The following is a 70,917-nucleotide window of genomic DNA, read 5'->3' on the forward strand; positions in this document are numbered from 1 at the left end:
GATAATCCACATACTTGCAACAAAAAAATTTTCTAATCAACATAAAAGTATACACTATTAGAGCCAACATAACTGATTCATATTTAAAATTATAGAATTTTTTTGGCAACTATACATTTCTTTTCACTCTTTTTAATCTCCGTATAAACTTAGATTTAAGTAAGGAAAATTCTTATTACAAATATATTGTTTCGCCAGTTTTAATGGTATAGTTAACAATAAGCTTATAGGGACGTTTGGTTTGTGGGACAAGAATAACAGTTTTGAGACAAAATATGAAATTATTTTACCTTGTGTTTGATTATTTTATCTTATGTTTTGAGACATAATTTTTCTTTTTATGTTTTTTATTATACGAAAAGCGATCACAAGTGGTCATTTTTTTATAAAAAAATAAAAATTGACTACAAGTGGTCGATTTTCATAATTTCTTTTATTATATTTTAATAAAAAAACAACCACAAGTAATCGATTTTTGTAAAGAAATAAAAATTGACTACAAGCGGTCGATTTTCATAATATCTTTTTATTATTTTTTAATAAAAATCGATCACAAGAGGTCGGTTGTTGTGTAAAAAATAATATATTTTGTATAAAAATTTAAAAAGAATTTTGAAATAACTATTTTATTTATTTTTTGTTATAACCGACTACAAGTGGTCGAATTTGAAGAATTATTTTTTGGAACTTTAAAATATAAAACTGACCACTTTGATTAAAAAAAAAAAAATTATGAAAACAATCGATTTTTTTGCGACCACAAGCTGTGAGTCTATAGTTAGGACAATTATGCAATATTTATTTATTAATAATGCTTATTTAACTTGCCCCACTACTTTACAAAAATGGTTTCTTGTTTTAGTTTTTTTCTCTTCATGTAAACACCTAAATTATATTGCTTTAAAATCTGATTTACAGTGTTAGAAGATGCGCGTGTACCATTTACAGCCCAATTCAGGAAGTTAAGACTCTCAAGAAATTAATTATATGTAAAATCAAAAAAGATAATTTAGGTAGATTATGAGCAAGCAAATTCAAATAAAGTCCTTGTTTTAGTTTAAAGCTTAGGAAACAGAGTGTCACTATGGTTATATATCAGTATTTGACCAATTATACATGGTAAAATTCACAAGGTAATTCATACTACTATATTATTTACTTAATGACTTTTCTATTCCTGTCTACTAATACTCTAATTGGAAATTTAATTAATTGCATAGCCAGCCAAATATTCAACATTGTCTAACATATGTTGAATATTTTAGATTAAAAAAATATCCTTTAAATCTTATGATTTCAAACTTGTCACTTAGAAATTTAAATTATCAACTTAGGATATTTGAATTGACTTTTCAAAAGTAGTTTATATAAGCTAAAATAAAAGTAACAAGTTAGAAATATTCAATTTTTGACTTTTATCTTAAAAGTACTTTTTATGTTTCCCAAACACCACATGAAATTAAAAAAAAAAAAAAGAAAATCTTAAACATCAAAAATACTTAAAATAGACCAATCGAAACACACTCTTAATTAAATATCAAAACAGATACTTTTAATAACAACCTAACATTAAAAAATAAGACACTTCAACTAACAGATACTTTTGATAGTTATCGCTTGCATTTTTTTTCAGGTTGTAAACTTTACATTAATGCTAAAGTTTGATTAGTGTATTAAATAACCTGATAGTCATAAAAAAAGACAAAATCAGGAAAAAAAAAAATTTTAAAAAGAGGACAGGTAGTACAAATTGCTTTGCACCATTTGAAGAGTCTGCAGACCACTGTCCTTCCTCTTTACCACTACTAATATCACAGTGCAAAATAAAAGGTATACTATACACACAGAGAAAAGATTAATAGGGAAAATGACAGCTTAGGTTGCTTGTGATGGTTAAGTATGTTTGAATTTTGAGAATTTTGTCCACGCTGTTCTTAGTTTTTTTCAAGAACAAGGTTTGTTTACTTGGTTTCTTCTCTTTTATTACTAAGGCTAACAAACCCCTATTAAGTATGGCAATGTCTATGGATGGTAGCTAAAAGATACATAAGAAACTTGTTGGGAAAACATATATAAGAAATTTTTTAGTTGCTTGCTTGTTAAAGATTGAAATTTTATCACCAGTGAAATGCATGCCTATTTTCAAGTGAAGGATATAATGAATACAGTGGGGTTTCTTCTTTCTTTCTTTTTTTTTGAAAAAAAAAAACAAAATCTTTACAACCTCTTTTGTTTTACAATGTTGTTTGCTTGGTTAAACTTTACCTTTTTCAATCTTCTCCAGTTGAGTGATTTGTGGGGTGGGGGGTTATGGGATGAACTGAGCTGGTTTCGTTCATTATGGGCAAGAGAAATTGCTTTACTTGTACAGAGCTAAGTATTAATCTTTAGTTAACTCTGTCCTTGTACAGAGCTAAGTATTAATCTTTAGTTAACTCTGTCCTTGTACAGAGCTAAGTATTATTGTACAGAGCTAAGTATTAATCTTTAGTTGTCATTTTCTCCTGAAGAACATGAAACTAAGAAAAAGAAGCAGTTTTGGGCTATGTTGCTTGGACTCTTCAAAAATGCCAATGGGTATGTGTCGGATTCTCCAAAAGGAGCGTATTTTTGGAGAATCCGACACAGTATCGGAAGTGAAGAGTCCGCTCAACTTAGGTTTTGTGTGGGAGCTTAACTAGCATGTGTTACTGGAAAGGGTCTAGCTAGTAAGGCTTTTGGTAGCAATGGTGTGGACAGAGTAGAGTAGATACATATTGCTCTTTATGTTTCTTGGTAAGAACGAAGCCCCATTCCCAACCCTTCCAAAAAGGATTTCCATATATGTAAATTGTTAACCGGTGCTCAAAGGATGAAGAACTATACTATCGTGATAATCAAGTTTTGTGCTAGCTAGTATTGATAAATGATGGTGATTGGTATTTGGTACTCTTATCCCAATTTACGTCTGTATGATATTTTATGATGAATACAAGTTGGTCAGATTCTACTTATCATCCTATAGCTTGTGCGTGGTTCTATTGGCAAGTGTTATTATTCGCTATCTGTGCCTCTGAAAATGTTGTGCATTTCTTGCATTGTTGATCATCTCTCTAATATTTATTGCACTTGTCAATCAACTTACTATATAATAGTAGATCTGTCTGTATCCCTCATTATTGTACTTCTCTAACAAAAATGTACACATGCTTTTACGTTTTCCTCTAGTTTGGATTTTTGGGCTGAGTAAGGTTATTTCTTCTCATTGTTATGTGGATCTTCATGTTTGAAATAGGGCTTGAGATCTGAATTGTAATTCACGTATTTAGAGGATAAAGAGTTTCGTTTCTTGTGTCAAAATTTCCCTGAACTATTTCCTAGTTTAACAGAGTCGATTACCTCAGGGTTGTGAAAATGAAGAAGGAACTTTGGTTTCCAAGCAGCGACATGCTACATGAAGTACTACCGAAATTGTCTACTAAGGACTTGTTGAAAGTGAAATGCGTGTCAAAGGGATGGCAAGGTCTTATATCGGACCGCAGTTTCATCAAAGTTCAGTTGAAAAAGATGGAACCTCTCACAGGTTTCTTCTACCAGGGTAGGTACCAGTGGTGTGATGAAGATTATGACTGTGTTGGCTTCATACCTATAGAACGAGTTACCACTGAAGTCCATATTAATGTTCTTGATTTTCTCCCGGAAAGTATTGTCATCCTAGATTCAAGTCATGGGCTTATCTGTTGTCGAAGTAGCTTTCCTTGTCATGTTCCTGCAATCTACATCTGCAATCCTGTGAATAAGGAGTGGAGAAAACTTCAGTGGCCAAATCCTTCCAGAGAAAGCTGCATAACCTTGGTGTTTGATCCATTCAAGAACCCGATTGATTCATTCACAAATTTTAAGGTTGTGATAGCTAGCCAAAATGAAACTAGCACAGAAGGAGATGGATATTTCTCTTTTGACATTTATTCATCAGCAACAGGAGAATGGAGAAGTTCTGGAGAAATTTGTCTTTGCAATCACAATGTGCTGAAAAAGGGATGTGTCTGTGTACAGGGGATTCTATATTGGCTTACTGATGGGGACCAAATCCTTATGTTCGATCCACAAAATGAGATATCTTGGTTGATAATGGTACCACTCCCCACCAGCCAGTTCAATTTAACACCTGAGATGTGCATGGGAGAAGCTGAAGGGAAGCTAACTTATGTGTTGATTTCTGAGCATGGACTTCAGTTGTGGGTGCTAAAGGATCACTTTACTTCTCAGTGGGATCTGACTTTTACAATCTCTTTGGAATTGCTGGAAAAAGAAAACTATCTGTTAAAGGTAGCTGAAAACTTGGCTAGTAACTGTAATTCCGGTATTCCTTGGATCGGGACTCTGGCTTTCAAGGATAACACCTTGCTTATGAGGGTTGCAGCTGATATCTACGTGTATCAGTTTGAGACAAGGAAGATGAGACATCTCTGCAGCCTTTCTGCTCTTGCGCCAAAGCCTTTTTTTTCTGCTACTGTGGTTCCTTATACTATGAGCTTAGTTCCACTTTCTTAGGCATAAAAAAAAGTCACTTTTTTCTCCTTTTAGTCGTTGGTTTAGCAATGTACGTAGTCCATGATCGATAGATTAACTGTTCTTTCTGAGTATGCTTAGGATATACATCAGTTTTCGTTCCATCCTTGGGGAAAGCATGTCTAGAAAGGCTTAACTACATAGTTTTTGTATGGAAGTTCATATGCTGCTGCGACAGATATCAAACCGGAAAAGTTACAATTACTTTATCTTAGGTTACTATTATGAGCACTGATATCAAGTTACAATGTATATTCTAGCAGCCCTTGCTGAAGGTAGAGCTGAAAGGTATGACAGATTCTGAGTTATCATGAACCAAATTAAATTAACCTTGTTTTGGCTTTTCCTTATTTAAGATTCTCTTTTGGTTTCTTAATTTGCCTTTCTTTTCTTTAATCTATAGCTTAGTATGCTGTGAAAAGATGTGCATTTCTATTTTTTTCAATACTATGGTCAAGCCTCTCTCTTTTAAAAGAGTTTTGGGAGTCAAATTTTTAGTTGGTTTTATATGAGGCATATATTAGCTACATATATTTCTTGTTTTTCTGTGGATTGATTCTTTCAAATAATTGCATTGACAAGCCCTTATTTAATACTCATAAAATGTGCCACCGGGCTGCGTACAATAGACCTTGTGATCCGGTCCTTCCCCGGACTCGCGCATAGCGTGAGCTTTGGCGCATGGGCCTACCCTTTGCCTAAAAATGTGCCACCAACAATTTTTTTTACACTAGTCTTGAAGAACCTATATGAATACAAAATATCCATATGCTTCCTTCTAAACTCAAAAAGCTCACAACTTTACATGAAATACTAACTGGTATTCACAATATATCATCTTTCTCTAAATTTACAACAAAGAAAAACTATAGAACATGTGTCGTATGGGACAAGAACCAAGAAGAGGAGGAGGAGAGCAAATATTCAAATATACTGCGCGAATGTGTGGCGACATCAAGATTAGATAATGCCAGCGCCATTCACGCGAAAATGCTGAAAAACCCAGGCAGCATGTCTTCGCTATACTTACACAATCATCTTCTAAATGCTTATGTGAAATGTGGTGATACCGCAAATGGACTCAAATTGTTTGATGAAATGACTGAGAAAAATGTGGTGTCTTGGACTGCCCTCATTGCTGGCTTTGTGCAAAAAGGCTTCCCTATTGAAGCTTTCTCTTTGTTTACCCGTATGCACCGGAGTGGGGCGAAGCCTAACGAGTTCACTTTTGTTAGTGCCCTCCACGCTTGCTCTTTTGTGGATAGATTAAGTTTGACTAATGCATACCAAGTATATGGACTAATCACAAGACTTGGGTTCGAGTCTAATGTTTATCTGGTGAATGCTTTTCTAACGACTTTGATAAGGCACGGTAGATTAGATGAAGCATTAATGGTTTTTCAGCGGTGTTCCAATAAAGATATTGTTACTTGGAATGCGATGCTAGGTGGTTGCATGCAATTTTGTTGCTCAGAGGTACCGAGACTCTGGTACAGGATGATCCGTGAAGGAGTTGTACCAGATAACTTCAGTTTTGCTAGTGTTCTTACGGGGTTAGCAGAGGTTTTCGTTCTTGATTTGGGATTGCAAGTACATGCCCAGCTTGTTAAGTCTGGTCACGGAAGTGAGATGTGTGTAGGGAACTCTTTGGTGGATATGTATTTGAAAAACCGAAGCTTGGTTGAGGGGTTTAAAGCATTCGAGGAGATCTGTTTTAAAGACGTTTGCTCCTGGACGCAAATGGCAGCAGGTTGTTTGAATTGTGACGAGCCAATTGAAGCGCTCAGGGTCATTGGAGAAATGAGGAGGGCAGGAGTAATGCCTAATAAGTTTACTCTAGCAACTGCTTTTAGTGTCTGTGCTAATACAGCCTCTTTCAAAGAAGGGGAGAAAGTCCATGGCTTGAGGATCAAACTTGGGGATGACATTGATGTCTGCGTGGATAATGCATTGCTCGACATGTACGCTAAATGTGGTTGCATGGATGGGGCATTCATGGTTTTTCAGTCGATGAGTGAACATACTACTGTTTCATGGACCACAATGATTATGGGCTATGCGCAGAACGGACATCCCAGGAGAGCTCTTGAAATCTTCCATCAGATGAGGGAGGAAGGGGGAGAGCCTAACTACATTACCTTCATATGTGTGCTTTATGCTTGCAGCCAAGGAGGACTTATCGACGAAGGATGGAAGTATTTCACTTCAATGAGTGATGACTATGGTATTCTCCCCGGAGAAGATCACTACGCTTGTATGGTGAATCTCCTTGGACGTGGTGGACGCATTAGAGAAGCCAAGGAATTAATCTTGAGCATGCCCTTTCAACCAGGTTTGCTGGTTTGGCAAACGTTGCTTGGGGCATCCCGGCTTCATGGGGATATGGAAACTGCAAAGCGAGCAGCAGAACGCGCATTACAAGTTGACAAAGTTGATCCTTCAATCTATGTGTTACTGTCCAATACATTTGCTGGTTTGCAAAACTGGGATGGTGTTGGAACTGTGAGGGAAATGATGCATAGCAGGGATGTCAAGAAAGTTCCTGGCTCCAGTTGGTTTTAAATGTCAACAAAGAATCCTATGGTGTAACTTGGATTCTTCTAGCTTGAATATTGATGAACCAGTAGCAAAAATACGAAGGGAGTCTTGGAGTAAGTGGTAAAGTTGCTGTCATGTGATCAAGAGGTTACGGGTTCAAGCCTTGGAAACAACCTCGGGCAGAAATGCAAGGCAAGACTGCGTACGATACACATTCTTGTAGTGGGGCCCTTCCCCGAACACCGCGCATAGAGATAGCTTTAGTGCACTGGACTGCCCTTTGTTTCAATAGCAAAAATATCCATTTTATGTCGAGCAATATATGAAATTACTCCTTAAAGAACGGTAAAAATAAAACATGTAGGTTAATTGACTCATCTCCTTTCCTTGAATATGAAATCACTCTTAAAAGAATGATAAAAACAAAACATGTAGGTGAATTGACTCATCAAGGTTCCATTGAAACAGGATCCTCAAAAACATTTTGTCATTCGTTTGATTATAATGTTTTGTCTTGCAAGAATTGTATGAGCTGTATTTGGCCTTTTGTTTCTAGATTTTTTTCTATTGGTGCTGTTCTCGGCTCGTGATTGCAAAATAAATCATCTCAAATTTAAGTGACACACTGTACCGCAAATAATTTTTACACCATTAAATTACTTTATTTGCACTAAAAATAGAGAAAAAATATTATTTCACTCGGTACAATTTCATTCACTAAATTTTTCGAAGTATAAAATTTATATATTTAAATGATGAATATAATAAAATTATTTCGTTATTTATTATTTTTAAATTATGTGTCAAATCAAAAGTGAATAAATATTTATAAATGAAGAAAGTATTTTTTTTTTTATCTACAAGTGAGTATTTTAAAAATACTTTTAAACTTTTTCAAACATCATTAAAATTAAAAAATATTTAAAAATAAAAAATATTGGCCCATAAATCAATTCAAACACCTTCCTAATTTTTTTTCATATGTGGGTGGGTGGAGGTGAGGTGGAATAATTGAAAGGGTCATAACCATATACTCCTATAACACACGAAAAAGAAAAAGAAAAAGAATATTATTTTTTTTTGTTTGGTCCATTTATTTATAGCGGGGGAAAAGGAGATCACGTGAATTCTTGCAACGTGGCTTAAAAAGCAATGCTTACTTAGCCAACTTGCCAAGTTCCTTTTCCTGCATTATTATTTACTATGATAATAATAATAAATTTCTTTATACCTTGAACTTTATATTATGTGGTACTAATTGACAAGGAATATAAAATAAACAATTATAAGGTAGTTCCGTCCTTATTTTTATCACCTTAAACAAAACACTTCTTTTTTTGACTATTTCTAATTTATTGATCGCCTAATTTTATTTATACCGAAAGGATTTTTAATATTATAATTATTTATATGTATTTAAGTATTTTTCGTTGTTATTTTTACTATTATTCAATATAAAATATGCAGCAAGGATTAATAATTAAAATTAATTTATTTAAAATCGAAACATAATTGCTACTCCCTCCGTCTCAAATTATGTGTCGTCATTTTCTTTTTTGTCCATTCCAAAATAAGTGTCGCCTTTCGTTATTTGGCAACTTTTTAAAGGCACAATTACTCTTTTACCCTTATTGGTCCCACTTAATTAAAAAAAAAAAGATATTGACATATTTTTTGATAAAGGATAATTTGATAAACTTTACCAAATCTTCCTTTATTTCTTAAACTCTGTGCCCGGTCAAATGGCGACACATAAAATGGGACGGAGGGAATATTATTTTTGCTTATTTTGAACTTCAAAGCATACTTATTAGTGTAAACAACATAATTCCAAACATTCCACAATTCACGATTCCTAAATCTATCTACCCGACTTATTATTTACCTACTAATTTTAATATATCATAATTTTATCACGTTCAACATAGTTAATGTATCAAAATTAATCAATATTCACTTTTTATCGATTTTCAAACCAAATTTCAAATGAGATGAATAACAAGAGTTTAACTCTAGACTTAACATAGAAAACAATTGATTACGTATCCTTCATGACAACCACTATATGGGCTGAGACTATTTGAAGGAAATAAATAGGTTGGAAAGGGAATGACATTATTTTTACAATTACTTTTGCAATTTGATTTGAAACAGTCTCTCTATCTCATCGAAATAGTAATAAGATCTGTATACATTTTATGATTTTAGCTTTTTCAAATCTCTTATTGTACTTGTGCAATTTATTTTTTCTTTATCTTGAGCGGGGGGTCTATCGGAAATAACCTCTCTACTTCTTCGGAGATAGCGGTATGAATTGCGTACATCTTACTTTCCCCAGACCCCACTTTGTAAGAACACACTGAATTTTTTGTTGTTATTGAATATATATTATTTTATTTTTTATGTTATCATGTCAAGATTGATATGTAAGAGCATGATAATACAGATAAGTTATATCATACTAAAATATTTTATATTATAAGATAAATAAATTAACATAATGGTTAAACATTTATTAATAGCATGGGTTTATACAAACAAAATAAGTAACATTCAGAACTAACAAATTAAAGTGAAATTATAGATTGCACAATCATTAATTTTAAGTGGTTAAAAATCTATATAGAAAACATGAGTATCGTATTCATTGACTTAACGTATATATTAATATTTATAAATATTTATATGTGTAAGATATTCTCGATATATTTGTATGGAATGATATATACGTGTATATAATGGACTAAAAACTAATAATAGTCATATTAAGTAAAAAGTTTCATGGAGTTCTATTTTAGTCGATTCATTTTCAATGTTTATTATATATTGTGTGAATGCACAATTTACGAAAATTTCAAGTAAAAGTTTTTGTGTTCTTTTGCTTCTTTTTTTAGCTAATTTTAATATACATATTTTAGTCTTGTATGATTGAGAACAACATATATGAAAAAGAATGTGTTGTTGGTTTGTCAAATTGATGCTTGGAACTTTATTTTTTATGATATACGAAACATATGTTTTCAATTGAGCATAAATTTATAGATTTGGATATTTAATTATTAAAATGTGAAGAACAAAAAATAATGGCAAAATAAATTCTAAAATACATGACTAAGATTTAAGTCAATTTTTGCATGCAATTCAATTATGTATGTCTAAAACTAAATTTGGATTGTCAAACTCAATTGTGTATGTTTGAACTGGTCCCGTAATAGATCAGGTTATTTAAAAAAAAAAAAAAAAAAAAAAAAAAAAAAAAAAAAAAAAAAAAAAAACGACATAAATTAAATGGCGATCCCAAAAATGACTATTTGTGCACCTTGCCCTAAGTGACATGATAGGGAAAATTTTATTTAACTAAGAAAACACAGTTACTAATTTATAATATATAGATATTCTTTTTTTGCTTTGTGTAATTAGAAAGAAAAAATAAGCTCTAACACAAAAGTTGTAGCAACAATTTATATTAGAGAATATGGAGCAAGAACAAGTGTATATCTTAAAGCAGCAGAAGAAGCATTGAATATGCTACAAAAAAGAAATTGCTTTTGTAATTTGTCTCTTTTGAAATTGCATTGAATTTGCATTAAAGTGTATATCAGCTTTAATTTGTCTCTTTTGAAAATGGAGTCCTATTTTCAAATTAGATGAGCACTTTTGTAAAAAAAAAAATTTCCTTCTCAAGGTATGAATCAGAAGATGTCCACTTTTTATATATATATTGCAGGATTGAATTTTGTTAATATGTCTCTGTAAAAAACCGATCTCTTCTTATTTATACAGAAGAAAAAGAAGAAGAGAGGAGCAAAAATTGTTATTTTTCGGATACAAAATATGTATTTAACCATATGAACTTCAATATTAAGTTCAAAAATAACTTCAAGAATTATAATGAAGTCTCAACAATTTCAAACACAAGTTCAGACGATATATGAACTATCAATATGAAGTTTCTATTATTTCGAAACGAAGAAAGGAACAAATATACTCTGAATTATGAAAAATGATACATATATACCCCTCGTTATATTTTGAGTATAAATATACTCTTACCATTAATAATTTGGACGGTATATATCCCTCACCTTAACAAAAGGACACGTGTCATGATATTATTCGTTGACCTTTTTTAAAATTTTATTTATCTCAAATAATTAAATTAACCCAAATTAAATTCCACAATCCGAACCGTCCCATGGAATGTTTAGGAATCCCAACAAAAAACCATGTATCTCTCTCTCTTTCTTCTCACTCTTCTTGAGATAAATTTGGGTTAATTTAATTATTTGAGATAAATAAAATAAAATAAAAAGTCAACGAATAATATCTTGACATGTGTCCTGCCGTTAAGGTGAGAGGTATATACAACCCAAATCATTAACGGTAAGGGTATATTTGTACCCAAAGTATAACGAGAGTCGAGGGGTATATATGTATCATTTTTTCATAGTTCAGGATATATTTATACCTTTTCCGTTTCTGAAAAAAATAACAAAATCAATTTAAAGAAAGTAAGATGAAGACAAAAAAGATAGAATGTGTCCTTAAGAAATTTATTCCCCTCAAGTATCTGACGTTAATGAAATATCTCCTCCTAGAATAAAATAGCATTTGCCACAAACCAATCTATTTCAATAAATCATTTTTCAAAGTCGAAGCTGAAGTCGAGCAAGCGACGCTCAACATAAGTGTAAGAAATTTCTTTTCTCCCATCAATATGGGAGAACTTTACTTCCTTAAAGTAAATAATCACTCACTTATTTTCGAAAATGAAAAAGGGTCAAAAATATCTCTGAAGTATTCAAAATGGATCAAAAATATCCTTCGTTTATTTTTTGGCTCAAAAATATCCTTTTATTTATTTTTTTGGCTCAAAAATACCCTTCGTTAATTTTTTGACTCAAAAATACTCCTCTATTAATTTTTTGGCTCAAAAATACCCTTCTTTCTAACGGAATACCACCAAGCACACCACGTAGATAAAAACAATCACCTAATCAGTCCACGTTAGCATACACGTGAAAAATCACTCCATTTAATTCACCTAACAATCAACTCATTTTATTCTATTTAAAAATTCAATCTGATCCATATTCAAAAAAGTCAAACCAAGAGGCACAATTCAATTCTTCAATTCTTTTCCTAACATCATCCCTTTCACCACCTTATATTTTATTATTTTATATTTTTAAAGTTATGAGACTCATTAGAGCAATTCTTAATCTCATCATCTTATGGTTGTCCTACATTGCCACTAGACTTTCACTCTCCAAATTTTAATTTCGTCTCTGAATTACCATTCCTCTCACTACAATCCGGTTCCTCATTAGACAAATTCAGATAGGACATCTAGTAGCAATTCAAACTCTGGAAAATCGGGTCAACTATTTGAGGATCCAATTGTTTAAGGTCGACCCGATTAAAGTTTGATTCTTTCGGATCAATAATTTAAGGACCTAATTGTTTTCTCATTTTTCGCCTTGATCAGAGGCGAATCTAGGATTTCGAGGTTGCGGGTGCCATGCCACTTTTAACGTTAAAGCTACTACTCAAAAAGGATAATTTTTATGGGTGTCCCACTGGAATTTGGCTTGTTAGTAAGAGATTTTTGAAGGAAAGTTTCATTGAAACATTGTCGAAGAACCTGATTTTTACGAATTCAGTTGGGAATCGATTGATTTTTTTCTATACGTTTTGCTATTTACATTGCCCCAAATAAGACAAATATTTTGTCGATTTTATAGACTTTGGATTTCGATTTGATTATTTGTCTTTTCAATTTGTATAGACAAATAGATCAAATAATAAAAATATGATTAGTACTATAAATACTATCGAAAATAACCTTTCTATTTCTCCGGAGGTAGTGTATGGACTGCATACATTTTAGCCTCCCCAGACCTCACTATGTGGGAATACACTAGGTTTGTTGTTGTTGTTGTTACTATAAATTGTGTAAACAAGAGTTAAATTCAACTTATCAGTCAGCTTGAAAGTACAAAATAATTGCCATCATCTAATGGATATTTCCAATTCTATTATTAAGAAATTATAACATCAAGCCAAACATCATTATTATGATTTACGAGGAGAGGTTAACTATAAATTTGTAGGAAGAAGGAATCTTCAATCATGTTCTACTCTTAAGTTAAAAATTCTTAAATAAAGATTACCCAAAAAAGGGAGTCAAACAAAGATTAAGTCAACAAGAATTTTTTTTTATAGAAAATAGAATAGCGAACAAAAAGTAACAAAATACTGCTGGCGTCTGGATTTGAACTCTGGTATACTATGTGAAATTTCAACGCGTTTGCCACTTGCACTACTTCGTCAACTGCTGCACCGGGTGACACTTAATTAATATACTGATTTTCTTCAAAATATATATATACTCACAGTTTTTCGATCGAAATTTGCAGGTGTCATGCCACCCCTGAACCCCCAGTAGATCCTGTTAGAATTTTTGTCCTGATTTTCTTACTATATTTAAGTTTTACTTTTTCTTAGAAGGAAAATAAAAGTTACCATAATTACTTTTACTTTTCCTGAAAGAAAAAATATAATTCTTTTTCATATTTGGCTAACCTTTTTTTAGGAGGAAAGGTTTTGGACATCTATAAATAGAAGACCCCCTTCTCATGCCATAATATAGTAGCATCCACAATGTAGTCTTTTTAGGAGTCAAGTTTAGGGGGAGATTTTCTCCCAATAGTTTTTAATTTTTTTTATATTAGTTTTCAATATTTAGATTACTTGACCAAATTACATCAATAATATGTTTTTTAGTATATTTTTCGTTGTCGTCTGAATGATCACTACGATAGTTTGCAACTAATAGTTTCCGCATGACGCCTTCTCGATTTGAACCCAACAGATTCGCCCCTAGCCTTGATCAATCCAGAATATCTAAACCCATCACATGAAAAATAAGCAATCAAATTCTTCAAAAATTTTCTTCTTGGGTCAGATTTTTTTTAATATGGGTGGGATTGATTCTTTTAAATTAAAAAAATGGGTTGATGGTTAAATGGAGTGATTTTTCATTTGTGTATGTTTATGTGGATTGGTCAAGTGACTTTTTTCATTCACGTGGCGTGTTTGGTGACATTTCGTTTGAAAGAAGGGTATTTTTGAGCTAAAAAATTAATGAAGGGGTATTTTTAAGCCAAAAAAATAAATAGAAGGATATTTTTTAGCCAAAAAATCAAGGGAAAAGGACACTCTATGACCTTTTTAAAAAATAATAGCCCAATTATAGCTCAAGTTTGACATTTGGACAAATAATGTTCAGTCGGCTAAACAAATGTCATTTTATGGCCATTTTCTAATCTTTCCCAATTTGGGTTATTTTGATCCACGTAGTTCATATACAGTCTATATACGATACTGATATAGTCTATATACAATACTGATACAATATTCAACTTGGGCAATTCGGCCCTTTTAAAAATATTTTAATTTTTTTTTACTATAAATTTTTAAATTGATCAAATATTCTGCTTTTTTTTATTGTTTAGAAATAATAATTAAATTATATAAAAAGATATAACTATTAAATAGAATATGAATCTATATAAGATATATGTCTAGAAATTGTGTATTTCTATCAAATATGTACATGTATACTATATAGAAAGTGTATACAAATTATATAATTGTTGTATAAAACGTGTAAAAAAAAAAGTACAGTTATTATATAAATTATGTATTAAAACTGTATAATTTCCATATAGAATATTTATGTATAAGATTTGTATAAAACCTGTATAAAAATTGTGTAAAAACGATATAGAACCGTCAGTAAATTAAAATGGCTACAAAGTGGAATTTAAATTCCATGGTCATTTTCAAAGAAATAGTTTAAGTTGAAGTGCAAATGTACAGTTATTATATAAATTATGTATCAAAACTGTATAATTTCCGTATAGAATATTTATGTATAAGATTTGTATAAAACCTATATAAAAGTTGTGTAAAAATGGTATAGAACCAGTCAGTAAATTAAAATGACTAGAAAGTGGAATTTAAATTTCATGACCATTTTCAAAAAAATAGTTTAATTTGAAATTCCGTTTCTGTCCTTTCCCTCAAAATAAATGAATGATATTTTTGATTCCTTTTGAATAGTTGAGGAATATTTTTCACTCAAATCCATTACAAAAATAATGAGAAGAGAGTATTGAATTATATGTTTGACTTAGGATTGAAGATACAGATGAACCTAATTAATCAAATATATAATTTCCACTCCTATTTTATCCGGTTCATTTTTTCAAAAGATTATACCACAATTATTTTTTTCTTTTCTTCACAATATCTGTATCATAAATATACTTGAAAACTTTGTTGTTTACATAAATATAACCCAATATGATTAGCCATGTGAGATTCTTTATTCACCCACTAACATGGGACTCGGAAGTTGTTAGCTGCCTTATCACCGACCCCACCTTCCATCATCAGCTATTTATACTCGCGGTTGAATGTTCACGCGCCCCTCTTTTTTTTTTTTCCTCCCATTTTCTCAATTTCCCCTAACTTGTCTCTCTCACATCAATTCTCCCTCCCTATCTCTCTCTCTCTCTCTAAAAGTTTCAGTTTTCCTTTCATTTTTCTTCGTATAGAAAAAGAAAAAATGTCGTCGGCCGGAGAAGTTGGTGGCGCCGCCGGGAATCGACCGCAGAATTACCACTGTTATCAATGTGAACAGACGGTTACGATTACGACGTTGCCGAATTCGGAGCTTTGTTGTCCGAATTGTAATGGTACGTTTCTAGAAGAATCGGAAACCGCTACGGTTTCTAACACTAATGTTGGTAATCATCCGTTTTTCTCCGCCGCTACTACTGATGACCTGCCTTTCGGCGTCGGCGGTGGAGGTGGCGGTGGTTTCCCGATTGTTTTTTCTTCGACTGGGAATACAGGTTCCGGTGGTTCTGTTGGTTTTGATGATCTTTCTGCGCTGTTTGGTGGCATGGCTGGTGGTGGTTCGGGTGCTTTTACCGGTAGAGGATCGAATCAATTTGACCCGTTTGCTTTTCTGAATAACTATTTTAATTCTATGAGGGCGGGTGGTGCTAATGTTCAGTTAATTTTTGAGAATCATCCGGGAGGAGGTGGAGGAGGAGGCGGTGGTGGTGAATTTAGGTTTCCGGGAAATTTAGGTGATTATTTTCTCGGGCCAGGGCTTGAGCAATTGATTCAACAGCTAGCGGAAAATGATCCGAATCGTTATGGTACACCTCCGGCTGCGAAATCGGCTGTTGCTGGGCTGCCTGATATTAAGATCACTGGGGATTTGTTGGATTCCGATTCATCTCAATGTGCAGTTTGTAAAGATACTTTTGAACTCGGGGAGGAAGGGAAACAGATGCCTTGCAAACATATATACCATAAGGATTGTATAATGCCATGGCTGGAGTTGCACAATTCGTGCCCAGTTTGTCGTTATGAGCTGCCTACCGATGATGCTGATTACGAGAATAGGAAAACATCACAGCAACAGACTGGCAATACGAGTAATAGTAATGCCAATAACACTAATGCTGGTGTGATGTTTGGGGGTTTAGAAGGTGTGGGAGATCAGGAGAATTCTCAGACACCTCGTGCAGGGGAGAGGAGGCTTAGGATACCGTTACAATGGCTTTTCAGGGGACTTGGATCACCTGCCGAGACGAGCAACAGTGGAGGAGCCAACAATGATAATAACAATGGAAACAACAACAATACGAGCAACAATGCTCCTCGTGAGGATTCTAATCCAGGTTCTGGAGGGCAAGCGAGGCAGGAGGATCTTGATTGAAGTATGTAGTAGAATTCTGAGGTTTTATCCAAATCTTGCATGTTCATAGTTGTTACATGAAGTTTCTTGTATGCTAGTATTTGAGAATTACAAGTGCCCCATCCTTGTAACATATGGGAATTTCGGGAAATAATGTTTTTGATTGTTGATTTGTTGATCATTTGCTTTAAATTAGCCTCAAAGTAATTTGCTCTTGATAGCGTGTAAAAAATGTCTGAAATCATCCACTTGAAATATGACACAAGGTCTTGAAAAGAAGAATATGAGACAAGGTCAATAGCAAGAACATCTATGTCTTGAGAAGGGTGTTAGATTTAACTGAAGATGTGATGTTAGATTTTTCACTAGACAAGCCCTTCCTTCAACATCAATTTTGTTTGGCTTTAGCACCTTGTCCTTTTGCATCTTTAAGTGGTGAACTATCTATTATCCAATCTCTTGAAAATGAAGGAAACAGGAACAAGAAGTTGTTAACAAGGAGGGTATGGATCCATATGGTTAGTTTGGTTAATTCTTACCAACTGAAATTCTTAATGTTCAGCTTGTATAGAGTAACTATTTAGTTGCTACGTCCTTCCTACAAGCACTCTTAACCTATTTATGGTGAAATCAGCGACTGTTCTTCACTGTCTATTACCGTAGTTTTGGAAACAAGTATAGTCAATAAACATCTAGATTCAAGAATGATCTATTCCTTTTCAGTCTCTTATGTCCTTGCTGTAGGAAGTAGACATATATTCTACTGAATAAAATGTGTATCTAAACTCTAGTGTGATATTCAACACTTCACTTGGCTGACATTTTTCTTTCCATGTATATGTCGCTCGTTCCCTTTAGTTTGCGACTTTTTTTTTTTGTGGGCTTGTTTTTTCAAGAGGTAGGTTGTGTGTGTCTCTTTGCTCCCATCTCTCTTATATTGCCACTAGAATAAAGTCTTAAAGGATCTTGCATAGTAATGTTATCTTTGTTCCATGCTCTGTAGCGTTCATTCACTATTTGTGTAGCTGCATTTTCATTTGCTCTAGTTCAGGGATTACCATGTAACGTGACTTAGGATCAATATGCAAGGTAAGGTTGTGTACAATAGACTTAGGATGATGTTTGTGGTGTTTGAGTGATGTCTATGATTTCGGATATATAGTTTATAGTATTATCTTGGAGTTTATAGTTTCCTTATTAGCTAGCAGTGTTGGCTTAATTTGCTTATTGTATTTGTTTTATTTGCTTTTCTGGTTTTGTGTTTGTTATACTGTTATTTATCCTGAGCCGAGGGTCTATCGGAAACAACCTCGCTATCGGAAACAACCTCGCTACTTCACCTGTAGTAGTGGTATGGTCTGCGTACACTTTACCCTCCCCAGACCCCACTATGTGGGCCGAATACACTGGGTATGTTGTTGTTGTTATTTTTGCCTTCACATCATAAATTTAAACGTAGAAGGGGAGCCTTGGAGTTATGGATAAAGTTGCTCCTATATCTGACCAGGAGGTCAAGGGTTCAAGCCTTGGAAACAATCCCTTGCAGAAATGTAAGGTGAGGTTGCGTACAATAGATCCTTGTGGTCGGACCCCTCCCGGACCCTGTGCATATCGGGAGCTTAGTGCACCGGGCTGCCCTTCACAATAAATTTAAACGTACTTTGGATTAGTTTTTCTGAAAATATTGTCGCACGTTTGCTTTTACCGGATTCTTACTTTTATAAACAGCCTTCTCATGTCATGGTGACTTTTTTAACCTCCCCAGGAGTCCTCACTTTGCTTCCTTGGATGTCGGGGTGACTTAATTCAGCAAAAAACAAGATTAAAGATATGAGAGCCCCCTTCTCAAGAGACAGGAGTGCGGATAGAGGGTAGATAGATTGGGGAAATGCTTGTGTAGATTTCCATTTCTGCATCCCTCTGTGGTTACTGATTTCATTTTTTTTTTTTACATCACTGTATACTTGCATGCTCAGCTTTGCGATTCAGCTATGTGGATATGTCGTATTTCCCGACTGAGGTGACAGTCGTTTATGTGTTGTCTCTGTCATGTTTCAAATTGGTGCCAAAGAGGCTATTTAGCAGTCATGTCAATATTTTAGTTGTTCTGCAGTATCATGCCTTCTTTGATGGGAGCATGGCTTGCTTATTGGGGTTTTCCATCTTCATCTTCTGGCGGGAGAGCTGAGGTTTCTCAAGTTGTCAAGTGTGTACCGAGTTGTAAAAGAACATAATACAGAAAGTAGTAGTAGAGATCAATGATTTGATAGTGTTTCAATTTTGATTTCAAAAAAATGATTCGGTAGTGTCCCCGTTATAATGATTACTGATAAAACTTAAATCTCAAAATTTCCACACACATTTATTGTACATTTTTCAAAATGCAAATTTGTACATCTCATCTCAGTCCATCCTTGAATATAGAGTTTTACTCTTCTTCTCTCCTTTACAATTTTATTATCAGTTGGTCTTTAAGGTATTTATGGTTGCGCTAAATCAACTAGATATTGGAGCTCGTTATCTGAATCTCTTCCTAAAATAAACTAATGTTACCAATGTTGCTTGGACACTTGAAAAAGGAGATCATTTAAAAATTTGTTTGCTGCATCTGCTCTGAAATTTCATGATCAAATGCACAATTTAAAGTTGCTTGAAATTTGTAGATGATTGGTTCGTATGCTTCTTTGATTTCAGTCTTAGGGGGCCTGATCAAAATAGAAAGATCACAATTTGTTAAACGATAGATTCTATCGAGATAACATTGACATCTGACTGCTCAAACGTGATATTTCTCCTCTGTGCAAAACTATCGGTGTTAAATTTTTGGGAACTCAAAAACATTATAGCCTTTATTAACGTATTAGTACCTGCTTTGTGGAGGTAAATTGGAAGTCGTAATTAGTAATTTAAAGTGTCAAATATTCAAATTTTTCATATCAAGATGTTCTCTATCATTACTTTATGTTTGTTGGTCCATCGTGTTGTCAAACAAACGGCTATGGTCGTATGGAGAATGATGACATACTATTTACACTCCCACCCAAAAGAAAGAAGAAATGACCTCCAAGTAATTTCGGTTGTCCCGTTATTTTCTTAAGTTGATGTCTTGTCTATTCTTCTTCGCTATGGTCACAAAGATTCTCAGATAGTGTTGTATGGATTACCCTACAAACAATATAACTTTTCCTCCTAATAACAAAAAAGAGACTTCGTTGCTGTAGAAATAGCTATTGCTCATCAATAGAAGGGGAGAGGTGAACAAGGCTGGTGACAATTTTCCCTTTCACTTTCATACATAACATAGCAACAGCCAAACCAGCTTTTTGATCTCTACTCCGTTTCCACTTTGGAAGTAGATACACCAAATTGGCTAACTAATCAGACTTACTTTGCTACTCCATTACACTGGCCATATTAGTGAGAGAAAGTCATGCTACAAAAAGAACATCCCCAGGCAATTGGAGCTACAAATTCACCCCCAAAATAAAAGATAAGAAAGAAAGCAGTACTCTATATCTATTTAGTACTTTCAAAATTTGTCCTCATTACACCTAGTCCCGACGGAGATAGAAAAGACACCCAGTTTACCACCTGTTCTTGGGTGGTTTGACTTTATAAATTCTGACTATCCAATTAGATGTCGTGAACGCCTCTTCCAAGTATTCCAGTTTGATGTCCTTGTTTCCTATTTCAACCCCTCTGGCTCTATCATATCTGGACCATAAAAAAACATTGAGAAAAGGCATCAGCAAATCACTGAGATTCCAATAGTGTCTCTAAAAGTATATATGATCAAATAACACAAGCCCACAACACTTTCAAAACCAATTGGTTTACCATGAAAAGAAAACATGTTTCTGGAAACCAATTTGATTTCCAAAAGCAACAAAAAGGCTGTTCTCAATGCAAAATCAGCATGTCTTAACACACATCCAAAATGTAAAAGTGTTTTCAAGCTTCAGTGATATTATTCACATAAAACTTTTTCTCTAAAACTAATTTTCAAAACCAAATCCTATTGTGCAGAATTCTTTTTCCAAAGACTCAAACCCAGATCAGATCTAACAAAAGAAATAAGAATCTCTGTGGAAACAGTAAAGTTTGCAACTTCATGTTAACCACTGTCAGAAAGTCAGGAATCATAATTTGATAACCCATTTATTCTATGAATATCTTTTGCCAGTCCACACCCAACCACTTGTTCCCAAATACGTGAAAAAGGAGGGCTTAATAGTTCTGATTGGAAGTATATATGAGACCAATAAGGGTCTAAATAATCCATCACATAACCAGCAAGCACAATGATGCCTTCGATAATCATGAGGAATAGTGAGGTTGGTAACTTACCCAGGAGGCTGGCCATATTCTGTTGTCAGTTCACCAAAGCGATAATAAGATAGCTTGTACCTAATCATGAAACATCAGTGGTATAAAATCAGTCTTATGTGTCAGGACCAAATTTAGACAAAATAAACTTCAAGAACCAAACTATTGTCGAAAGTTGCAATAAAATGTGAAAGGCTGCCCCCTCAAGTGACCAAAATACTGTTGGGCAAGGATGAATCAATATACACAATGAGCCATGAGGTCAAGGGGAACTCACATCAGACAGTTCAACATCTTAGGCGCAGCACCTTTGTCAACACGATACTCGCCATTGACAAGGTAATCTGGTTCTTTGATGACAGGAAAAACTCCGCCACCTATTCTCACCATCCACAAGAATCTAGCACGAAAAGGATGATAACAATTAAATTAGAATGAAGTCACAACAAGACAAGACCACCATTAAAGAAAGAAAACAAGGAGACGAAACCCCATACAAAAAATATTTATAAACATACTAGAGTATGTGAAATTTGATAAGACAAGGTTAACTGCTAACAAAAAGAAAGGTGAAAAGGATTTCACTGTAAGCCTGACATTGACATGTAGTAGTATTTTCTGGATTAGTCAATTAGAGAAAATAAGATACAACACATGGAGAAATATTAGCAAACATGCTTTTTAAATTACCAACTCCTTACTTGTTTATGTCATCAGATGAATAACCAGTCACACCTCCAAACACAACCAATACATAATCCACATCCAGTGATCTCATTATCTCGTATGCTTCATCCTCATAAGATGACATCGCTCTTCCTACTGTAGCTATATGTGTGTTGTTCCAGGTATTATTATCTACAATCACAGTCCTGTTACCCATGGCAGTGATCTGATAACCATAATCCCACCAAGACATCACCTTAGCATCCTGAGGAGTGTTTTGTCTCAACCAATAATACGCTTCACGGTAGTCATCGAAGATAACCCTATTCCCATGGGCACCCCTGGCAGCTAGGACAATGGAGGGAGATGAGTACGCCTCTGATGTCACCCAGGTACAATGGATTGCATATCTAGTCAACAAATAGAAAGCACCAACAAGCAATGCAATTGCTCCATTTCTTTGGTAGGGCAAAGAACGATCAAGCGCACCCTGTTTTAGTCACAATCATTTACAAAAGCAAGTTAGTTACAGGCCACATTTGGAAACTAGTTCCAAAAATCAATTATGGTTGGTGTCACCTCATTTTGAAAGAAAATGCGGGAATTAACAAGTTAAATCATGCATTTAATACAGTTAATTGCATCCAAAAAGATCAAAGATCATTTCGCTTCATGTCTGATTTACTATATTCCAAGAACAAAAAAATACTAGTACTTTTGCTTTTTATTTTTTGGTAACTAGAACAAAAAAAATACTTGAGCAAAAATATGATTCTATTTTTTATTCATTTCACATAACCTTTTTTAGTGCAATTCAATGTAGCTTTCTTTTCCGAAATAAAGGCACCTTCACGTTGTTAATATTATAACAAAGAGACAATCCAATGTAGCAGATACAAATCTTGAACTCTAGCCTCATCCCATCGGATACCAATTAGCGCACTGACAACTTTCCAGACAAAAATGCAGAAAGATAAGGAGAATCACACAGCTAGAATAACCAAATCAGCTCGGACAACATGGTGATTAAAGGTAACATGACTTGCTTCATGAATAAATATAAAATGAAAACGGGTCTGATAATCGTATCATATTGCCTCTTGGATAATAGATAACTTTGCCAATGAATTGGTATTCAGTAATACATGGAGTAATACATGGAGTAAAATTTTGTTGTACTTATTTGCACTAGAGTATTTGGTCAGACATAGCCCAACCTGAAAAGGGATTTTTGCACAGAAGCAGACAACAACAGAACTAGAGTAGGTCTAAATCGAAATAATTGGCTACTGTTTGCTAAATTCATAAACATTAAACTCCTTACTAGTCGGTAGATATCAATTCTGTCACTAGATATCAATTGAGTTGCTTTCACATATTAAGACCTCTTGGAACATACACACATTACATAAGAAAGTTAAATACTAAAATTACCAAACACCGTTTGTTGACCATTTAGAGAAATTGAATTAAGAGACTAATCCAAAAGAAGGGGTAAAAAGAATGTGTTAAATGATTCTGTGAAGGCAGCTTATTTCAAACTTGAAGGACGTTGAAGAAACAAAAACATCAAAAGTTACCATTCCCTATAGGTTATCTTCCAGACGCGTCCAGTCAGACAAATACATCACAAATCTTTGTTTCTCCATTTGCTTCTAGAAGCACTATAAAAGTTTCTAAAAAAAAAAAAAAAAATTGGGTAAAAACAAAGGACTCAGACTATTTAACACCAAAGATTTAATTCCTGCAAATAAGTCTTTCAAGTTACTTGAATTAGTAGCTGCAAGAAGTCTGCACCAACTAGCTTCTTGTTAAGAAGACATAGGCTAAAAATGTAATTGAGGTATTAGGAAAAAACTATAAATAATCATACTCAGTGATGCTACCTTTGAGGAAGCCTTTGTGCTAGTTGTTCCTTTACCAGAGCCACCTTGAGTAGGCTTTGCTTTTGTCCTCACCAACTGACTTAAATTCTTGATAGTTGCCGAGACAGCAATAGCACTGATGAGGCATACCGCGGGTGTAGCAACAAGAATCAATCGAACCATGACCCCAGCAAAGTACATGCTGGTAAGCCCGTACATCACGATAAATATAGTAGCATCCGACAGTCGTTTGAAGCAGAAATACAGACCCGCCGGGAAAAGGATTAGCAATATATGAAAATCAAACATGAAAGACGACCATGCAGTTGGCTGATGCTCAGAAACAGAAGCAATAATGGGAATGTGGTCTTTCGCGTAAGTTGGATCCAGAAGTGAGTAAAACCGACCAGTCCAGGGAGAGATATAACCAGAAGCAGTGCCAACTCCGAGAGCAATGGCACCCACACTTATAGCACAAGTCAATGTTATCCTTAAGAAAGCTTGAAACAACTTCTGATCATTCAGTAGATGTTTCAACCAATCCAAGAAATAAAACACCTGCAACAAGATCAAAATTTAGTATTGAGAACAAGCTGTACGGTTTCTAAAAGCATCAGCAAAATTCTACACCAATTATAAGTAATGAGCAAAGAATAAAAAGAAAAGCTTGAAGGAGATAAAATGTCCCATTAAACAAATATCCATCTTCTAGGCTACGTTCTCATGGGAAAAATTATCAAATGTAGAGGAAAAAGTCTACAAGCTGAGGAGAAGAAATCCTCAGGGAGAAGAGTTAAGTAAAATGATATGAACTCCCGCAAACGACCACAAAAAAAATTGGGACTTGTATCCTTAAAAAATACAATCGCATAAAGCTACGGACTATACAGGAAATGAGAATGACTACTTCACAGTTATATAAAACGATTAAAAGAAACACAACTCGTTTTCATTCATCTATTTCCATTGAAACAGCACAAGGGACAAAAGAATACCTGCATCAAGAAAAATACTCCCATTGCTGCCATATGTTCTCCTGACTGTACATGCTGAAAACCCACAAAACGAATTTGCATTGCAAGCAGCATTCCTAAAATATACATGCAGTTGTAAGCCACATATAGCCTCATCGAATATCTTCCGACAACCAAGAGTACCAGCACATACAGTGGGATAAGATTAATGATAAAGACATAACCACCCCAAGCTGAAACCATGTAGAAGTACCCAAAAGCTGAGGCCAGAGACCAAGCAAGTGAACCTGTTTTCACAGCCTTAACGAATAAATAGAAAGTAAGCAACAGAGCAAATATTGCGACCCCCTCATTGTCATATGATCCTGCCACCGACCTTGAGATGTAACCAGGGCAGATAGCAATTAATGCTGCAGCCACAAGCCCGGCACCAGAATCCCATAACTCTTTCCCAAAGAAGTAAGCAACAAGGGTTGTGTTGGAAGCAAAAAAGGGCGCTGTGAGCACACAAACCTCACGTATATGGACAGCAAACCTAAAAGAGAAAGTAACTTTTTCAGCTCTCGGAGAAGAATTCGGTATTTCCAGTAAAGCAATGCATATCTTTCAGGTTATAGATCCTATTAGCACGAGGATGAACCACCTCTGAAATTTTATCTTCACAAACTTGACCAAAAAGTACTCACTCCGTCGCAATTTATATGACATGGTTCGGATTTCGAGAGTCAAATTTCTTTTATTTTGACCGTGCATTTGGATATACAATCTTTAAAGTTTTTGAAAATGAATTTATATATTTTGAAACTACATAAAAAGTAATATAAGTCACAAGAATTAACAATTTAAAATATTTAAAGGGCATATGATTGATTAAGTCGTGGTCAGAGATTTTTTTCCTTTTTATAACCTTTAAAAGTACTATAAGTCACAGGAATTACCAATTTAAGATATTTAAAGGGCATACGAATAAATCGCGATCAAAGATTTCTTTTTTCCTTTTTTATAACCGTGGTATCCAGAGCAGCTTGCGCACACCTCAACTAATTCTATCTGCTACTTCCCAAATCCCACCAGCAGACAAAGATTTTCTTGTTTGACTCTCAAACTTCTATCTATATCACATAAATTGGAACAAAGGGAGTAAGTCGTATACTTAATCTTGGCTAATTTAGTAAATATAAGTAGGAGGGCCACGGATGCTCCAGTTCGTAGGTGTGAGAGATTAGCGTTAGATGGCTTCAGGAGAAGGAGAGGTAGGTCGAAGAAGTACTGGAGGGAACTGATTAGACATGATATGGAGCAGCTTCTGCGTACCGAGGACATGACCCTAGATAGGAAGGTGTGGAGGTCGCGGATAAGGGTAGAAGGCTAGGTTGTGTGCGTGGATTTAGTAAGTAGTTAGAAGAGCTCAAGTTGAGTCGGGCTAGTAACCCTAGGATTGGGTCCAGAGATAGGAGCCCGATCAGGCGGGCTTGGGTCTCTTTTTCCTATTGCGCTTATTTATTTTATTTCTTATTGCTCTGAGTTCTATTTTTATTGTGTCTTATTCCTTTTCATGTTATGCCATCCATCTTGCTTCTTCTTTAATTATGCTTTGGTCTACTTTTCTCTATCTTGAGCCGGGTGTCTATCGGAAACAGCCTCTCTACTTCTCTGGAGGTAGCGGTATGGACTGTGTACATTCTACCCTCCCCAGACCCCACTTGGTGGGAATACACTGGGTTTGTTGTTGTTGTTGTATAAATATACTTAACCTTGATTAGCAGCTTAAAGGTAAGTTATTCTACTTAGCAAATAAAATTTGCTCTATACGTCTCTTCTGCCATTAGAAAAATAAATTCTGTCACAATGAATCCCATTCGACTTGATATTCCCTAAATTCTTTAAAAATTTATACTTTTAAGTCCTGTAATCTGAACTCATTTGTTTTTTCGCAAAAATTGCACAGCCAAGGGACACGTGACAAGTAAAAGTGCATGGATTGGGTATTTCTCATTGATTCAATCTGATATTCCCTAAGTTCTTTAAGAATTTACACTTTTAAGTCCTGTAATCTGAACTCATTTGTTTCTTCGCAAAAATTATAAGACAAGTGACACGTGACAAGTAAAAGTGCACGGCTTGAGTATTTCTCTGTGATTCACTACTCAATTTGATGTTTCCTAAATTTCTCTAAGTTACACTAAAGTGCTTCCTCTTGCACATTTTTCTTCTACTACATAATCTGAACTCATTTGTTTTTATACACAGCCAAGGGACACGTGACAAGTAAAAGTGCACGGATGGAGTATTTCTCAGTGATTCATCACTCAATTTGACGTTTCCTAAATTACTCGTAGTTATTCTTCTACTACATACATACTACAGTGCTTCCTCTTCACATTTTTCCTACAACAAATTACACCTTAATTCCTCATTTTGCGCAGTAACCGGAATTCGTTCATTTTCGGTAACCAAAAAAAGGCAGAATAACAAAATGATACCTGAGGAATCTGAGTGTCCAGTAGATAAAAGCAGCAGTAACCATAAGTCCAGGATAAAGCGTACCACCAATGATACGTCCAAGTGGATACCAGCTCTCCGAATCAAACCAATTCCAGAAGTCATAAAAACCTTTCTGAGTCAAATATAACGTCGTCCTGTAATTGAAATACGGATCAAATTCATGGATCATGCTCTCATATCTCAACACACTGAATAACCGCGTTATAAATGCGAGAATGTATACGAGTCCGAGGATCGAAATCCGTAGGAGAAGCTCCTGTTGCTTCGTTTTCAGCTTAAGTGATTTCAGTGAAAATAGATCCGTTGCTTTCTCCATTAGATCTAAATTGATTTAGCTCAAAATGTAAACCCTACTGAAACGTAGTAGCAGTGTCTGAATTCATGGAAGGATCCTCAGAGGGAGAAGCGTTTGAGGAATTATACAAAACGTGGAGAAAATGAAATAAAAGACTTTTACGAGGTATTTAGTCAATGGGCTTTACTCTTTTCCTTTTAGGCCCAATTAAGATCCATATAACGCAGGGGCTGATTCAGAGGAACTCTCGATGAAAAGTTACACAAGTATTTGAATTGAGATCCCACGTTGATTAAGAAAAATAATTAATAATATGATTAGTTTACCATAGTACCAACATTTTAATTTGAAGAAAAAGTAATTAGTGCAAATGGTAAAACATGAAAAACTTTTTTGTCTCTTTGATTAATGAAAAAAAAAAAAGTAAAATAAAAAATCAGAAATTTGAGATAGGTAATTTAGGACGGAGCGAGTATTTTGAACAGTTTATATGTAAGATTGGAGGATGGATTAATGATTGAGGAGGTTCTAAATTTATCTTGACGTTGCAAGTGATCCAAAACGGATGCGAACATTAATACAGCGGTATGAGTATGGGTGTGCATGTATTTTAATCATCTAAAATGCTTTAATTTATGAGCAAACAATATAAATTTCAATAGTTTGAGTTTGATTGCAGAAATTTTAATATTTTTGCATAATTACTGAAAATCTCAATCTTTAGTTTGTCGAGATACATAATTAACTCTCGATACATCCAACGAAGATACATTTTTTCTTTATAAAGATGCTTAATTAGATTTCGCTATATTTTTTTCGATTTTGAGTCTATCGAAATACATAATACATTCAATAAAGATATATTTTTCCATTGTAAAGTACATAATTAGCTCCCTTTACATTTTTTTCGATTTTGAATTTGTTGAGATACATAATTAGCTCCCGATACATCCAATAAAAACACATAATTAGTTTGCATTTTTATAATTGCTTTAAAAGGATGAGAATTTGTGTAAAGATGATAAGTTACAGGTATGTTCATGTTATTTTTTCTTAATTTTTAGGGCATTTAATAATAATTATTAAATAATATAAGCAAGTCATCTGGACCATTTAATACGATGGGTGAAGTGAAACAATACTAAATTTTGTTCATTGGGTGCAACTTATGAACGCTTGAACAGCATAGACTACTTTTGTCAATCTACTAACATAACTTGGGAAAGCGTAACTTCCTTCTTTTTTTCTGAATGGCGCCGAGGAAACTTTTGCACAAGTTCCTTAGACATCGTAGAACTCCAACTAGTAGGTAGTATAATGGGACTGATGGTGGGATTTTGTTCAATATTCTCTTTGCAACTGATCTTAGACCTCTTTTGAAAATTCAAAATGGTTTCACAAATGGACCATTTTTCTTTTCCTGTTTTTTAGGTCATTACATGTGCGGAAACAACCTCTCTACTTCTTCGGAGGTAGCGGTATGGACTGCGTACATTTTACCCTCCCCAGACCTCACTGTGTGGGAATATACTGGACTTCTTGTTGTTGTTGATGTGCGGAATCTTGCATATACTTTTTTTTTCCGACGTGTACTCGCACAAAATGGACTCTTATCCAAATGTGTTCTTTCCACAAGCACTCTACATTTCAGTAGCCTGTGGTGAGTAATCGTAGCAATAGCGCGGGGGGCTGCAGATTAGGGAACAAATAACGATTGATTTTCCACGTTATTTTTCAGGCCGTCGAACTCGAGAAGTCTACCAGAAAACACTGGAGAAGTACATTTTATAACAATTCTAGAAGTTCGATACAGATAAAAACGATAGAGAGTATGAACTCACTGATGTTTGCTCAAATTCTCTTAACAAGCACACATACCGTAACACAATCATAAAGGTATTGGATACTGACAACAAAATTCGTCAGAAATCAGTTTAAAAACTCAGATTTTACTTCCATAGTCTAATTTACCTCGCTACAATAGATTAGCCACTCCCTTCCAACTGAAAAAAGGAAAAAAAAGAAAGAAAGAAAGAAAGAATACACCAACTAATGATGCCAGAAATTACCTGCCAAAATTGACAAGGACAAACTAAGAAAGGCATTATTCTAAAGAAGAAGAAACAAACTAAACAACCACTATCTCCTTGACTGCAGTCAATGTCAGCTTGAATATCTCATATACAGGTAAGCTGTGGTTTTATATACTGAGAGTTCTACTATCACTATGCTAGAAGTCATGACTCTGTTAGAATATGTCCTTCACTAAACCTCCAAGCACCATCATCTTGCCTCTTCAGAACGTAACGAATTTTGTAAGTGCTGCAACATGATCACCAAGGAACTTTTAGTGGTTTTATATGAAAATAAGCACTAATTCATTTTGAGCCACAGATAGATGGAACTCTAAATACATGGAGGAATAATTCGAGGAAATGATGCCAAAATTGCTCGTTACAAGATGCAATAGTAGAAATGGATACAATATCTAACAGGCAACTGAAGTGATCAACAAATCCTGAAGTTACAGATCAAATTTGCATGAAAAGGTAAACACCATCATATCATAATCCAAAAGAATGAAATAACATAGTCAAACTGATGTACACGACCAACTTCCAAACAATTTCTGTTTACCTGTAATAATTTGGGTTCTTAAGCTGTGATTCATCCACAAGTTCAGCTGCTTCCTCCAGGATTGCCTCTATTTCTGCCATCTCCAGACCAATCCCATCGGTCAAAATCTCTGCTCGTAAAACTGAAAGTTGGAGCAAAACAAATCTCCAGAAACACGACCTGGTTTTTGCTGCTTCAGACAAGGCTTGCCACTGTTGTACAATTAGAAAGAACAGGGATCAGCAGTACACACTTAAGGGGGAGGGACATTAGTTTAAGTTTTTGACATTCTGTGAAATCAATGAGGTTCAACCTTTCTCCAGAATCACAACATATTAGGAAAACAGACTTACTTCATTAGTTCATCATAAATTGTGCAGATACATAACCAGTCTGCTCAATGAATTTCACACAACCAACATATTCACTTTCTTTTTCTTCGTTCTTTTACCCCTCCCTAGGAGCTCCCACCCTTTTTCTCCCTTGGTGACTCGAACAGTTGGACCCACACCCTAGGGGTTGGAATTGGAGGGTGCTTAGCCCAACTATATCAATTTGAGCAAAACTGATAAGAAATTGTGTTTGACAATCTGAAATTTAATATTTTTCACTTTTATTCAAGTCCAAGTATCACCCATGGTGCTACAAGTTATTGCACCATATAAGTGAACATGTACTCTTATGGCATGCAAATGGAGTTTATAATGAACATATGCTAGTAAAATAATTGATGTTGAACACCACAATTTCCAGCAATACCTATAGGCACATCATGCATTAATAACCAATGCAGCTACCTGAACAAGCATTGGCTCATCAAGAACTTCAAAGAGACCATCAATATTATGGTCAGGCCCTAGTGCTTCTGCCTTAATGGTTTGCCATTTTTTGATAAGGGTCTCAGCTTCTTCTATAGGCATTGGTGTCTTGTAAGCTGCTGTTGCGTAGGGTGATAAACCAGTAGCAAAGAAAGAATTTTGGAGACCAGAAGCTTGTGGGCGCAGCCCTATTTGCATTGTGAACTTTGGAAGCAACTTCTTCAACTTCTCAATGATGCCACTTCTATTCCTTGCATGCCTATAATTAGGATCTTGACGAAAATCCATTTTCCAGGAATGGGAGCTTGTCATCCTTGGAGTGTTTAGCCACCACCAACCAGATCCATTTTTCATTCTCCACAACTGCATGTTCATTAGCTTGAAGGAAACAAAGATAATGCATCCAACTGACACAACAAAAATAATCTTCTCAACTATGCTATTCAGGCCCAACCAAATTTCCCAAACCTTACGTCCAGCACCCAAATTTCTTTTTAACTGAACTGATGGCATCCCAGCAGCATTGCCCACATTGACCTTGTCCACGGTCAATTGAGCTTGCAAATTAGGTGGAGCTAACTGCTTTACAGCTGACCCGAGATGTCGTGAAGTATCACAGTATGGAAGTGGTTCATCTAAAGCTCTTTGGTCCCATGGAATAGCAGGTGCAAGTGGTCTATGACTAATATGAGATGCCGTCTGCAGACCTCTTCTGTTTCCCCTGCTCGCAGAAGTTTGTTTTTCGCCGCGAAAGAAGTTCACCTGTTGCAAATCTTTAGAGTTAGTTTAGCTCTCTACAATGAGGTACTTCTCGGATAAAACATTTTGTAACATGACTCACTAATGACGGAGAACAATCCCTCGTATCCGGGAACAAGCTAAGCACAACATCCTTCAACCAGGTCTCCTGAAAATCCACAAGATGTTCTGATGAGAAACATTTGACTTCAACTCAACTCAACAAAAGACTTACCCCAGATATAAGTATCACCCTTAGATAAAAGAATGCAGATTAAGCGTTCGAAAATTAGCAGAAGAAAGAACAGTATAGAAAAGGATCAAAATAGGTAATAGAATATATGTGTGTGTGTGCGCGCGTGTAAGTAAGTTAGAAATAGATTAAAGCAAGGTCAAATGGAAAATGTCCATATAACACTGACTTGGTAAGTGTGTGCGCCAAAAAACTCAGTAGGGTGCCTTCAAATCAGCTGAACTTTACTGAAGGAAAAAATAGAAACTAGTTTTGCTTTTTCATTATCTATGGTCAGGATATCCTAGTTTTGTTTAAAAAAAGGTGGACTCTGCAAAAGAGCAACAATATGTCAACAAATATAAGTTGGTGCTACGGAGTTGGGGTAACGGAGAACTGCATTTACATTTTAAAAGAGAGAAAAGTAATGGCCTCTAAAGAAAATAAAATGAAATAACTGCAGAGGCAGAAAAAAGGAAATCAGTCCTATACGAACCACATAATTTCAGAGTCTGATTAACAGCATGTAAAGCAATACATACCAGCGGTTTTGAAACAGTTGAAACTTCTTTCATTTCTTTGACCGATGCTAAATTACGTGAAGCTGTATCTGAGTTCAGCTCAAGCTGCCGAAGCTTTTCAGTAGCGGCAGCCTCATCACCCTGTATTAACAGAATTTACTTTTTCCATAAACACTTAAGGCAGAGGAAATACATAGCCAGTGAAAGAGGAAACTACGGATTTACCTGCCCGAGAAGGAACAACAAGAAGGCTTCCTCAAATTTCAAATCAACTCCTTCTGAAGCAATCAAACACTCACAAATTATTTTGGATTTGTTAATCTGCAATAAGCAATTGAATTTTTTTGTCAACGTGTTACTGCAACCGGTGTCCTGACATTCTTAGGTAAAACATCTTGCAAGATATTGGAATAGTCTTATACACATGCACACAGAGTTGATGCAATTCAACCTTATATTTTAACAGAGAGAAAGCACTTTATTGTGTTCAACTTCAGCAAGTGAAAATCAAAGTACAAATAACAGATCAACATCGTAATTACCAGATCAATCTGCTTGCTGGAAAATCCAAGGGCAATATAAGCTAATAAAACCACGTAGAAACAGTTGAAATCAATTACAACTCTTTGGTTTTGCGACTCAATGGATTTTTTGTTCTTCCTTGTGAGAGCCAAATTATCCCATTGAAGGAGTTCAACAGTCTCTGAAGCCATAAGCTTGTTGAGGGCTTGATTTAAGAAGCATTGCCAATCCTGAACTTGGCAGGAAGCTTCTACATCAAGACCCTGTCTGAGCAATTCACGTAATGCTGCAATGGCCCCTAACCTCCGTTCAGCATTTTCAGGAGTACGAGGCATGCCTAATAACTCCAAGGTGCAGGCAGGAGCAAGCTCTTCCAATGATTCTTCTATCTAAGAGCAAGGTTAAATGTAATCCCAATGAGAAACAAGAAACAGCACATCAGAAAAGTAAAAAAAAAAAAAAAAAGAGGGCAGCCCGGTGCATTAAAGCTCCCGCTATGCGCAAGGTTCAGGGAAGGGCCTCACGGCAAGGGTGTATCATACGCAGCCTTACCTCGCATTTCCGCAGGAGGTTGTTTCCAAGGCTTAACCCGTGACCTCCTGGTCACATGGCAACAATTTTACCAGTTACTCCAAGGCTACCCTTCTAAAGGGCAGCCCGGTGCACTAAGCTCCTGTTATGCAAAGGTCCGGGAAGGGCCTGATCACAAGGATCTATCGTACGCGGCCTCACCTTACATTTCTGCAAGGGGCTGTTGCCAAGGCTTGAATTAGTGACCTCCGGGTCACGTGGCAGCAACTTTATCAGTTGCTCCAAGACTCCCCTTCAAAACAGCACATCAGAAAAGTATTTGCACTAAATGATGCAGAGACTGAAATCACCTACAACTCCCAAGTTTCCAACTATGGCCATAACATCATAGCTACACATTTTTACAGAGAACCACCTTTTATATCTAACTCGTGCTAGATTTTTAGTCGACTGCAATTACTTTTAGAATGATGAAGGATGTACTGATGATGAGATGGAAGTAGTAAAATTGATGCACATTCACATAGCACAGCCTTAAATATCTAACACTAGGTTCCCATCTTGTTCCACTTCTAAACTACAGCACTTCCATGTAAAATGAAAAATAAGATGAAGAGCAAATATAACTTAGCCTTCACAAAATAAATTCTGGATATAAGACAGTAGCACTAAAACAAGCTAACCTGAGATAACAATGTCATCTTCCCAAGAGAAACTTTGCTTCTTAAAAGACATTGAGCACGAGCAAGAGCTTCAAATCCTTGTGAAATTTTGTTCTTCTCGAATCCAACTTTTGCAATTGCACACTTCAAGAAAGCACCTAGAATAAGAAACCCAAGCATACACAGATCCCAAGTAAAAGACAGCGTAGAGTTAAGATAGTTTCTCTCTTTGCCTAACCTCAGCAAGTGCCATGGACAAAAGAATATCATGTACATAAGGCTTAGAGTCTGGATGTTGAAGAGCTTTTTGTCCAATATTTAGCACAAGCTTCTCTTCCCCAACCTGAATGAAAACTGTAAATAATCAGCACAAACTTGCAAAGCAGTGATCCACTTGCTCAATCTAAGAGATTATTACAATTCTATAGAGCAAGATGTGAACATAGTGTGTATACCGAAATAAAGCTAAACATAAAGAAAAGAGGACAAGTACCAGTCCATAACTACAAACTTAACTTGACTGGTAACTTCATCTGCCTTCACTTATATGTCTTATGAATTATGATACTATTTCTTTTAATTTACTTCACAACTTTTTTCCACAAATGTATTGTCTATTGTATCTTACCTCTTGAAGAAGACAAAGAGCGCTAGATAGCCAAGGCCATGGTATTCTAAGAGAAGACCTTGGTAGAATCTTTTCTTTAATATTTCCAGCATATTCTGGCTCAAACAAAAGCTTATCCCTCACATCCATTAGAAGATTCTGAAAACATAAAGCCAAGCATGAGAATACAGATAAGCTCTATAAGAAAGTTGAATATGTAGGATTGCAGCTACCACCTGGCGAGAAACAACAGCATCCATGGTGTACCCATCTTCAACCTCAGCATTCTTGAGATGCATTACCGACTTGACAATTTCATCCTTCTCAGCTCGGTCTGAGACACCGAGGATCTGCAAGTTTATACAAAAATTGTGGATCATTTCATGGAAATAGAAAGGTTCTTCCTCCCCTTACCTCCAGCTTTAGTACCACTTTCTTGGACACCAAATCAACTTTGCTAGATTTAGTACTCAACAATATATTCCCACTTGAAAGCACTGGCCCAGTAAGGAAAGGCACATTAACAACAACAACAACAACATACCCAGTATATTCCCACCTAGTGGGGTCTGGGGAGGGTAAAATGTACGCAGTCCATACCACCACCTCCAAAGAAGTAGAGAGGAAGGACAGGCACATTAAGAGGAAATAAAAAGAAAAGAGATTGTTTTACTTATAATATAGCATCCAAGAAGTGCAAATAACTACAAAAAGGATCCATGCTCCTCTCACTAACATAAAGAGTCCATAGATATAGTGTCTCCATATTATTAACGTTGTTCATCATATACTTTGTAATGTATACAGACTCATTTTTCCCTTCACTAGACCTAAAACCTTTTTTTTTTTTTTTTTGAAAATTAGACTTAAAACCTTTATTGGAGCACGCTTCCTACCAGCAAATTATCGAATGTGTAGAATGGAAACAAGTAAATGAATATACTAACTCTATCAAATTATTTGGGTCTATGCTGACTTTCCAATAGCTAACCTATATTTTGGTCAAACGTCTTCGTCAATGCATTAATGTGTAGTATCGGGATATTATAAACCTACTATTTGATACATTGCCACTAAGTTTTAAATGCTAAACCAAAAATATGTACCTCCTCCCTCCAATTTACATGGTAGTGTTTGACTGGGCACAAAGTTTAAGAAAGAAAGACTTTTGGAACTTGTGATTTTAAACAAGTTCATCTCATTAAGGGTAAAATGGTAAGTCTCAAGTGAAATTTATAAATATAGAAATGTGCTCAATGGACAAAGGGAGTATTATATTTCTATAAGGGAAAAGGAGGTACTCCCTTTGTTTCGAAATAGTTGGCATGTCTACTAAAAATACTTGTTTCAAAATAGTTGTCAGTTTAAAAGAACAAAGCATTAATTATTCCTTTCCAACTGTACCCTTAGCGTTAATTATTCTAGAATAAAGAGGCACGTAAATAGATAATGATTAAAGAATTAATAATGGATATATTAGTCAAATCACACTCCTAATTAATTTTTTCTTAAGGGTTGTGCAAAACCTAAACCTGCCAACTATTTTGAAACGGAGGGAGTACCATTTTAATTCTTTCGTTAAGAATAAGGGCATTACAATTTATAATTCACAATTAGAATTCAGAATGGATGTTTGGGGTCACCATATTAGTGAAAGGACAACTAAAGCGGTTTGAATTTTTTAACTAAGGAATGCGCGACGCAAATTTTGTGTGCCGCAGGCTGAACGCATGGCTCAAAACATTAACAACTATGCTTCGATTCCAAACTAGTTACAATTAGGTATTAATTTTCTACATCCATTCCGCTCTATTGGTCATGTTTTGTTCCGATGTCCAATAACTTGCCTTTTACGACAACTCCAGGTTTCTCTTAAGCTAGAGATTCTCAAAATCTCATACTTGTTTCCACATTAACATACAAATCTCTAACCAAACTAAAGAGACTCATGACAAGCACCTTACCTAATGTATGTATGTGAATCAACAACATCGAAACCTAAGCTCCAATTAGTTGTATTGCTTATGTAGATCCTTTCCTCACACAGTATTTTGTTCTCCTCTAGGTCTGCATAAATTTTGAGACACTACGGTGTTTCAAGACAGCTTCTTCTCCATGTGGTTTCAAGCCTACCTCCTCCCATTTCAACACCATTGGTCACCATCAATCATCACATTGGCGAATTTATGAACCATTGGCATTTGAACCTAGACATGTCTATGTTGCTCGGACTCTTCAACAAATGTTAATGGATGTGTGTCTGATTCTCCAAAAGTAGTGTATTTTTGGAGAATCCGACACAAATGCAGCATCTAGTCTAACTTCAATTCCATTCCTTTTATAGGGGCTAAACTTGCAAAGGAATGTTAGCAGAAACAAGTTGCAAATATTATATTATCACTACATATTTAAGATTAGCATATTTGTTTGAGTAAATCAACAAACCTACCCTCCCTTTTCACCAACAATAGTAACTGCATGGCTCCATCTTTTTTACCATTAGCACAAGTGCACAGCAAGCATGCAGCATGATATTTCGTAGCAAGTTTAGCTGGACTCATTCTCAAAGATTTCATTGCTTGACAGTGCTGAAACTCATGAATTCCAAATGCATAATTTGACAGCTACCTATGAGGACTTATTCCAGCAATTTAAGCATTACTTGTACAGTCAAGTAAAAATGGTAATGTGAGGAAGTTTGGTACTCGTATTATTTCATTCACTGGCCCTAAATGTTTGTGAGCGTATAATATATTGTAAGAAATTCTATCATTGGTCAAATAAGGATGTTTCCTCAATATAAAAAAATAGTTCTCCCAGAAAATGGAAGCCTAAAGTCAAAAGATGAAGAACCAAACAAGTTATCTCATTCGCACATGCCAAAAAATAAAAGGAAAATGATCAACTCTCCATGAACCAAAACAATAGTTAATATCTAGGTTTCTGCTCCATTCATTAGGCATTTATTTGTTTCTCTGAGATATAAGCAATTGAACAAAGTTACAAGTTTCAAGAAAAAGACATAAATAATTGAACAACAGTCTATTTGCACCAGGTATCTTCTAAATTCTATCAATTAGTATAGGCATAACCAGTACAGCTTCCATTTGCTTCTAACTCATGCAAATTGCACAATGACTTTGGAACTCTTACAACGGTGAAGCCAACAAAATTTTAAGCCTGTTCAAGATTTAATATATCTTGTTTAAAAAATTATTCTTTACCTATATACTTCGTATAATTTTCTACATACATCGTATAATTTTTCGACGAAAGTTGTTCAACTAGCCACCCTTCACTACATCTGGCTACACCACTTTAATTAACCACAAAATAATTATGTACCTTCAAATTGCTACAGGAATATCAACACTAGCTCTTTCCCACAAAAATTACATAAAAAGTCATACTCGCGTAGCATTCTCCAAAATTTCCCAAAAACATATAAAGCAAAAAATCAAATTCATTTTTACTAAACACAATGCAACTAAAATCCGCACCTGGTAACAAGTGACTGGAATTTCAATAAACGGAACCATCGGAGCCTGAGCATTAGCATTACTCCTATCCACCGTACCACTTTCCAAAACACGAGTATCAGTAGCATACAATCTCCACCGGCGATTACCTCTCTTCCTAGAACCACAACATCCAACCGTAACCCTAGCTCTGAATTTCCCCCATTTCTTATCAATTTTCCCTCTGATTGGAACATCTAAAGCAGCATTGTACAAATACAGCTTGTCTAGGTCATTCTCAATGCAACAAAAGTAAAGTGCACTCGGCACTTGATGAAATACTGCCGTCATATACACTGTTATATATTTCTCCGTCCTGTTTTACCACATGCTTTACTGGCATTACCCTCGAATCACCAAAATCAACATTGCAAAAATTACAGTGTGATTTTTTATTTTTATTTTTATTTTGGCTGAGCAAATTGAGCTTTGCTTGCAGGAGGTAAAAGATTGGGTTATATACTTTGCAGTATTTGGAATGAAGGAATCGTTAGGATTACCGTTGCTTTAATGCTTTTTTGCCCTTTTTGTGATTAACATGTGAAGAATTTTGGAGTATAATGAGATGGAAATGGAAAAGGAAATAGAAGGAGAAAATGATGGCAATGGTGTTTATGTGATTGTAATGTTTGGAACTATGGAAACAATGGCCCAGTGGGCTAAATTAAAGAGTAAAAATATGGTAAGATATGTATGGGATGGCCAATTTTTAGCATTGGAGTTTGACCATGGGTTTTGAAAATTTATATGCAAATATTTATTTGATTGTTGAAAAGTTAATCTTTAAATAATTTTAAGTTACCAAAAGTTGGCTCTCAAGTAGTTTTTAGTTTTTTTTGAGTTCCGCTTATGAAACTTTAAAAAAAAAAAAATTTAAGTAAAATATATGTTCAAATAAAATTTTAGATTTTAAATATTACAATTTCAAAAATATAATTTTTCAAGTTTCAACATATATCAAAATTTCTAAACCAAACGGGAGCTTATTATATGCTAATATTTTGTTAAAATTTACTTTCCTTCTATATTATATTTTATATTAATGGTAGATTATTTACTAACTTTTAGTTTCCGGTCTTGTTTTAGAATAATTATTTTTCTTCCTACATTTGTTACAGAATATTTAGTTTTCTTTTAGTTTAGCATCTATAAGAAAAATAATATATTTTATTTTATTTTATTCCCTTTAATTTTCTATAAGTAGCTATGTAGTCTTTTATTTTTTCCATGCAAGAAATTATGTGATACATCAATGCAGTGAGAGTTTTCTTTATTCTCTCTTGATTTTCCTGTCTGTTTCTTCTATTCAATAATACATTTAGGCTTTAATACATCAACAAACTCTACGACTTACTGAATTTTTTATATTCAAACACAAACTATGACTTATTCCAATAGAGCGCTCGAACACTTGATAAAGTGTTTCTATTAGACATTTCTTGTTTACTTTTGAAAAATAGTTCGCGCATACTTTCAAGCTTCATTGCGTAAATAAGTTAACCCACATAAAGCATTATGATCTCTATTAATTATATACACCATCTCAATTGAAACATACATAAAGTTTACGACTTATTGAGACCAACTCATATAATGATGAATATGACACATTTTAAGTGATTAACTTATCTACATAATTGACATTGGAAATATATATGCAAAAAATAGATTCCAAAAAATTGAACAAAAAGTATATGATAAAAACATTACATCACGTGTTCATGCAATTGATCGGAATAAACTATGATTGAAGTGTAAATAAAATTTATCAACAAGCTTGAAGGATTATGATGTATTAAGCCTAATGTTTGATTATCTTTTAAAATATAATTGAGAAATAAATGCTTTTAAGGTTGAAATAGCATTTGGATGAAAGAACCACTAGCTAAAATACCCAAAAAGATTCAGAAAATTTTACTTTTGTTCATTTAATTTGCTTGACAAAAAAATCTCAATGTTACTATAGAATTTAAAATATTCTTCTCCATTAATAATTGCCCAACATAAAATAACTATGACAGTTTTCCATGTAAATACCAAAACATATCTTCTTTTTGTGTGTGTAATAAAAGAACAGCAACATAATAGTTGTAGTTTCATCACGCATCAAGTTTAAAGTTTCTATCTCATCAAGTTTGTCTATCTTCTACTTTTTCATTGTTTTGCAGAAAAAAATACTCCCTCCATCCTAAATTATGTGTCATCATTTTTTTTTTAGTTCGTTCCAAAATAAGTGTCGCCTTTTCTTATTAGGCAACTTTTTAAAGACACAATTACCCTTTTATTCTTATTGGTTCCACTTAGTTAAAAAAAAAATATTGGCACAGTTTTTGATAAAGGATAATTTGGTAAACTTTACTAAGTCTTCCCTTTTTTCTTAAATTCCATGTCCGATCAAATGATGACACATAAAATGGGACGGAGAAAGTAGTAATTAGAAGCCCATCACTTTGAAAACTCATTTTTTTTTTCTATGTAAGTACAAAAAAGAAATAATTATAGTCTATGATTTATTTCCCACATTGTGACTGATCTTTCAAATATATTTTTATTTTATTATGAAAATAGGTTTTATTTATTTGCTATATTCTTATGTTTTTCATGATAACGTACGGACGTGATGGGGAATAATGTTTCTTCTTTTGTTCTGTTTGTTGAATATATTTATGATGAAGTCCCATCAAAATGACATGGTTTGTATTGTCAATTGTATTCATTTTCTTTTGTGATTGTAGTTTTAATGTTATAACCATCTTATATGATTAGTTGCTTTTGGTATTTTGTTTAATGTATCATGGGTATTAATTTGTAGTTAATAAATGTATTGTTGTGTTTTAGATGCAGTACTATGAATAAAAATTAATGTAACTATGACAGCCGTTAAAATAAATGGAATAAGTTTATATGAGAGAAAACTAAAAATAGCGACAAAATGGTAGACCAAATTATAAAATAAATTTGTTTAAGATAACATGAGCGAAAAATAAAAATCATGACATATGCATGGTAGAGTACGTGAAATGAATTTATATAAAGTACCATGAATGAAAATCATAACATATGGTAGAGAAAATGAAATAAATTTATATAAAGTATCATGAATGATACTACTAATTTTTCTTCATGGAAGTTAAAGAGTTTTTCTGGTTAATCACGACGAATTAGTATTTTGAATTAAAGAGATTTTAGATTCTCTCCATATATGTTTTATCATCACAAAGTTGAAAATAAATAAATAGGGAGGTTTATGATGAGTACATGCATAGAAAGAAGAATTAGAAAAGAACTGTTACTAAGAATATAAAAAAATATATTTGTAGATGTCAATTGTAGATTATGTGGTAATGGCGATAGTTTTGGATAGTAATTATCTAGAGGTGAACTAGTGATTAGACATGATGATTGTAAATAGTAGCGAATGGTCGTGATAATTGAATGTGAAGTTGATGGTAATATGATGGTGATTGATGTGGTCGATGATGACGGTTATAGATAGTGGGTGACAGTAATAACAGAGGATGATCGTAGCAGCGGTGAAATGTGAAAAGTAAATGAAGTTATAGATGTATAATGTATGTCAAGATCTTCAATATGATGAAGAAACATTATAGACTGCATACCTAAAGCGTCAAATATTATCAAATATAAAAAACATAACTGAAATTAATTTCTACTTTTTTGCCCTAATTTTACTTTACTACAATCGACAATAATAAAAAAATACGTGGAGAATATGTGGTAAGAAGTAATCTTCTACAGTGATTACTAATACAATCATAGCATGATAAATCATTAATGTCAGTAGAATTTTTATTAATTAAACTATATTTAATTTTAATATTATGATAAAGGTGATAGAAAAAATATATCATCAAGCTTCAGTTAACACCAATATCATATAGAATCTCTCGTAAATTAAAGTATTCATTTCCAAATTTTTAAAATATAACACACAAACATCAAGCCTTGAAAGGAAAATCAGATTCCTAAAAACTAAAAGAAAATATGAAAATTAGTAATTGATTAATATAAATTTACTTTTTTCAATTCAATAAACAATTGAGTAGTTACACTAGAATTAAGTAAAAGTTACATAAATTTAATTTTTTTAAGCTAATTACTTTTTTTATCTCAATTTTTTTTTAAAATTACTAAGACTCTCTGATTTAGTTCACACGAGTACATCATTCTTCCAGATACAATATAATAAAATTTCTTTTAATTTTATAATTATATACCTGTTATACTGAAAAATTCGAATTAAAAAATTGCTAAAAAAAAAATAATCACACTTTATGAAATGACCAAAAAAGGGAAGTAACAGAGGAAGTGATTTTGTTAATTTTATATTCTAAATTACATTCTGAACTAAAGTAAGAAGAAACGGGAATAATAAAATTGTGCTATTACTTTCGTCTCAATTTGCTTCACCTAATTTTTTAATCTGTTTTTATTTTTCGAAAAATAATGTTGTTACTTTTATAACAATATGTCAATATCCACATAACAGGAAGACTAGAAGATTAAAAATACTTAACATATTTAATATATTTTAATTTTAGATCATAAAATATAATTTCTTTTTTCTTATTTTTAGACGTCACGTCAAATCAAAATAACCCAAACTAAAGAGTCGTTTGATAGAGTGTATTGAAAAATTAATGCATACATTAGTTTAATATGTACTACTAATACCTTATTTGGTGTACTTTTTCATCCTATGTAAAACACTTTATTATGTATTAAGGTGTGTATTACTTTATGATATTAGCAATGCAATGAATCCAATACGTGGATTAACATGATTAAAGACAATATTATCCCTAAAAAAAAATTCGTATCATTTTTCAACATATATATGTAGAATATTTTTGTTAAAAAAAAATTAAAATAATTTAGTTTATGTTATTTTCAATACATCAAACCAAACATTACATAAAAAATAATACAAACATCACTGACATAAGCATAACTAACACAAACATTACTAATAGAATCATTACTAATACATCATATTTTAACTTGTTAGTATATACTTTACCAAACGAACCCTTAGAAACACGAGTACTTCTGTTCGTAGTGCGAATTTCCCCCTATTATTTCTTTCTTTATTTTCCTTTTCATAAACTGCTTCTCCCACTGCTAAGAAGCTTACTACAATTTCCATCTACTGTCCCGACTCAGTTAGGCTATGGCTAAAGGTGGTAAGAAGCAATCAGCAACAAATGGAGAACCCAATCCAGATATGGAAGAGAAAAAGAGGTTAAAAAGACTTGCTATTTCTAAGCAAATGCTCTCAGAGAATTCATCAAGGGCTAACCAGTGTCTAGGTCCATCAAAAACAGTGATTAAACATCACGGTGCAGATATTTTGCGCAAGTCTCAAAGGAAGAATCGGTTTCTATTCTCTTTTCCTGGTTTGCTTGCTCCGGTTTCGGGAGGTAAAATTGGTGAGCTGAAAAACCTTGGTACTAAAAACCCTATTCTCTACCTCGATTTCCCTCAGGTATAATGATTTTTGACTTAATTAATCTACTTTTGCTACTACCGTTCGTCAATTTTACTTTATCATATTTCGCTTCACCAGAGTTAATTTGACTAGTTTTCGGAACTAAATTAAATTAGACTGATTTAATATTTACTATTTAGATGTTCGAAAAATACAAGTTAAAATGTTGGTCTAAGTTCGTACCTTTTGACTGCAACAACAACAATATACTTTGTATTCCCACAAAGTGAGTTCTGGGGAGGGTAAAGTGTATGCAGTCCATACCACTATTTTAGATGAAGTAGAGAGGCTGTTTTCGATAGACCCCGACTCATGATAAATAACATTATAACAATGAGAAAACATAAAAACAAAAAAAAAACAAAATGGAGAAAGTTCGTACCTTTTGACTCTCGTGAAGCAATGTGACAAGTAAATGGGGAAGGAGGGAGTACTTGATATTCTTGAGTATTTCTCTAGCACTTGACAGTCTAATGTTCCGAAACCAGCTAATGAAGAAACAAAGGACAGTTATTTTAACTTTATTTGGTAAATTTGCCTACTTAGTTAGAGATTGATTGCTTAGAAATTATTAGTAATTATGGGAATCTAGTGTAGTTAATTTTTCCTTTTTTTTTTTTGGTTTTTAGTGTGGATGATCATTTTCTTTATATTTATTTTTAAAATTTTCTTTTGCCTATTATATTTCATAAGTTGAAGGTAGTTGGTATGAATGCACTTGCTACCTTTCAAGAGTCCCACATCAGAAAAACGATGGGTACTTCGTCTCCTTATATGGACTTGAACAATCTCCCCTTAATGGTCTAGCTTTTGAGGTTGAGTTAGGCCCAAGATCCATTCTTTACACTACCCATAGAGTGGATGCATTCGTGCTGATTGGGAGTCATGATATTCTTTTATTAAGTCAATTTTCTTTTTCCAATTGGATCTGCAGGGTCAAATGAAGTTGTTTGGGACAATTGTATATCCGAAGAATGGTTATCTGACTATGCAGTTCTCCAGAGGTGGGAAGAATGTAGTGTGCGAAGATTACTTTGACAATATGGTTGGTAGTTCTCTCTCTATGTTCTGTATTTTAATCTATTTATCTTAGTATCAATTTAAATCGCAGGAGCTTCGTTTTGCAAAGAATTGCCTCTTTTAGGGAATGACTTTTGTTTCAATGAACAATGTAATAAACATCGTCAAGGCATCATATTTAGAAGTAATAGAATGGTAGAACTTTCCTTCTCATTCTCCCTTGCAAGCTGTAGAATTATATTGTCTTTAGAAACAAGTATACTTCAGATGATTGAAAAGAAAGTATGCAAGAGCCACCCTCCAAGGAAGTGGAAGAAACCAAGAGGAACTATTTATCTTTTCTCTAACAGATATGTTTCATGACAATGAAAAATAGAACCAAAATGTCTCTTTAGTTAAGTTTGACAAAGACCATATTTGTGATATGTTTTATGTTTTGTCATATTTCTGATATGTTTTATGATTTGGCAATATCCATATTATAAATGGTTCTGTTCTTTGCTAAGGAGCTTGCTGATGGTCTTAAATGGGGATGTGTATGATCAATGTTTTGATTTATAGAGCTTGTTGGGTTAAAGTTTGCAGCGCATCTAGATTTTCATTTGAGTCAAGTATGGATATTGTTCTTTCAAGTTTCCTTCTCAAGTTATAAGTTTTTTTAATTCCAAATAAGTGCTATTATTTGTTACCTTATGGCTTACACTTCATCTGTTGGTTGTACCTTTTCATTCGTTCTGCAAAACCTTCGTCTCTTGGGCTAATATTTCAGTTTACATTCCAAAAGTTTGATTAGAAAAAGTTGTTTTAATACAATTAACTTACCCATCTTGAAGACATATTCCGTTATTAAGTATGTTCCCCATGACATCATCGATTTTCTCTGTACAAAATTTGTTAGTTTGAGATATTATAAATGTGGTGAATATACACTCTACTTCCCCAGACCCCATTTGTGGGATTACATTGGGTATGTTGTTGTATAAACATGTGTACTATCAAGTGCCAATAACCATTGCAAATGTTTGTCTTGGATCTGCTTTGTTTATTGACTCTGTTCGACATATTGGGATTTGTTTACTTCTGTTACAGTTCAACTTATTATAAGGCTCTGATGAAAATTAAAAAGATTTATTGTAGCACTTGGTTGCATTTACTTGTCGCCTCTCTACTTCTTCGGAGGTAGCGGTATGGACTGCGTACATCTTACCCTCTTCAGACCCCATTTTATGGGATTACACTGGGTTTGTTGTTGTTGTTGCATTTACTTGTCCTGTTTTATTTTTCCTGATTTTTGGCGTATTTCTTTTCCAGATTGTGTTTTCTGATGCATGGTGGATAGGGAAGAAAGATGAGAATCCTGAAGAAGCACGACTCGAGTATCCAAAGGAGCTGAATGTGGTTAGTTCTTTTGTTGAGTTGTTCCTTATTTAATTGGTTAAAGCATTTGTTCCTTATTTAATTGGTTAAAGCATTAAGTAGTAGTGTATATTAAATTTGCTGATTGTTGGCCAATGTTTTCAAAGAATTGCTGACACCGCATTGGGTATCTTATTTGGTTACAGCAGCAAGAGAAATTGGAGTGTGATTTTAAAGGTGGAGCCGGTGCTACATGCGTTCAAAAACGAAGTATTAGCGAATTTGGGGACAAGCATGTGGAAGAACAGTCTCCTGAACATGAGCAGGAGGAGTTATTATCAGAAAGTCAGAATGATTCAAAAGAGTTCATGGAATTAACTCCTTCTCGTCGTTCAGCAAGGGCAGCAGGAAAAAAATTCAAGTATATTCTTTGACTTGTATAATATGTAGTTTTCCTTATTATTGATCCCTTGCTGTGACTCTATTGTATTAGATGCAACTAACTGTATGTAGTATAACATAGCTTTTATCAGTATGGTGAAAGACAACTTCAGGATTACTGAATCTGCATATGAAGGCATTTAAAATTAAATTCATTCATTCATAATATGCGCCCTTACTGTTAGGAGATAAGAGAATCAGTTAGCACTTATCTTTTGTCGCAACTTTATATGCCTATGATTTTTTTCTTTGAAGCTTTCCATTGTATTTGCTTGCATTAATTTCTCGAGGGATATTTCCTTTAATAACTAAGATGTAATTGACTCTGATGCCTGCTTAATACATGAACATGATTTTTATGTTCAATAATTCAGTTTTGCAGAACCTTCTTCCGGGGATGATTTGGTTGACAGTGAAGCGGAAACTTCTGAGGAAGAAGAAAAAACTGGTATGGTTCGTTCAACAAAAAATTGTGCTTCTGGGAACATCGCGTAAATATTTTCTTATATCCATTTATTAGTTTTTCTCCAAACTTCTTCAAAGAAGCCATTAGAGTGAGAGTCCCTCAAAGTCTTGTCTCTTGTCTCTGGTCTTTGAGCTTGTTCTGTTGTTCATATCCCTTCACCTGCTATCTCCCAGTTCCTTTAAGTAGTTTAATGGATTGGAAAATCTGTGGTGCAGGCATTGACATTCTTTGTGATGATACTGTAGTACAAAGTCAAGTTGCTGAAAAAATTACTGCTGCTGCTGAATCTGCTTCCAAGTCTAAGAAATCCACCCGTACTAAGCAAAGTTCTCTTGTTCAGTCTACTATTTCAACAATGTTTAAGAAAGTTGACAAGGTACGGACTCTATCTTACTTCATCAAAAAAAAAAAATGTAGACAGGGTATTGACTTGTAGCTCTGTCATGACTCATGAGGCAACAAGTTAATTTTAGACGCTGTTGAACACTTTGTCTGTCTAACAACATTAATGCGTACTTGTTGAAAAAGAAGGGAGGGAGGGAGGGAGGGAGACCAAGTGCTTTTTATGATCTCCCTTCATGGGCGACCACAACTCTTCATCCCTTAAATTTCCTAAAGCTTGTATCCTAAAAAAGTAGAATCACCTGCATTCAGAATTTGTATATGGTGATGCCATCCTGTTATCTCCAACAATGATGCTAAACTACATGATATTCTATAGACATGGTTATGAAGGTATTTGATAGCCACGGTAGGATATGGTTATTGGGAGCAAAAGTTTTGTGGTCCTGCATTACTAGCGTTCCGTCAAAGAGGGTAGAGATGGTAAAGAGAGGTAATGCAAGAATCGTGGGTGGAGTGAAGAGGAAAGATAGGAAGTAGATGAAAAATTTGAGGGCCAATTTGACAAATAGGAGCAATAACTTAATTCATTTGCAGAGGAAAATGAGAAATCTAGTATAATGGTGTTTGCTGAATTTGAATTAGCTTGCCTTGCGGAAATTTTCTGAGCTTCCCTTCATGAACTCCGTTTTAGTTATCCTTGCACTTTGCCTAAATTTTCTTGCAGAATATTACTTTAGCGGTTGAGTTTTACGCTCAAAGTGATAACTGAGGTGCTATAGTTGGGGATAAACCACATAATAGTTCATCTAGTAGATGGAATCTCATGGCTAGTAACTATCAATTTTGTGTTTAGGTTTTACCTTAACAAGAAAGAAAAAGAAAAAAAGTGTATTTGGGTAAAAGTGATTTTTTCGGTCAACTTCTCCTCATATTTTATTGGGTCATACTCATGCTTGTTCTGTTGATGCACAAATAATTATGTTTGTATTTCTCCACAAACTTTGAAGCTTGTCACTCCAGTTAGAGCTTCTCCGAGGAAAACAAGAAAATCAACAAATAAAGGTGAGTCCAACACAGAATGTGGTGCGACCATGTCTGATCGTGTTGGTACTTCTCAGGTAAAATTCAGACTATGTTCTGCAATTTATCCATTTGCCATGCTCAGTCCAACTGGGCAACTCTATTTCTTGCATAGTCTTTGTTTCTTCGTAAGTGGCAGTTTTGACTAGCTACCAAAGATGATGAAAGGAATTCCAGCAGTCTCTTTTTAAGACTTGAAGATATATATTTGAAAATAATTGAATTGGTTCATAGTCTATAATTTAGTGAAATACATAGTAACTAACTTTCTGTCTGAATCTTTGTTAAGTTCGACAATAGGATATCTTCTCACCCCCCGAATGATGTTGATTTCCAATTTTGGGAAGCAGTTTACCTTAGTTCGGGTTAAACTAGACATATTGTTATTTTTAGCTGGAAGCTTTGGCAAACTTCTTATACCGCCTTCATCTGCTTAGGGAAGTTTGGGGGTGGAGGACTTCTCCTTTTCTGTGCTTGTGATACACATCGCAAGATTATGGCCGTTCATTGTGGTAATTAAGTATATCAAACATGTCAAACAGTTCCAACTTGAAGTTATGCAGATCCCTTGTATGTGCAGTTTTGACTTTGGCTCTCTAAAACTTATCTCATGTTATCTGAAACTGATGATAAATTTGTTTAAACCAGATATTAATGGAAACTTTTTCCTGTGTAAATTAGAAAAAAGAAAAGGGCTTGTTCCGATGAGTGCATTCATTTTCTATCCATTCATGTCATAAAAAGAAAATATACAACTGTTTCATGGATAGGAATTAGGGTAGCCAATTCTTCTCATGCTCAGCTGACAAGATCTATATTCATTTGATTTACCAAACCGAAAAAAGATCTGTACTGGTTGTGCTAGTCTCTTATTTCTAAATTCAGTTAATATAACTGCTGTTCCTTGTGTTTTGACATACTTCGTAGGGTGAAGATGACATTGAAGAGTTCTCTAGTTCATCTAAGGTTTGAATTCTGAAACACCTCGAATTTTTTTTCCTTGATTAATTTTGTGTCTGTTAATTTAACTGTTTCTGTGTTGTTTTCTGAAGCTTTATGCTCTGCTGTTAAGCCCTTGACTCTCATATTTTGGGTTATTCTTCAATTCTCAAATATATTCAGGATACAGAAGCTAGTGATGAAGATTGGGCTACTTGAGTTATTGTCTTTTTATATTTTAATCGATATAATATGACAACCATTCTCAATGGATCTGTAAATTACTCTCGTGGACAAATGATGTGAATTCAATTGAAGAAGCTGCTAACCTGGATGCCAAGGAGGACACTACGAGTGACGGAGTGACCATCACATGGGCATGCCATGTTGGGACTCTAGAAGACGGTTCCTCCTAAAATACTCAAAGATTACATTTGGGGGGAGGATGATAACGTGAAGGCGGCCACAGTTAGCTATGGAAGAATATGTATAAAGCCATGAGGATGTGAAATGTGACTGACAGGCTGAAGTTGTTAGGTTTTTCAGATTTCTCATCTCTTCTGAAATTCGATTTTCCTTGGTCATTTGGTGTTGAATTGTTTCCTTTACAGTTTAAAATCCAGTTATCGTGTTATCAATTATCATAGAATATCAGTGTTGGGTTGAGATTTTTGTTATAACAAACCTTGTTTTGGTTTTTCCTTTGTTTCCTTTCTGCTGAAACTACACACACATATTCTTGAAGTCTTCGATTGTAGAGGGACGCTTGAATCTCCATACTATAATATGATGTAACATTGAAAGTTCTAGTTCCAAAATGCAAAAGGTTTGTGCTTTACTTGTGAGATAAACTTCTGCTTCATTGGTCTATCTTATTCAGCAATGCAGTTAGATTGGGTTATATAATCCTTTCTATCAATCCTGCTCTATTCAATTTAGTTGCACTGAACGTGTATTGTGCGAATACACGGACATAACAGCTACACCTCAGTGCCAAGTGAGTTGTAATCGACTATATGAATACTCTTATGTTTCTTATTCAGGAGTTCGTTCTCTGACTATCAACTTCATGCTACGATTCGGGTTTCAAACTGAGTACACTCGGTAAAAACCAATACACGCATAACTATCAAGACTTCAACGTTAAAAACTAGTTTTCATTTTTTGCTTACTGAAAGTCAGTCAGCACACTTGACGAATGGAAAGAGACTGACATAGCGAAAACACACAAATAAATTGGATACTGACTTCATATCTGGAAAAATCATTTCATAACAAGCTGCATTCTTTGATTTCAACTACACAAAAGTCTCAATATGTACAACAGCTGAATTACGACCCTCTAAGCTACAAATATCAACCAACTTGGAACTTACAAAAAGCAGCAGATAAAATTCGAACTGTAGCCAGTAAGTACTACTTTAAATCCTGAAAATGGAGATCCTATCAGTACGCTAAGCAATGTACAGAGAGTACTAACTTACAAACAGAAAATACAAGGATCAGAAACAATTAGCCTCGCCTGGACAGGAAAAACTCATAATCAGGATGTATGTTCACGAGCGTATCACTTCCAATCTTTCTCACAGCTCGTGACATAATTGATGCTGTCTGCTCTAATGTTCTTAGTCGCTCTCTCAGAACTGTATGAAGGTCCAAATCCGAGAATTCTTCTGTCAAGTCGTCAGCAGAGTGCCTTGGCTGAAACCAGCATTCACCCTATTTGTTTTGCCATTCAGACAAGTAATGTTACTCCATATTTACATGCAGGGATAATAAAATGTCTACTTTTACTGCATAATTACATGCAGGGATAATAAAATGTCTATTTTTACTGCATTATTTACATGCAGGGATAACAAAATGTCTATTTTTACTGCATTATTTACATGCAGGGATAACAAAATGTCAGTTGACAAGTATTAGCTCGTAACAGGAACTTCTACAGCTATACAGATAGTTTATGTTGTGAAATAGATGAATTCAATGGGACTGGCTTACATCGGGGGTGCCAAGTATACTATCGAAGAGGTGAATACATAAACAGTTCTCTTAGTCGTAAATGACAAATATTGCATGCTCATTTTGCCTACGACATACTTCTTAAAGTCATTTTATGCTCTACAGTTTGCACTACCAAATATATATATATATATATCCAAAATTACGCATTTGTTACAGATAGATGTTCATTTTAAGAATAATTCTTATCATGACATTTATAATTTTTACCATGTTATTAACTCTACCATAGTTCAATAAACTTTGGCAATTTTACCTGAGCATTGTAGCTTTGGAGGCCTACGATTGGAGAAACCATAGAGGCATTCACAATGATGTCTTTAAGTGACTGCTCTGTGTGAACAAAATGGCCAAGCGAGTGATAAGTCAAGAAGGCAGCACGGAAATTGCCATCGGGTATCCTATAAATGGGATACCATGCAACTGAAAACCTGTAAATAACCAGAATATTCAGATCTATTAGAATCCTGCTCTGGAACTAGATGATGGTTTTTCACATGCGTATTTCCTTCTGTTTCCTATATAGATATGTATTGCATCTCACATATTTGAGAACTCTAACATCATACTAGCTACGCATTTTCACTACTAACCAGGAATGAGGATGCAGGTCATGTAAGCTCACTGTATGTAGAATGGATGGATCTCCATATGATCTACAGTTTGAGGGGGGTCCATCACCAGAGACAAGTTCCTTTATTCTGTAATAGAGATTTTGAAGAAAGATCAGCAGAGTGCTATCGCAAAAAAAAAAAAGCACTTCCTGGCAACGAGCTGCATACAACTCACGCAGAACTCAAGATAACAAATCAATCAAACTAGAGTTTCCCTGCTTAGAGAGCATGTGAAATAATAATAAATATGCATACCGAAAATTGAATACCAGAGAACAGGGAAACAGAAGTTGGTTCTTCACCAGAAGCAAAGTAAGGGTAATCATGGAGTATATAAATCAGTATTGAAGATAACGATGTGCTGACAGTAACTTGCTCAACAAGGGCTAATGTTGCATTGCAAGAAGACATGAAAGGGTCAGTATATATTTTGTTTCCTGAGGTCGCAAAATCACTAAGAATTGAAGTCTGATTATACAAGAAATCAATCGAAACCTTTTGCATATCTTGACCCACTTGCATTTTAATTTTCCACAAGAAATTCAACACACTAGGAAAACGCTTAACAAAAGACAAAATATATGTGGTCAGTATATATTTTGTTCCCCGTGGTCGTAAGATCACTAAGAATTAAAGTCTGATTATACAAGAAATCAATCGAAACCTTTTGCATATCTTGACCCACTTGCATTTTAATTTTCCACAAGAAATTCAACACTCTAGGGAAACACTTAAAAAAAGATAAAATATATGCTAGAAGAAACAGCTTAGGTATGACATACGTTTCAAACAATGGTCGCCGCCTTTGAGGCTGCTCAGATTCAAAATATTCAAAGAGAAGCTCCACATCATCAGACAACTTAAATTCATCTGGTAGATGATGTAAATCACTATTACTGCACTCTGAAGATGACCCCGAGTCAGAGAGACCACCTTTTTGTAGTGAAGTGCTTGAATGCTCGACACGAGGTTGAGGTACAAGTACAGAAAAAACTGAGCGCAGTTCTACATTAGGTGAACTCTCAGATATTTTATTCATCTTACAGTCCACCTCCATGGACCCCAGAGTCCTATTATCATTATGGATTGGATGAGTCCTATTGTCCTTGAAAAGCTGAATGGCTGACAAATATGGAACAAAATATGCACGAAACTCCAGATGATCCATCCCACTCTGTCTTGCATTTCTTTTGTCCTCTGCTTTTACTTCTAAACCATAGCTCCCGTGTTTCTCATACCACTGCCACAAGTTTTTCAAAGGGACATTGGGTATCTCATGTCTGCATAGAGGTGTATTTGTAGCTTGATTTGGGAAGCAAGCCCGACAAGTCTGAATACTAGCAGAAGGGCATATAATTGGACAGGCAGAACGAAGAAGCTTCTCAAATTCCGCAGCAGGATAGCTATTACCTATCTCAATGGCTTTAGAGGCTAGCTGTGCCCTATGGGCGTCGTTCACTGCCTGAGCAATGTTTCTCCAATCATTTTCAAGACTCTGAAAGGTTTTGCTTTTAGCTTCAGGATTGAAAAACTTTGCAATAGAAGCATTGTTGCAGCCCTGCTCTAGAGTGCACATGTTATGATTTCTCAACTTCCCAAACTGAGTATCACCAGGCGATGCTTTTATATTTTCTACATTTTGACCTGCTTTATTTTCTCTAACATTCACTAAGGAAAACACAGGAGCTAGACATTTAGAAGCCAGTTTCTCCTGTGTAGCATTTTTGGAGGTCCATGTTTCTGGTTCAACAAGCTTTCCCACTGACGAACAATTTGGTAGCTCCGAATCTGTAAGCTCTTGGTGCACCCAGGATTCTGAGATAGCTTGAGGGGCAGCCTCATGCTCATGCTTAATTTGACCAGAAGGAGAAACTTCTTTGTCCATTTTGTCACCCTCTCCATCCGCAGCAAGAAGCTCCCCCTGCTGCTCTGTTAGGCTATTGAACTTACCTGATCTAGGTAACAAGAATTGATTTTCAACCATTTGATAATCCATGTTGGATACAGCAATTGGGACATTTTCTTTTGCATCCAAGTTACGAGAACAAGCTTTGGGATTCAGGATTGGTTTTAGGACATATTGAACGTTTTTTTTCTTGTATTTAGGCCTAAAAGAACTTGTTTTAGTTTGAGCATCTGCCACATTTATTGATCTTTTTGCCATAGCTATTTGGCTAGGTGAACCAAGTATACCATCTGATTGCATGTTAGTCTTCAAACAAGCATTTGAACAGGCTCCATTAACTGGCGATCCTTTTCCACATTGACTTTCATTCTCCTGCAGGGTGCCTGGATATTTATGTCCTCTGGGATTTTTAGGAACTTTAAGTTTTTCCTGATTTTGATAGGCTGATTGTGATAATATAACAGAATCAACAGGATTAGGAAACATTTTCTTCAATGTATTCTTTCTCGACCTATCATCAAACTGTGAGAAACCTAAGTTTAACTTTTCCGAGTCACAGTTGCTTACATCAGCATCGCTCTTCTGAACCCTTTTCCAAATACACTGATAATTTTCCTTCCTCGCATGGCTATTCTGGTTCCCATTACTACTTGTATAAACATTTGAATCACTGGGAACTTTTCTGAAGTACTTATCCTTCTTTTCTGTTCCATAAAGATTTCCGGCATGCTGCTTTGAACACTTTTTCCTCTCACTAAGCTCCTCAATTTGACCTGGTCCATCTTGCTTCACTCTGTTTAAGATGTCTCCATTAGAAGAAACCTCTGTTCTGGCAATAGGATGGGGTGATTTACATCCACGATGACTACATCTTTCATCACTGCTTGAACCAAGAGAAATATTGGCAGAAGAACTAAATGAACTATGCTGTATATTTTGTATCACAGCTTGAGTTATTGAACATCCAACTGCAGATTGCAGCTCATTTACATCATTACTGCACTTGAGATTTCTGTTCCGCTTCCCCTTCTTTCTAGGTTTCTTCTTTGAGTATTTGTCTGTGGATTTTTCTTCTTTAAAGTCACGAGTGTACATATCTTCTGAACTAATATCATCAGATCCATGGGAGATGGTTCCAGGAAATTCACATTCGGTGATTGGATTTTGACCAGAAGAAGTGATTGATAACACGTTGCATTCATTTTGATTGCTCAAAGCACCGTCATGGTGTAGAGAGCTGCTAGAGAATATCGATTCAAGAGTAGAGTCAATATATGTAACTCTTTGAATCTTCTGTCTAGCAAATAAGAGAGAAGTTAATGGCAACAATGAACCAACTTGCAAGCTATTTACATTTGATTGAGGTGATTTCCAACAGATCTCATGGTAGAGATATTGATGTGGAAGAACAAGAACTCGCAATCGCCCATTGGGTTCCAAAGCAAAGAACGTCACACCTGTTGAGCTGCGAAATGATTCATTTATGAGATACGAACATTATAAAAGCTGAAAGAAAAATCTGCAAGAAACTACTGCATGAAGTACCACAATACATGTCAGAATTTCCCAGATGAATGTTGAAGTGTTAGCATACCACTGTGATTTGCTGCAACGAATATACACAACCATAGGAGATGAACTAAACTTTAGCACCTCTAGAGATTTCCTAGACAAGGTACTGTCATCTATGTCTGGATCTTTCTGAATATCACTACCTGATCTCCTAAGGACACCATCCATTTTTCTGCAACAACCAAGTGTAAATAGCAGTTAGAGAACACCATATGTGCAACCTCAGCATTCTTCAACTTACGAAAATGTAAATATCAAAGAATACTAATCAGGGTACAAGGTTCCCTAAAGTTTGTAGAACTTATTACTTCTTGGAAAAGCTATACTTACTATTTTGTATGTCTATACCAAAAACTTGTTTCACAATTTAAATAAGAATTTCCCTTCTTAAAAATAGGACTTCAAAGTAACTAAGTTGCACGGACTCTTCACTTTTGATGACGCACCAGTGTCGGATTCTTCCACACTACTTTGGGAGAATCTGGCACACACCCGTTTACATCTTTGAAGAGTCTAAGCAACATACCAAATTAATATAAACTAGCACCATTATCATATTAATCTGATATAATATCTGAAAACAATTTATTCAAACTTTATTTACTTAAACTTCATGCTCATCAAAGTAGGTATGTACTTGAATTCAGTTTGGTTCAATTGAACTTGCATATACCACATGAACCAATATAACGTGAACTCCATTTAGCAAGAATATGCTCAAGCAAAGCAAGAAGGAGAAGGTTCAAGCAGAAAGAAAAACGCGGTTCAGTAAACAAGCAGTACAGGTTGATTGTTGGATGAATACAATCATGCAAACTTACATTAGAGCTGCTTACGGTCTAATGTTAGAAAAAAAAAAACAAAGACCATGGGTAGAAGAAGACACTGACAAGGTAAAGAAATTTCACATGGTTTTTATAGGTAATTGACTTTTGAAAAGTTATATTGTGATAGATGCTCAATTCTATAGGAGAAAAGCTTATTACATTACAGCAAAGAAAAGTTTATTTTAAGAGTATCACCAATCTAATACTTCCTCCGTTTCAATTTGATTATCTGGTTTTGACTTGGCATGTAGTTTAAGAAAGTAAAGAATCTTTTGAATCTTGTGGTCTTAAACTAACAGATACGTAGAATGTACCAAAATGTCCTTTAATCTTGTGGTTTTAAACATGCCATATGGAAAGTTGGGATTAAAGAGTTGCCAAACGAGGAAAGAGACATCCTTTCTTTTGTAACGTACTAAAAAGGAAAGTAAGATGAACACATTGATACGAAGGCCGCAGTAAATAGACAGGCCGGCCTGAATCAAGAAAGTCAGAGATTTAAACAACACCTAAATTTCTAGTCAAATAACAACAACAACAACATACTCAGTGAATTCCCACCTAGTGCGGTCTGGGGAGGGTAAAATGTATGCAGTCCATACCACTACCTCAAAAGAAGTAGAGAGGCTGTTTCCGATAGACCCCTGACTCAAGACACAGAGACGATAAATAAGGTCGTAATAAAACATGAGACAAGATGAAATAATAGAAATAAGGCACCAACAAAGTAGTACGATACACTAACAAACCGCAAGCACCCACCTCCCCCAACCCACCTAACTAGAGAGTCCATCCTATGTACAAAGTACTACAACTACAATCAAGGCTATCCCAAAGCACACCTAAGTGACCTAACTACTGGCTATGACTCACCCACATGCACTAACCTTCTAACCTAATTCGTGTTCTCCATACTTTCCTATCTAGAGTCATGTCCTCACTAAGCTGTAACTGCTCCATGTGATGCCTAATCACCTTCGTCCAGTATTTCTTCGGCCTACCTCTACCCCAACCATCCAGAGCTAACCTCTCGCACCTCCGAACCGGGCAATCCGTGCCCCTCCTCATCACATGCCTAAACCATCTCAACCTCGCTTCCCACATCTTGTCCTCCACCGAGGCCACTCCCATCTTCGCCCGAATAATCTCATTCCTAACTCTATCTCCCCTAGTAAGTCCACACATCCAACGCAACATTCTCATTTCCGCCACCTTCAACTTTTGAATGTGAGAGTTCTTTACTGGCCAGCCAACAACCCGCGCCATAAAACTTGGCCGGACGGACAACCACTTTATAGAATTTGCCTTTAAGCTTGAAAGACACCTTCTTATCACACAAAACTCCCGAGGCCAGCCTCCATATCAACCACCCCGCCCCAATATGGTGCGTGACACCCTCATCAATCTCTCAAAATTTCTAATCAAATAGTATCCGAAATATTAGCTGACAAGGCACAAATACTATTAGGTCTTACAGCGCAAAATGGCGGATGGACAAATAATCAGAGAGAGTTCAAAGGATCACGTCGAACCTCAGAATCCCACTTACAATGAAATTTATCTTTACTATTTAAAACATGAACCTGCAGATTAACAACAGTGGCATACCTGACCTGAAGACCTGAACAATTATCTCTGCAGGAAAAATGGATGCACATTATATAATTACAAATTCATTTAATCATTGAACATTACAACAGGAAAAAGGAGGCAAAAAGACTTACCAGACAACAATTGAAAATCAAAATAACATTATCCAAAAAGGATTGAAAAATCAATAGGCAAAACAAAAAATGAAAAAAAAAAAGAAAAAAAAAGAAGAGAAGAACCCTATGAGCCTGTGAAACTCAAGTTGGGCACACTTCCCTGGTGTAGAAAGTGAAATTCAAAGAAGCCACACAAATTTATACAAACCCAATTTAAGTCAAATCTTAATCACTACTTTTTTTTGGATAACCAAAAAAGAAAACACAGACAAAAACAAAACACAACCACAAAAACAGGAGCAACCAAACAACCAAGAAAGAGAAACACAGACAAAACATTAGATTATTACCAATCTACATGTAAATACCTTAATCAATATGAACCCCCAAAATCACAAAGTTAACATAAAAAAAATATATATATATATAACAAAAAAAAAAAGAACAATTCAAGATTCCTGAAATTTAGGAAATGAGTTCTATATTTTGTAAGTCAAGAATAGTCCTTTTTTTTCCCCTCAAATCTCAACCATTCAACACATGCGCAAGACCACAAGACCAAAACTTTTTATTATATTAAATCACCTAAGAAAAATAGAGCTATGAACAAATTAACTTTTTTTCTTTTCAAAATTTCCTTTATGGGTTTTTGTGGCTAATAAACACATACATAATTATTAATTCAAGAAAAGATTGAAAAAACTTGCCTTACAGAATCAAGAACAGCTAAAGTTGAAAGATGATTGATGCATGAAGTAGCAATAAGGTGGGGTCTTTGTTTCTTTTTCTTCCTTGGGGGTAGGGGGTGGGGTGTCAGAGACAAGAGAGCTAGTGATGGTGTGACAGGTGCATGTGTTTCAATGAGATAAGGACTCACAATCACTGCCTCTTTTTCCCTTATTTTCTTGAAAATGTGATGTCAATAGCTAAGGAGACTACAATTTTGCCCAAGTGTGTGTGAACATGGCTATTCTTGGGAAGTATTCCTCCGTTGTTTCGGAATAAATAAATTATTGGGATATTTATTAATATTTAAAAATAAATAAATTATTAATTATTTTTTTAAATTTATCCTTATAATTTGATAATTAATTAACTTTTGAAAAAGTATTATCAAGATTAACATTTTCTTTTTGGGAATAAAAATAGAAAATTATGTTAAATATATGTCTTTAATATTTTTTTCTTAATCTGTGTGTCAAAATACAACAATTCATTGAGTAAGTAGTATTTAAGTTATAGCCTAAGTTGGCCATTTTCATTTTACTCACTACTCCCTCTTTGTCATATTAATTGATTCATCTTATTAAAAATAATTATTCCATACTAATTAACAGTGAAGGGGACATAATTTCTATCAAGAGAGTTCAAACACAGAAAGCAAAAAAATAAATTAAAAATCCATTGTGAATAGATCTCAAACTCGAGCCCGTGAGGCCCTTTGCATGAAAATTTGCACCTCTTTGTCACTGAACGAAGCTTTTTACTTGTGTCAAGGGGATTCAATTTAATATATATACATAAAAAAAAAAATTCCATATACGTATACAATGTAATTTTTCGACGAAGAGGGTTCGATGAACCCCTTGAAGTCCATGTAGCTCCGTCCCTGTTGGTTGGTTACTTTATTAAATTAAACTCTTACAACTAATTCTTTTTAAAAGTATTCATACTTATTTGTTAAGTTCAAAAAGTTTTTTAAGGGGTGAATTAGTAAAATTACCTTCTTATTAATGATTTCTTAATCATCGTATAAAATGAAATACGTCCAACTAATATGATACGGAGAAAATACATAATAAATCATAAATAAGATTGTTAATTTTAATAATTTATCCTTTATTCATTCGATGGATATTAAAATTATTTATGAAAAATATGCTCACGTTAATGAAATAGCATAGGACCGACCAATTATCTGGAACTTACAAATTTGCTTTGTCTTTCAAAGAATATTAATTTTAAGGAAAAAATAGAAAATTTTTAATTATATTAATTTTATTTTGATTTAATAAGTGGACAAGTAATTTAAGATATATATTTATAGTAAGGTGACCAATTAAAATGAAATTGAAGAGTAAAAAAGTTGTTAACTTAGCTATTTCAGGGCCAACTTCAGGCATATGCGGTCGAAATTGTAAAATCATACTAAGAGTTTTTAGGCTTACTTACACTTTTTGTATGCCGCTTACTTTCTATCTTTAAGTTTAGTTTATTTTCTATCTTAAGTTTAGCTTGGTAAGGCCAAATTTTTGGGAATTATGTCTAAGTTTGGCGTGCCAAGACAAATAATTTTTCGACAATATCAATAATTTAAATTCAAAATGTAGGACCAATTTCTCCAAGCTTGTAAGTTGCAACTATGGTAATTTTAATGCTGAAAGTCCTTAACTATTATTAAAAAAGTTTTGACAAATAACCAAACCTTAAACAATATCATACCATAAAAAGTATTGTGCACATAGGCAACGACGTGAAATGACTTTCTAAAATTTGACTTGGACGGTGACAAGGGCCATGGAGTTATAATTATAGCACTACCATACTATGTACTAATATTTCCCATTTTTACAGGACAAATATTATGTATCTGCAAGAGTACTTTTGGGAAACTTCGTCAACTTCCCACATATTTTGCATTTCTTCTTGCATTAATCTTTTCAATTGATATGGCACATTATTATCGTTTTAGTTTACACCAACTCAATAAATATAAGCATCATAAACTAATAATACAATTTAATGTAAATATCGAATGTGATGAAGCATTTTTAACTTGACCACCAACACATTTTGAATGTGATGGTATCATCTGAAGAGAACGATGATGATAAGACCAATATAATTTTTATTTCTTGGGACTTGGGAGGACCAAAACAAATTTTTATATTCAAAGAACCAGCATAAATTTTACAAGAAATGAGTTCGAACTTTACTACAAACTAACCAAAAGAAAGAGGTTATTTCAACAGTTTTTTTTAGGTAGCTGATAAAATTGATGTCATGTAACCATGAGTTAACAGGTTAAAACTTGAAAATTGCATCTGACAAAAATGCAAGATAAGACTGCGTACTATAGACCCTTGTTGTGGGATCCTTCTCCGAACCCTACGCATAGTGAAAACTTTAGTGCACCGGACATATACTGATATACCATTCAAGCTGTATGAGGCAAGAACTCATCCCACATACGGTTCAGAGACAGATGCCAATTCCAAGCAGCGAGGGTGCGACTTACAGTTGGTGATATTCGCGCATGCTGCAAACAATATCACTGAGGTTGCTTGCTTGCATTTTCTGGACAGGAAGACAATCAAACAAACATGTTTGAATTCAAAATTGTGAAACAAGTCCTATACTAATGTATGAATATGTATTCAACCAGTAATTACTTAATTTGATTGATCCTGTTTGTAGAGGGATTTAACATATCCCATCTCGGACAGACTAAAGGTAGATGCGTTAAAAGTGATAAAATGAGGACTATCACCACAAATTGCAATTTAGCCATGTAAAGCTTCCTGGGGAATACATGCCTACTAAATTCAGTTCAGGGGAATGAGGAAAATGGAATGAGCTTACAGACAGAAAAACCAACGTTGACACCTCACCATATAACTACCAAAAATGAAGAGCGGAGGAAGATTGTAAGCTTCTTTCTACCTGTGGGGGTAGTCAACAACTATGCCTCCAGAAAAACCAGCTCGCATGTCAAAACCCAGTATCAACTCCCGCGGAGCAATATTTTCAGGATAGACTTGAAGTACTGCTCTTGCGCCCCTTCCCAAACATCCATACAAGGAACCAAAGGATGCCCTACAGAAATATGAGTTTGTTTAACACTATATGAATCTAAGGCAGATCAATATGCACCAACCATAAATTTAAGATATGAATTAACTCTGCACTTACTTCAACCTTAACAGCGATTCATGAGAAAATTTGTCAGCATTGCATAGCCACTGCCTGAGAAAATAAAGAACATTAGTAGCAAGTAACAGACAAGGATAGCAAGTATTATCGAGATGGCAAGAAGACCAAGTGTTGAGATGTGAGAAAAGATCGGTCCAAGCTAACGTACATAGTCAACTGAACTTTCCCTCTAGATGCCCTACACTCTTGACTTGTACATGTCAAAAGGACTACAATCAATTCAAGTCACCTCTTGCTTAAATAGGAACGACTAAAGTGCATGCAAGCTAACTCGAACAACACTTGTTATTTCGAAAAAGAAAAGAGATGCCTAACTCACGGGGATGTACAATTCAATACACACACATATATGTGTGCATGTGTGTTGAATATGATAAAAGAAGTATTTCTTCCTTTTGCCCTTTTTCTAAAAGAAATTCTCTGTACTTTATCTGGCATAAAAATCTATACTGTGGCTAAAAGACTCCTAAAAAGCATAGGATCTAACGTAAACATGCTAGCAACTAAAACATAATCTCAATTATAAGATCGGGCCTGTATAGATCTTTTTCTTCCTTTGTATCATTTTATTTCTTTAAGTCTGAAGGGATTCCAAGAGATTGTAGGCCTTTTGGGACAACTTTCTTTCACATGTTTTAGGCCTACCTCGTTCCTTTTCGTTCCTTCACCCACCATAATTTCACACCTATGGACCGTTGCATCTGGAGATAGACTCAGACAATGATCAAACCATTTCAAGCGACCTGTTTTCATTTTTTCCTCAGTGTCTGCTACTTGCACCTTCTGGGCTGTCCTTTTTAATCTTCTCATAAACATCTTTAAATTTTATCCCAATTAAGAGTGTGATAGGACAGTAACCTGATACCTACATTAAATTGGGTGCACGCATGTCCCACTTCTTTGATAGGAAAACAATTGACACCTCCAACCGTACAGTTTGGGATTCAAGTAACAAAAAGAGCAAAGTGAGACATGACCATTATTGGGCTCTTCAGGAGAGAGTTGGGAAGGGCAGCTTACACTAGAGTAGAGTGTATGGTTTGCGTACACTACCCTCCCCAGACCCCACTATGTGGGAATATACTGGGTATGTTTTGTTGTTGTTATATTCTTTGATAAATAGTAGTAACATTTTCATCAACAAGTGTTATGTGTTGATCAGAGAAAGTCTTTCCAAAGACATTTAATTTTCAGAGAAATGCTATGATAAAGCTCCAGAGCAATGCGAATATACACAAAGATATATAACCAAGGCAGGCCCCTCAAATTGAACTTACAAAACAAACTGCAGACTGAGATTTGGGTACCTACCTGACCCATGTCACTAAGCATTAGATCACCATCAACCTTGTGCTCCAATGCAATGTCTACAACATGAAAGCCACTAGCTATCAAAAATAGTTAAACAGAAAAGAAAAATGCATGATAATAAGAAAAATACAATAGTTTCAAGAGGACATCATCAGTTAGGAGCCACGAGGACGAGAATTCTGAAAGATTATACAAATATAGACCTTCAATTAGGTATCACCTTCTCAGAAAATTGCTCAACTCAGACCCATTATATATATTGCAAAGTAGTTTTCTTACGGTTAAAGAAAAAATAATTTCATGAGTAATCAACCATATATATTTATCTACTGTGTCTTTTCGACAACTTAATTAAGAAGGCAACTGATCGATCTTTTTGCGTTTACAATATAATCATATAATAAACTACTATTTTTTACACAGCTGGCCCGATCCATTACAATTCACTAAACAGTAATTATTAATTATTCGCGTAATGCTATCAAAAACTTACATTATATTCGACAACCAAAATTCACATTCATGACCAATAAGTAAATACACTATTAACAAGTTCTATTTGAATGCAGAATGATTATCTTATAGTATCTGATCAGCCTACTAAACACTTATGTCTCATAATGTTTTTTAATATAGAAAGGATGGTTTCTACTAGAGAACCACATATCTCTGTCAAAATCAAGCAAAAAGAGCAAGAATAAGTTGTTTCACTTTTGCCTCTTTCTGTGTGCTGTTGTTGAATACATGAATGAACTATGTCTCATTCTCCATTTCTATGTATTATAGAGAATTTTTCATTTTCCTTTTCTGATAATTTGACAATAAAGTTAATAAATAATAATAAATGATTTGTTAGAATAATGTTAAACTGTATCAAAGGGTCTAGAATTTTACAACTAGTAACCATTTTCCGGTATAACATTTTTTTAAATTGAGTTAAAGTACTATTGTGAATCAAATCTAAAAATGAATTATTTTGAGAAATATACGAAAATCAATTGTAACCAAGATTAAATTGTCTTTTAATTTCATAACCACAAGTTTATAGCTTATTATGATTTTCGAAACAAAATGTCTTTTTATTATGAGGCAATTAATTAACACTGCAGTTTGTCCACATTAATCCAACTTCTAAAAGTTTATCTATATATTCCATCGTGCGTAATGCATAAGTTATAGTGGCTATGTCTTGTATTCTTAACTCAAGGGAAGTTACTCGTCAAAAACTAAAAGCTCTTGAACAAACAAAAATAAATGGAAAAGGACCAAATTCGTCTTCAAATTATTTGAAATAGCTCACATTTACTCTCTTTATTTTTGTACCCTTCCCATCTATATTTTGGACTATACAACAACAAAAGACCAGTGTATTCCCACAAAGTGAGGTCTATGGGGAGGGTAAAATGTACGCAGTCCATACCACTACCTCCGAAGAAGTAGAGAGACTATTTCCGATAGACCCTCGGCTCAGGCTAGTCTAGAGGGATGCAACACGAGGAATAGTTTAAATTATGTTCGAATTATCGAAATAGCTTAATTATACCCTCCATTTACTTTTAGTATAAAAAAGATACCCTTGTTGTCAAGTTTTTGATGAATGTAGTCGAATCATTTTTTTTAAATGCAATCTTTTTTCTTTTTTGTGAGTTTAATGAAATTATTTCCTTCTAATGCTAATGTTGAATTATTTGTTTTAAAATTATAGTTTTGACTATTTTTTTTTTCAAGTTTACATGAGTATAAGTATTTAAAAAAGAAAGAATTACCTAATATTTAATAGACATTAATTATTTCAAATCATCACAAGTTAAGTTCGAGTTTAAGATTATTTGAAATTTTGTGAAACGAACTTTTGCATGCAAATGAAAAAAGATGGTTTAATTTGCACGTTGCTAAACAATGAGCCCTTGCGTTAAGTTACTACAATAAAGTATAAATAAACGATGAAGCTTACTTAATTTTTTTGTTAAATCAAATAATTAAGAGACGTACATTAAAACTGAGTTGTTTAAAAAGATTTTTACCTCTTGTCAAAGATAATACTAATGAAATACGTAGCATAATAAAAAAATATCACATAAATTTGAGACTGAATAATTACTGATTAATTGTCAGAGATAAGACTGAAATAGCGCAAATAATATATACTTTGAAGGAAAGCATGGATATTGCATATGAAGCGATCAGTGCTGGTACATATTGTACCTGGCACAACCTCATGAGCCATGCTTATTGCTTAATCACTACTATTATATTAATATATTAATTATATAAAGAAAGCTAAGTTATTCTTATTTACTCAACTTTATTTTATTTTATACTTTTAAATGTATATTAATATATTAGTTATATAAAGAAAGCTAAGTTATTCTTATTTACTCAACTTTATTTTATTTTATACTTTTAAATGTATATTTTTCTACCGTTCTTTAGTAGAATCTTGTTTTCCATTCTCGTGACAATCTTTAATTTGCTTTTTTATTTTCATATTTGACATCTCCAATTGAAAGAAACAAAAATCGTAATATAACACTATATGTGTTTGTTAGAGTTTGTGATCCGAAACTAAAAAGTTCGTGGTGCGATTCATATTTGAGATTGTTGGTGTAATATACCATAAATTACAATAATCAATACAGTTGAAAATAAAATAAACAAAAGTGAAGAAAATAAAATAATCTTCTTCTTGGCTGAGGTGCGGATATCTCTCTTTCTTTAAGGAGATTCAAGCCCACTGCGGCATAATCTACACCGATCCAACAGTATATCTCTTGACTTGTCCCCTCCAAGATATAAAAGTCCATCAATGATGTACAACTCAAATAATTCTGGATTAGTTGAAGAGTTCAAAGCTCCACCATAAGAACACCTTCCTTCAATATATATTTACTCTCTTTGTATAGTGAATATATATAGTTAAAGATTTAGAATATTTTCTGTCTCAACTCCCTCTTTCACTAATATATTTATTCTTTTTTGCATAGTGAATATAGTTGAAGACTTAGAACATTTTCTACGTCTCAACTCTCTCTTTCACTTCACATCTTTTTCTTCTACACATCAAATGAGTAACACCACTATTTATAGGTGGCGAATTCTTCTCTGTATTGAATAGGATGATTAGGGGTAGATGAATAGTTTTGATGTTACATAAGTTACAGGAACTAATGGTCATGGAGTTATAAGAACTAATGACCAAGAGAGTTACAAGAAATCATAGTCATATAAGTTACAAGAACTAATAGCCATGAGAGTTACAAGAACTAATGACAGTATGAGTTATAAGAACTAATTGTCATCTTAACCACAATTTGTACCCACTAAATTGTCATCTTAACCACAATTTGTACCCACTAAATTGTCATCTTAACCACAATTTGTACCCACTAACTCAAAAAGATAATATGGTGAGTTACAAGAATAATTACACCACTTTCTCCACTTTATGTTTACAAATGTCATGCACTTTGATTTATTTTAATAATAAAATGCACCAACATAGATTTTTTGGGGGTATGTGATGGTAGCGGAGGGTTATTTTTCTTTCTTTTTGTGGTATTGCTTATTCCTGTCCGTTTCGATAATAGTGTTGACTCCTGTCTATTCCGATAACACGTATTATATAAGTGCGATTTAGTGGGTTATTTTTGAACGGTTTTCATATACGTCATTGAGACTTTCGTCTCCTCATTGTATTCCTCTCCATTATAGTAAATTTCTTCCTCCCATGTCCATGATTTTTTCCGTCAAAAATTTTAATGTAAAATCTGTGTGTTCTTCTTATTTTCTTTAGTTTTCTGGTATTGCTTATTCCTGTCTGTTTCGATAACACTGTTAATATCAAATTAAAATAGAAGAGTTATAAATTCATATGTACACCATGATCTACTTTATTTAGATAGGAATATATTGGGTAAGAATTGTTAGAGTATTTTGCTCTGATTTTCTTACAAGATTGAATCTTTTTTTTTTTAAAGTAAAATTTAAGTAATAAGATAATTACACTTACTTTTACTAAAAAAATATATATATATTTTTTCATATTTGCTTAACCTCTTACTTGAAGGAAAGATTTTATATTTGTATAAATTGAAATTTCTCTTTTAACATCACAACACAATAACATTTACAGTCACAATTAAAGGAGATTTTTCTCTTTATAGTTTTAAGATTTCTTTTATATTAATTTTATGTATAAATCAATAATTAAATTATATAATAATATTATATTTTTTAATATTTTATATTATGTCTCTGCTTTGATTTAAATTTTAAGCTTTCACGTGATATTATCTATCTCAATTTTGAATCTAACAAAAATGACTTGTTGATAAAGATAAAAGTAAAAAGTAAGCAATTTTCAAAGGAAAAATTATATAAGTCAACACCTTAACTTTTCTATATTACTTTAAATACCATTTTATTAAATATATTACAAAAATTCCTTCTAAGACACAACACACACTTTTGCTGATACATTCTAACCTACACCTCAACACAATACCCAACTTCGATTTCATAGCCTAAAATCACGGCATTACTTGCGAAGATTATGCCAAAATCCTATCTTGAGGCTACAACCGTTATCCTCTATTATCATTATTCCATGAACTTATTTTTTTAAAATTAATTGAAGGTTAGGTGTTTCTAGTTAATGATTTTGTTTATTAGTTTAGAAATTGAACAAATCCTTTATTAATTTTATGTTCTCTAAATATTATATCATTATTAATAGATTTAGGACCATCTTTTAGTTTGGGTCTTACTCAATTTCAATCAGATTCTAATAAAATTGATATATCTAAATTTGTACTTGGTGACTTCGATTATAAAGATGTTGATTTTCGTGAAAATATATCTAAGTATCGGAACGATCCGACAATCATGAAGAATTTACAGCTTGTTGCTAGTGCTAAAGGGAAGAAGCTTACTATTGCTATTTCAGAAGAAAAAAGAAAGAAAGTTGTGAAAAGAGATCCATTGGCAAAGGTATGTTATTTATGTATTTGATTGAAAAATTTCTCCAAAATAAGTTTTTGTTATTAACAAATATTAGTGTTGTCAATTAGTCTGATGCATAACGATGAAGATCATGTTTGTGCATGCGTTATGATACATCACAAGTTTTCTTATTATGATACATAAGTAAGAAATTTATCATGATGTCTGGTACATATGTTATCGTTATGTATCATTACACAATATGAAACAAATGTTAAAGCTAATTTTTAATATGATACATTATTTATTTACATAAGGTAAGTGAATGGGTTATGATACATCACAGTTTAGCACTAAGTTAGAATTTTACCAGAATGTCTGATACGTCCTGATTCATAAGTATGAATTTAATCAGGATGTCTGATACATATATTATAGTTATGTATCATAATTCAATATGTATCAAATCTTAAAGTTAATTATTAATCTGATACATTAATTATGTAAATAAGGTCAGTGACTACATTAGGATACATCACTGTTTTTTAATGCTGGGAGTGAAATACGTGATCAAAACTATTTCATAATATTCACTGAGGTTTGGAATTTCATGCAACCGTAACTTTGCGACCAATGTTGAGTACTTTGTGGATAAAAAAGTGCTCAATATGTTTAAGGAGACATGCTTTGGTGTGTTTGTTAATATGCCTAAATCAAATTTTCAAGGTTAAATAACCAAATGTTTGTTGATGCTTGAGTGTAAACAAGATAACCTAAATGAATTCCATGTTCATGTTAAGGGAACAGTACTAAAATTTTCTATATATGAATTTTCTCTCATTAGTGGTCTGAATTGCACCTCAAACATTGAGGACTTTCAATATCCGACTTCAGAAGGATCTGTGTTAATAACAAAGTATTTCTCAGAGGCAAGAAATGAAATTTTCAAAAAAAAAAATTGTTGAATGGTATAAGATGAGAAATTTTGACAGTGAGTAGGATGCATTGTGGATGACCATATTATTTTTCATTCATACATTTTTGTTATCTGAAACTGATGATGATGTTGTTAGTTTTATAGAATTCAATATGGTAGAGGATGATCGATATGAACAATATCTGTGGGGTTCGTTGAGACAGGACTTTTTCATTGAAAAGTAGCTTTATCGTTTAGGAGAAATGCCACACGTTCTCAACGTCTGGATCTATGAATGTTATTCTGAAGTAGATAAAGACATTGCTTGCCGTATTGATAATCGTATTTCGAGGATATATAACTGATTTGTTATTGAAACAAAGCTTAAATTTGAGAAGTTCATGAATGAAATGTTTAGCAAGGTAATTTCTAGTTATTTTCAATCTCTTTTTGTAATTTATGTTGCACACATTGAATTTTCTTTTATATATTATGAATCATGTAACTCATTCATACTGTAATATATTTGTTGATCAAATAACTTCATATCAATTACTGCAACAAAATAATTGTTTCACTGTTGAATGATACATTACAGTAATCATATGATAAATTCTGGTACATAACTGTACAGTTTATGTATTATCACTATATGTTATGTAATATATTGATACATTATTGTCCTAACATTCATTTAACTTAATTTGTTGTGTTTTTCAATCTTAATTACAGTATGTGTATACCAACATAAGTCCTACAGTTGATGAGCTAAAATATCTTCAATTGTCAAATCATGTTGGAATGGATTTGAAAGATTCTGTCAATTCAACTTTGTCGTCCGCATCTTGTAGACAGGAGGCAAAAGTTGATTAGAAAGCTAAAATCAAAGTTGGTTCATTACCTTTGGATGATTTTGATGATTTTACTACCCTACCACTGCTCGAACTGTTAACTAAGTCAAAGGCTAGATCTGATACATCTTTGGCACCGCATTCAAAAAGAAGAAAGACAGACGATAAGCGCAAAGAATCAGTGACAGGTCATGAAAAGATAAAAGCTCACACCTCTATTAAAGAAGTCAATGAATTACCTTCTGGCACATCAAACTCGAATGTTGACCAAGCTCCACATGAACCATTTTTAATGGACTTCGACAAACAAACACCACTAGCAGAACAAACACCACCAACTGTCGAAAGTATGTGTGCGTCCACACGGAAAATTAATGTGTCTAGAGGAACTAATCACGAGAAAGTTTTGCTGAAAGTTGATTTGAATGAAATTGAATCATTAGTCAAGACATATGTAAGTGTAACATGAATTTTTATTTTTAGAATTGGCTCTCTTGACAATCTAATTTTCTCAATTAAACTTATGCAGGTTGATAAAAGATTTGATGACATTGAAACATTAATGAAAAACATCATGAAGAAATAAAAAACCAACATGAAGAGATGATGTTAGCTGTGAAGGAGTATCATAATGCTCCACAAAAAGTAAATTTTAATATAATCTCATCAAATTTTATTAAATTTTATATATATTTATATTTTTAAAAATTATATGTTTTTTAGGTTGTTATTGATATCGACAGTTCACATAGAGATGTGGAAAAGAACAAGAAAGATGGTAATGATTTGAGAACTTCGAATGAACAACCAAATGATATTTCAGAAAAGGTAAATTAGTAGAAATGTTAAAAATCTGTATCGTATGTTATTTTTATAATGTAATGATTTTTTTGTGA

The 70,917-nt window shown here is 34.1% G+C and overlaps 8 protein-coding genes across 13 annotated transcripts; 4 read left to right on the forward strand and 4 right to left on the reverse strand.

The window, feature by feature from the left end:
* The first annotated feature begins 1,672 nt into the window (after positions 1-1,672).
* LOC107862797 (putative pentatricopeptide repeat-containing protein At3g15130) lies at positions 1,673-7,441 on the forward strand. Of its 2 annotated transcripts, none has more exons than XM_016708454.2 (2): positions 1,673-1,955; positions 3,384-7,441. In XM_016708454.2, the coding sequence occupies exon 2, from the start codon at positions 5,320-5,322 to the stop codon at positions 7,111-7,113; it is 1,794 nt and encodes a 597-aa protein (XP_016563940.2). In that variant the 5' UTR covers positions 1,673-1,955; positions 3,384-5,319; the 3' UTR covers positions 7,114-7,441. The 2 variants fall into 2 exon arrangements, with proteins under 2 accessions (XP_016563940.2, XP_016563941.2); XM_016708455.2 differs by having other exon boundaries at positions 1,673-1,830.
* Positions 3,394-4,533, forward strand: LOC124885112 (F-box protein At5g49610-like). The gene has a single exon (XM_047408712.1). The coding sequence runs from the start codon at positions 3,394-3,396 to the stop codon at positions 4,531-4,533; it is 1,140 nt and encodes a 379-aa protein (XP_047264668.1).
* An 8,057-nt stretch (positions 7,442-15,498) lies between the features above and the next one.
* Positions 15,499-19,211, forward strand: LOC107862795 (E3 ubiquitin-protein ligase RING1-like). The gene is made up of 2 exons (XM_016708452.2): positions 15,499-16,892; positions 18,636-19,211. The coding sequence occupies exon 1, from the start codon at positions 15,725-15,727 to the stop codon at positions 16,889-16,891; it is 1,167 nt and encodes a 388-aa protein (XP_016563938.1). The 5' UTR covers positions 15,499-15,724; the 3' UTR covers position 16,892; positions 18,636-19,211.
* Positions 19,212-20,135: 924 nt separating this feature from the next.
* On the reverse strand, positions 20,136-27,773 carry LOC107862794 (dolichyl-diphosphooligosaccharide--protein glycosyltransferase subunit STT3B). The gene is made up of 7 exons (XM_016708451.2): positions 27,185-27,773; positions 24,723-25,236; positions 23,749-24,285; positions 21,898-22,352; positions 21,474-21,596; positions 21,218-21,277; positions 20,136-20,584 (listed from the first exon to the last, which is right to left on the reverse strand). Exons 1-7 carry the CDS (start codon positions 27,520-27,522, stop codon positions 20,455-20,457), a joined length of 2,157 nt encoding a protein of 718 aa, XP_016563937.2. The 5' UTR covers positions 27,523-27,773; the 3' UTR covers positions 20,136-20,454.
* Positions 27,774-29,419: 1,646 nt separating this feature from the next.
* Positions 29,420-38,913, reverse strand: LOC107862789 (plastid division protein CDP1, chloroplastic). 2 transcript variants are annotated; one of them, XM_016708447.2, is made up of 12 exons: positions 38,249-38,911; positions 34,985-35,098; positions 34,770-34,907; positions 34,380-34,484; positions 34,163-34,285; positions 32,969-33,337; positions 32,652-32,747; positions 32,448-32,567; positions 31,777-31,842; positions 30,915-31,697; positions 30,139-30,329; positions 29,420-29,823 (listed from the first exon to the last, which is right to left on the reverse strand). In XM_016708447.2, the coding sequence occupies exons 1-12, from the start codon at positions 38,555-38,557 to the stop codon at positions 29,739-29,741; spliced, it is 2,499 nt and encodes an 832-aa protein (XP_016563933.2). In that variant the 5' UTR covers positions 38,558-38,911; the 3' UTR covers positions 29,420-29,738. The 2 variants fall into 2 exon arrangements, with proteins under 2 accessions (XP_016563933.2, XP_047265559.1); XM_047409603.1 differs by lacking the exon at positions 29,420-29,823 and having other exon boundaries at positions 30,302-30,329; positions 30,877-31,697; positions 38,249-38,913.
* Positions 38,914-43,300: 4,387 nt separating this feature from the next.
* LOC107862790 (DNA-binding protein RHL1) lies at positions 43,301-50,122 on the forward strand. Of its 4 annotated transcripts, none has more exons than XM_016708448.2 (9): positions 43,301-43,772; positions 44,710-44,820; positions 46,107-46,193; positions 46,358-46,572; positions 46,967-47,040; positions 47,274-47,434; positions 48,411-48,521; positions 49,411-49,449; positions 49,606-50,122. In XM_016708448.2, exons 1-9 carry the CDS (start codon positions 43,458-43,460, stop codon positions 49,639-49,641), a joined length of 1,149 nt encoding a protein of 382 aa, XP_016563934.1. In that variant the 5' UTR covers positions 43,301-43,457; the 3' UTR covers positions 49,642-50,122. The 4 variants fall into 4 exon arrangements, with proteins under 4 accessions (XP_016563934.1, XP_016563936.1, XP_047265560.1 ...); XM_016708450.2 differs by having other exon boundaries at positions 43,326-43,772; positions 49,536-50,122; XM_047409604.1 differs by having other exon boundaries at positions 43,326-43,772; positions 46,361-46,572; positions 49,536-50,122.
* Positions 50,123-50,674: 552 nt separating this feature from the next.
* On the reverse strand, positions 50,675-58,988 carry LOC107862788. Its single transcript, XM_016708446.2, has 7 exons — positions 58,777-58,988; positions 57,972-57,998; positions 55,559-55,708; positions 52,841-55,429; positions 52,038-52,145; positions 51,701-51,875; positions 50,675-51,141 (listed from the first exon to the last, which is right to left on the reverse strand). Exons 3-7 carry the CDS (start codon positions 55,702-55,704, stop codon positions 50,935-50,937), a joined length of 3,225 nt encoding a protein of 1,074 aa, XP_016563932.1. The 5' UTR covers positions 55,705-55,708; positions 57,972-57,998; positions 58,777-58,988; the 3' UTR covers positions 50,675-50,934.
* A 1,909-nt stretch (positions 58,989-60,897) lies between these two features.
* Positions 60,898-65,540, reverse strand: LOC124896856 (probable 18S rRNA (guanine-N(7))-methyltransferase). The gene is made up of 6 exons (XM_047408713.1): positions 65,519-65,540; positions 63,314-63,369; positions 62,783-62,867; positions 61,982-62,141; positions 61,733-61,885; positions 60,898-61,366 (listed from the first exon to the last, which is right to left on the reverse strand). Exons 1-6 carry the CDS (start codon positions 65,538-65,540, stop codon positions 61,249-61,251), a joined length of 594 nt encoding a protein of 197 aa, XP_047264669.1. The 3' UTR covers positions 60,898-61,248.
* Positions 65,541-70,917: the final 5,377 nt, after the last annotated feature.

Source organism: Capsicum annuum, chromosome 3, assembly GCF_002878395.1.
Source record: "Capsicum annuum cultivar UCD-10X-F1 chromosome 3, UCD10Xv1.1, whole genome shotgun sequence".
NCBI classification, from domain to species: domain Eukaryota; kingdom Viridiplantae; phylum Streptophyta; class Magnoliopsida; order Solanales; family Solanaceae; genus Capsicum; species Capsicum annuum.

Bases quoted from the DNA above. Each gene is read 5' to 3' on its own strand.
- LOC124885112 (XM_047408712.1), top strand. From the start codon at position 3,394: ATGAAGAAGGAACTTTGGTTTCCAAGCAGCGACATGCTACATGAAGTA.
- LOC107862797 (XM_016708454.2), top strand. From the start codon at position 5,320: ATGCTTCCTTCTAAACTCAAAAAGCTCACAACTTTACATGAAATACTA.
- LOC107862795 (XM_016708452.2), top strand. From the start codon at position 15,725: ATGTCGTCGGCCGGAGAAGTTGGTGGCGCCGCCGGGAATCGACCGCAG.
- LOC107862794 (XM_016708451.2), bottom strand. From the start codon at position 27,522: ATGGAGAAAGCAACGGATCTATTTTCACTGAAATCACTTAAGCTGAAA. The intron at 25,237-27,184 runs GTATCATTTTGT...TTTCTCTTTTAG, and splicing joins TGGACACTCAGATTCCTCAG to GTTTGCTGTCCATATACGTG. The intron at 24,286-24,722 runs GTATTCTTTTGT...ATCTTGTTGCAG, and splicing joins GAGTATTTTTCTTGATGCAG to GTGTTTTATTTCTTGGATTG.
- LOC107862789 (XM_016708447.2), bottom strand. From the start codon at position 38,557: ATGACGGCAGTATTTCATCAAGTGCCGAGTGCACTTTACTTTTGTTGC. The intron at 35,099-38,248 runs GTGCGGATTTTA...ATAAACTTGCAG, and splicing joins TTCCAGTCACTTGTTACCAG to ATCCTCGGTGTCTCAGACCG. The intron at 34,485-34,769 runs GTAAGATACAAT...GTTTTCATTCAG, and splicing joins CTCTTTGTCTTCTTCAAGAG to GTTGGGGAAGAGAAGCTTGT.
- LOC107862790 (XM_016708448.2), top strand. From the start codon at position 43,458: ATGGCTAAAGGTGGTAAGAAGCAATCAGCAACAAATGGAGAACCCAAT. The intron at 47,041-47,273 runs GTATGGTTCGTT...TCTGTGGTGCAG, and splicing joins TGAGGAAGAAGAAAAAACTG to GCATTGACATTCTTTGTGAT. The intron at 48,522-49,410 runs GTAAAATTCAGA...CATACTTCGTAG, and splicing joins ATCGTGTTGGTACTTCTCAG to GGTGAAGATGACATTGAAGA.
- LOC107862788 (XM_016708446.2), bottom strand. From the start codon at position 55,704: ATGGATGGTGTCCTTAGGAGATCAGGTAGTGATATTCAGAAAGATCCA. The intron at 55,430-55,558 runs GTATGCTAACAC...ATCATTTCGCAG, and splicing joins CGTTGCAGCAAATCACAGTG to CTCAACAGGTGTGACGTTCT. The intron at 52,146-52,840 runs GTATGTCATACC...TCTCTATTACAG, and splicing joins CGGCGACCATTGTTTGAAAC to AATAAAGGAACTTGTCTCTG.
- LOC124896856 (XM_047408713.1), bottom strand. From the start codon at position 65,540: ATGGCTCATGAGGTTGTGCCAG. The intron at 63,370-65,518 runs GTACAATATGTA...TTCATGTTGTAG, and splicing joins GGCTCATGAGGTTGTGCCAG to ACATTGCATTGGAGCACAAG. The intron at 61,367-61,732 runs GTAGAAAGAAGC...CTTCCTGTCCAG, and splicing joins GTTGTTGACTACCCCCACAG to AAAATGCAAGCAAGCAACCT.